At 33.5% G+C, this 60,948-nt stretch overlaps 1 protein-coding gene across 1 annotated transcript; it reads left to right on the top strand.

Annotated features, from left to right (window-relative positions):
* Positions 1 to 50,123: 50,123 nt before the first annotated feature.
* Positions 50,124 to 59,138, top strand: LOC145047684 (putative linoleate 9S-lipoxygenase 5). Its single transcript, XM_078996020.1, has 8 exons — positions 50,124 to 50,584; positions 50,664 to 50,953; positions 56,463 to 57,039; positions 57,142 to 57,227; positions 57,322 to 57,429; positions 57,512 to 57,825; positions 57,911 to 58,174; positions 58,243 to 59,138. Exons 1-8 carry the CDS (start codon positions 50,362 to 50,364, stop codon positions 59,009 to 59,011), a joined length of 2,631 nt encoding a protein of 876 aa, XP_078852146.1. The 5' UTR covers positions 50,124 to 50,361; the 3' UTR covers positions 59,012 to 59,138.
* Positions 59,139 to 60,948: the final 1,810 nt, after the last annotated feature.

Raw genomic sequence — 60,948 nt, forward strand, 5'->3', positions numbered from 1 at the left:
GTCTCACTCTCACTTCCAACTCATACTCACTGCGACTCGTCGAGTGTGGCATCGACTCGACGAGTACCCTCTTAATCCAAGAACTCAGACAATCTTCATCCGACTCGCCGAGTCGTATGAACAGACTCGACGAGTTGTTCTTGATCCTAAGGAGATTGCCTTGGACTCGCCGAGTTGTATGAACAACTCGTCGAGTCCCTCCATCACTGAGTCTACCCTCAACTCGCTGAGTCCACTCTCTACTCACTGGGTGCACTCGACACTGCTAAAAACGAAGGAGTCGGGGACTCGCGACCCGACTCGCCGAGTCGCTCATCCCGACTCGCCGAGTCGCTGCCATGCAGCTAGTTTTTACTCGATTTCTCTTGAATCCAACATATGCAAATGATAGATCTGGATCCAATAAGCTGTTTTACCACGTAAAGTTTCCAACTTTACGTGCACAACCTCATGAATAAGGGAAATAGGGCTAAAAGATGCACAAAATGAGTAGATCCATGGCTAATATGCAATGTAACTCCAAAAAGACAGTAGATCTGGGCTCTACAACACCCCAACATTCAGATCCAAAGGTATTTCGACTTATTAAGACATTCATGCAAACATAAGGCTTGGAACAAACATCAAATAGCTCTTAGAAGAGCTCTAATGGAAGTTTGAAGCATATAACAAGAAGGGAACTCCGAAAATACCTCAATAAACTCAGATTTGCCCTTGGATCTTTGCACTACAACTCGTTTCCTTGCTTCTTTCTTCTTCTCCTTCTTCACACCTTCACAAAATGGCACCAAATCACTTATAAACTCTCAAGGGAGGATTAGGGTTCTCTCACTGTGTTCTCAGGGTGAAAGTGGCGAGAATGAGGCTATAATGTGGTTTAAATAGTGGGCAAACCCGGGGATTTAGGGTTTCACCCAGACGGACGGACTCGCCGAGTCCCCGGCTCCCGCGTGCACAAAATACGCGACCCAACTCGGCGAGTCAGGCTAGAACTCGCCGAGTCCCTCATGAAAACTTAGACAATCAACAATTAATTAACATACCGGGAACGGGTCGTTACATTTAAACCCATAATTAAGAAAACTAGAAAACCCTAAGGAACCCTATCCATTTTTGAAATTTAAAGGGTGGAGGCTAGTGTTTCAAGAACCTTAGGCATTTGTGATAATTTAAGCCTGTTAGGGTTTAATTTCTATAAACCTTAATTTTGATTTATTCACTATGACTCACAATCAACTAGAAAACTGTGGCTCTGATAACATTGATGTGTTTTATAGGTTATAAATATTTGCATGAGGTGAAAATAATCTAACTCTTAAGTTCACATGCAACCTAATTGGATCTATGTTTTCTCTATTTATAATAATAAACTATGAGCATCAAGAACCCTAATAGAACTCTATAATAATAAAAAAATAAGCATATATTTAGGGTTTACATAGTTTTTGATTATTATAGTAAATAACCAAACAAAATTCTTTCTTGAAAGCATTGGAAAACAAGCACCAAATATATGATGCCTCTAATAACTCACACCCAAACCCTAGAATGAAGAGGAGAGAGAGGAGAGAGGAAGAAATTTCGTTCCTATGCTTATAGGAAAAGACATGAACGAAAATTGATGGCATTAGGATCCTATTTATAGTTTAGATAACTTGTAGGCAAAGACAAATTTGATTTAATTAAATAATAGATTTAATCTAAATTCGAATCATTTTCTTATTTGCATCCAGGAGGCTTCTAGAAATCCTAGAAGAGCCTCAAAAACCTCAAAAACCATCCATATCATGGAGGGTTCTAGAGTTGTTTCTTTTGTTCAGCTATTGAACAATTACAATTCATCTATTACACTTTTAATTAATTTCAATTAATCTCAAATTATTTCATAATATCATTTCTAGATATTTTTGGTTATGAGGGTAACCCCAAAATGACTTACTATCTATTTTCAAGTTTATAGCAATTTAGTTATAAACTTAAACACCTTAATCCAATAAGTTTCAAAGATAACTGTGGAGTGTGGAGTATATATTTCAAAATTAAGATTTTCCATAACATTTTTCTTAATAAATAAATTCTCTACCCCCGCTAGGGGCGCTGTCTTTGGACCCCACAAGGGGGCACAAGCCCCTTGACTCTTGTCATTTGGTCGAACCGAGACCAAAATCGTTGTATTCAAGCATGCACTCCAAATCATTTAACTTGTCTAAAATCAAGATTTAAACTCTATTGGTAATTTGTAAATTCCATTATACTAAAATGAACGTGATGACACAAAAACAACGACACTCTCGTCGGTGTCTACATCCATAAGACATCCCTCCAAAAGAAATTAATTTGTAATATAACAACGCCTCATACCTGTGATGTGGAGTGTATTTGAACCTAATTAATAGATTCTTTCAAGATAAATGATAGATAAAAATGGACGAAAAGAAGCCCAACATCTTCAAACAGTTATAATTTTTGATTCGTTAGAAGTATGGTTACTAGTTTATATGGACAGACAGTTGTGGATGGAGTAATAGTTATAAGTTTGTCACAACAACTACGAGCTTTTGTATTTTCACCATTTAAAATAAAGTGGAGAAAATCAATTTTGGAAAAGTTAATAATCATAGAGTTTCTTTATATTCCCTGACCACTGATTGCATGCATTGAATTGCATATCTATTTCATTTGTTTCAAAATTTTCTGTAGGTAACAAAACTGGAACCCACAGCTCCATAAAATACAACTGGAAATGAAAGGAAAAAACAAGAACAGGGACCACCACTAACCAATTATCTCAATACCATTAAACTTTAAAAACACAAATCACATAAAGTCGTGTAAATATAAGAAAAAAAATGGATAAACTTTATTTTGGGTGTTTCCGTGAACCATTCTTATAGTTGAAATGAGTCAATGAGAATGATAACTCACGTTTTTTTTTCCTAATTTGAAGATAAAAGTCATAAAACTATAATTATTTATTTGTGAGTTTTATCTTTTTGCGGGTAACACAGTAATTAGATTTCTATTTCGATCACTTTCAACTTTTCAAGATTGTTTTGTCTCTGTTTATGGGAATTGGTCCTTAAATTAATAACAAAGTACTTATTTAATCACTTTATTATTATTATTTTGAAAGAGAACAACTTTATTTATTTATTTGGGGGGGGGGGGGGGGGGGGGGGGGCGGGGTTAAAGTCTTAAAAATTTTTGGTTCGTATGATTATATTCGTATACGATCATATCCTTATGATATCTGAAGTAGCATGTTTCATTGGGCCCCTAATTTTATTTTTCTTTAATTTATTTTGGTGTTGTAACTTGTAAGGTCTTTTAATTTTCTTATGATTCTTAGATTCTTTAACCCTTTTAATATTCTTTTCATATTTTTTTACATGATTTTTCACCTTCATACTGCATGATGATAGAATGTTTGAAATTCAAAGTGACTCCAATCTTGGAGGGAAGGATTCGAAATACTAAGTTGTAAAAATCTAAAAACAAAGAGAAATATAGAGTTGTGAAAAAACATGTATCAAAACAAAATAAAAATTACGTGGAAAAAAAAACAAAGTAAAAGAATGATTCATATAAAAACAAAATATGAGAAAACATGTAAAACAAGATAAAAACTGAAATAAAAGTAATGTAAAAAATTGTTACATTTAGAAAAATAAAATAAAAAATAAAGGATGAAAGAAACCTTAAAAAAACTTGTAAACCACTATTATAATTTTGAAAGCTTTTCTCTCTTTTAGACGGTGATCCTAATCTTTGCGAACGTGGAACCTTGGCTTATATAATGGATTGATGCGATGCTTAACTTGTCTGCCATCGAAGGGACATGTGAAATATCCATTATACCCCTAACTTTTTATCCTCATGACCTTTAGTTTATCTTTAAATTAATTAAAAATTCGAAAGCAAGTCACTTTACAGGCATGATTGAGAGATTACTAGAAGAACATGCAGCACGTTGGACATTAGACCACGTTTGTTATGTACAATAAAAATGTAAAATATAGTTTTTTGTTGGTTCTAAAAGACGTGTTGTATCTAGTATCTAAATTGTCTAAAAATCCTCAACCGGTATAAGCGGGCTAGAATCGGATTATTGTAATCGGTTATAATTTCATTGATTGATACTTTGTATTCGATGAAAAATAACTTATTAGTTGATAAAACTATTAAAATTTTACTTACACCAATTGTCATCAAAACTTGTCTTCGACTTGGATAATTTAAAACTTGTATTCGTATCAGATTAAAAAAAGAAAGTCATAAGACGTAGGTGATACAAAATATTGTATCCGTTCGATTACGTCCAAGTAATTAATCTTTTAGGAAAATGAGACCCAAAACTTAATCTACCGTAGAGACTAATATGTGGCTAGTAATGATTATCATGGTTCCCAAAACTGGAAATTGTGATTTCTCTTGTGTCCACAATGCAAAAATATCTAGATTGTCAAAATAATAGACACTCTACAAACATAATTAAATATGATCTCTTATAGATTCCTAATTCGCTTAGATCGGAGTTGACGTTTACTAACTTCATTTATTATGTTATTAAAAAGGTTGTAGTGTACTAGTTTTATGTTAGATGATGAAGAAAGGTTGTAATGTACTAGTTTTATGTTAGATGATGAAGAGCTACTTGTTGCTTCCTTCCCCATAAGGCCGTGTATATTCATATTTGTTGAATTCTTTATATTGTGAATGGCAAATAAGTTGGTTGACATACGATTTTTTATTAATTTTATTATCATTTTTTTTTGTCTTTGTACAAATGTGGGGAAATCTAAGAAAAGTCTCAATATTTGAGAAAAAAATTAATAAAATTATATGAAAAGAAAAGTCTACTTTTTAGCGTTTTGAATAGAAAATACCAAAAAACTGGTTAATTTATTCAATTTATTATCTTTTGACATGTTCAGCAGATCATATATCCAAATCGATAATTTTTCCAAAATCATGGGACTTTTCTGTAGATTTTGTCAAAACTTTTATATATATATATATATATATATATATATATATATATATATAGACACACACTCGTATTTATGTTTTTTCATAAGTTTATATATATATATATATATATATATATATATATATATATATATATATATATGTACATGTTTACATTGTTTATGTATTTTAAATTTATAAACGTATTTTTTAATGTATTTATATGCATTTTTAAGTATTTATATTATTTATATTTATTTTTATGTGTTATTTTTTATGTATTTTTTAAGCTTTTTATATAGATGTTTATGTATTATTATGTATTTTACATGTATAAACATATTTTTTTACACATGTATATATATTTTTAAGTAATTTACATATTTTAGGTATTTTAATGTGTTTTTTTATGTATTACGTATTTATATCTATATTTATGTATTTATGTATTTTTTTGAAGGTTTTTATATAGATGTTTATGTATTTTAAATGTATGATACGTGGTTATGAATTTTTTTTACTTCAAGTTGTCTTCACCATTTCATCAAATTCGTACAACTTCTTTGAATATGTCTAAATGGTTTTCCTATACGTCTATATATTTGAAGTTTTTCCCTTTAGCTTATCTTGAAGTTAGACATCGAATGATAATTTTTTTTTTAATATATATGTATGTAGTAAAACCATCTAAACATATCCAAAATAATTGTGCGAATTAGATGCAATGGTAAATACATCTTGAAGTAAAAAATACATAAATATGTAAAAATAACACGATCAAACATTTAAAAAACATAAAAACACATAAACATCTATATAAAAAAATGAAAAAAATACATAAATACGCAAAAATACATATAAATACATAATACATAGAAACACATAAAAACATACAAAAATATGTAAAATACTGAAAAAAATACATATAAATACGTAAAACAATATGTTTATACATTTAAAATACATAAACGTATATATAAAAATCTTAAAAAAAATACCTAAATACATAAAAATACCTAAAAGTATATATAAATTCATAACACATAAAAAATAACATATAAAAATACATGAAAAATATGTGAAATGGTTAAAACTACATATAAGTAAGTAAAAAAAAAATACATTTATACATTTAAAATATATAAAAATACATAAATATATACATATAAAAACTTAAAAAAAATACACATATACATAAAAATAGATATAAATACGTAAAAAATATGTTTATACATTATTTACAAATTTTGATGAAATCTGCAAGAAAAATCTCATTATTTTCGAAAAAATGAAAATTTGGTCCCATGAAAAGATCAAAAGAGGTTAAAGTGAATAAATTAGACGGTTTTTTGGGTCTTTCTGTTCAAAAAGTGAAAATTTCATGATTTTTTTGTTCAAAAAATAAAATTTAGGACTCTATTAAAAAAATTTCAAATATTAGGATTTTTCTAAAGATTTCTCTAAAATTGTCAGGTCTTCATGGTAGAATTTGTTGTATTTTTTTACTATAACTTTGAGTCTTTGATAGCTAGAATATGTATAGTCGGGCTTAAAGTGTCATTGCACATGTCAATAAAATATCACATATATTGGAGTTCATTCTCACAAAAATAGAAAAACATATAAATAACATATTGGAAGCAGCGATGAGTCTAGAATAGAAAAACACGTGGTTTACTAAAAATCAGACCGGTTAAAAAAATTGGGTTCAATCGAATCGGTTCACCAAGAAAAGTACTTGTTTTAGCATGTGTAAAAATTGATGTTGAAAGAACCGAGCCCAAATCGATGATTCCGTAATTTTTTTTTCCTAAAGCAACTTATACTTGGAGTTAGTCGGTCTAAACCCGACATTAGTAAGATTATGTTGTACAAGTAAACTTATGTTGTGCAAATGTGAAAAAAGAAACATCTATTTATAATAGAAAACTCGTTAACCATTTTTTCTTAGAGTCGATACTAGACTCCTTAATCTTACATACGATACGCCTTTTATTTTCTTCAGTTTATTTTATTTTATTTTTTTTCTTTACCAAACACACTAAGATATGTTCTTTTTTTTTTGTATAACTTTTCATCACCTTTTTAATATTAGGTGGGTCAAATGATCCATCTTTCCACAAGATAGCCTCGTTGCAAGATTACTTGGTGCATAAGTCCAAAATATTTTTTACAGATTCTGACAAACGTTTCTTTGTAAATAATATATTTGTAACACCCCAAAAAATTTCAAATTTTAAAATGCTATGGTTTTACAAACATTCGGGTCTTAACCCACATTTAACAAAAACCTGTCCCACAAAAACAATTACAGTTAAAACCTTGGATGTTACCATTACGCATCAATACAACCATAGCAAGCGAATAAGAATTACAACAATATAATTAACAATGAACTTAACAAGCTCCACTCTATTCTCTATCACTTGACTTCTAACTTTCATTTATAATCCTCTCTCCTTAAGTACAATCCTAGAGTACATGACATTAAAAAGAGATATGTAAGACAATAATGTCATGTGAGCTATGCGGGTTTGTGACCCAAAACATTTATCAAATTTTCATCAAAACATTTCAAGAAAACTTTGTTCATACATATCATAAATCTCATTTCATCTATTATCAATATATTTCAAAAGATATCTTTCCCCCATTCCATTCTATATTAAAACATTTCATTAGTCATAATGTAATTCAAGACATTTCTTTTCACATTTCATTCCTTATTTCATTAAGGGCTAATTTCGGTGTTAAACTGTTGCCATTTTTTACTTAGGGCCTAGCAATATCCCCAATTCTATACCAAGGTGGAAAGAATGAATCAATCCACCAAGACATCATTTCCATTAGGACATCTATCTCACGAAGGGGAGGTGTCACCCCGATATATTCCTGTAGTGCCTCTTACGAGGTATCATGGCCCGGACAGTTTTCGTTTCATTACTTTCCAATTACTTTCGTTACTTTCCATTCTTTTTCATTACTTTATATTTCTTGTCATTACTTTCCATGCTTTATACATTTCATACATTAGTATCATAAACTCGTTTCAAAAGTAAAGCATTTATATTTCAAAACATTTCAAACACTTTTTCAAAACAATCAATCTTCCAAAACATTCTTTAGTTTCAAAAAACATTCTTGCCTTCAAGGCATTCTTTCAAAACATTCTTTTCAAAAGCATTTAATAATTTCATTTCAAAAACATTTAGTATATCAAATAATTAATATTTCTTTATCATAAAAAGCATTTTGCTATGTACCCTAAAGTGGGAAAATGCCAACACGTACTCACCTTAATCACACATTGGTTAGCTAGAGCTCTTCTAGTTCCTTTCCCTATAACAATCCTCTTCAAACACTACCTACACCATATATGGAAATAAGTAATTAAAATGACCAAAATACCCCTCAAAGGTTCAAATACTAAATTTTATCGCGTCATACTATTCCTCATGCAAAAATATGAATGTAGGCGAAAACTTGGCGAAAATTTGAGTATGTATGCAAAAGTTATGAAGAAAACAAGAAAACCTTTAATAGAGATTTACGTGGGCCGTGTAAATTAAAGCATGTATTTACACGAGCCATGTTCTCATGTCTGCACACACATAAAACTCGATTTTTCTCAAAATAACACCCTACTTTGCTTAGTTCTTGTGACATCCCCATTTTCACGACCAGAAAAGACCGATTTTGTTTATGCTTTATAAAAATTAGAGTAATTCTTTTAATAAAAATGTTGCGGAATTTTTTCCCAGTAAAACATGATCAATACGTTATTAAAGCATTTTCGAAGAAAGTATTTTTATTCATTTTAAAACATTTGGGATGTCATCGTCAATACATAAACATAAGCGTAAACAGAACTTACAATCATTATCTCTAGTGATCTATATCTTCTTAATCTATGAGTGTAATGTAACTTCATATCAACCTGTGATATAAATAAACTAAGTGTGTCAGGTTGGGAAACCTGGTGAGTACATAGGGTTTTCAACCCACAATAATATAATTATTATGTTTAATCGTCAAACAGTTAACCCAATTACCCATCCCCATTATCTTCTTTACTCTTAAGGGTCTACCCTAAGAATCAGCTATTCCTCGTTAATTCAATCCCAAGGATCATCCTAAGGAATCAACATGAAATCCATCGTTGCCAGGGTTTACTCAACAGGCACTAAATCCATAGCTTCCAGGGCTATTTCCTTTATCAACAATATCCATTCGAAATACATGTCGATGGGTTTTTTTAGAGTACACCAGTGAACACATCGTTCACAACACCTACAGGTTCTGAGCTTGCTAGTGTTCCACTGGACTATCTAGAATATTCCGTGGCTATCATCCATACTTTGTTGAATGACGGGGCCATCATTTGGGAAAAAGGCTTCTCACATCGTCCACCTCTCACCCTCACCTCACGGTCTATTTCACCTCTCAACTCATCATCCAAATCATACTCCATCTATTACATCACCCCATGTTTTATCCCAACATTATCGTTGATATAAAATACATATGCAGTTTAAATCCTTTAAAACATGTATAAAAACATTCATCCAGCATAGATAGCAAGTATACAGATAATATGCACACATAGCACGTAATTTATATAAAATACTTCATATCTATGTGCAAAATGAAATAACTATGCACTCACTTGATAAGGTGATGACTTGGTACTCGGACAACACTTCGTTACTGTTAAAACAATTTCCCTCGGACTAAACCTAGTATCATTACCACTAAAGTTTAATTTAACGTTAACCGCGACTAATTAATAGTCTAGATATTATTACTATTATATAAGCGTTAAGAAACACTCTTATATAACTCATAATAATAGCCTAAATACTCATTATAAGTTCATAATAACGTTACTATATTAAAACATAAGCTATACTAAAGATACGGTAGGCATAGCTCACTTACAACGGGTTTTTTCGCAAAAACCGGGCTTCACTGGAGCAGCGTTTCCGAACCAAAAGTCCCTTTTTCTTGAGACTCCGGGAGCCTCGGGACTTTCTTTGGGTGCTAGGGAGGTTCCCTAGGCTTTTTGAGGGGTTTGGGGGGTAAGAGAGAGAGAGTTTAGAGAGAGAAAGTGAAGTTGGGAAGGTGTGAAGAATGAGGGAGCCCAACACCTCTATTTATAGGCTGGAAAAAAGCTCTACTCGTCGAGTCCATGCCAGGTGTCACCCTCTGGTGGCTTGCCTTGGGGAGAAAGCCTTGGCACTTATTCAGCCACGTCACCCCTTTTGCAGCAACACCCTGCCGACTTCTAAACCCCGTAACTTTCGCATACGAGCTCCGTTTTTGACGTTCTTTTTTTCCACGCGTAGGTAAAAACAAGATCTACAAATTTCATTTAGACTCCGTCGGCTAATTATCGACCGATATTAGCTTTAATAGTGGGAGGAGATTAGATTGTTAAATGACCACGAAGAACTCGTAAGTCCTTCATACGGACTTCGTTTTCGTCTGTATTTTTATGGTTGAGTTCATTTTAATGAGATCTTCAACTCTCATTAAGGTTGATTAAGCCAAAAACCACTCGAACTAAAATTTGAGTTTCGGGCCGTGCACTGCTAAGCCGAATCTTAGAAAAATCATAACTTCCTCATACGAAGTCAGATTTGGGCGTTCTTTTTATGGATGTTCTCGGTTTAACATATAATAAAACCTTGGTTTAGATCACTAAGGCTAAAAAGTCTTCTATCGTAAATTCACTTTTTACGTCTCCCGGTGCCGTGCCGGTTTTGCCGTAAAACTTCGACGGGCCATAACTTCTTTGTTATAACTTGGATATTGGCGTTCTTTATACGTACAAAACCCTTGAAACATATTCTACAACTTGTTTAAGATTATTTATTATAAATAATATTTTTGTTAAAAAGTCTTTTTCGACCCCTATTATCTCTAAATTGACTAGCCCGGATCTACGGGCGTTACAGTTATCTCCCCCTTAGGATGATTACGTCCAGGAATCATCAATGGCACAGGGTTGTTCAATGACTCCATACGTTATCTCTTCATCCTAGGTAATAATCGTAACTTCTATGTTTCTTCGAATGCGTATCTAACTCCTGATCTTCTTGGCTGCAAGCGATGCTTGATCTTGCACATGCTCCCAATCTCACGTTGGACTCCAAATTATGACCTTCAAGTCACAATCTCGATCCTTACTGGAGACTCCTTCTCCTTAACAAACTTAAGATAAGTTGTTTGGTTTCCAAAATAGGTTGATGGATCACGTTCCAATGACCTCTCATAGACTCAGGTCTCATAGAGTCAAATTCCAGAATGGAATATACCTTCCTTCATGTTCTAATGTGATAGAATCACATTTTAACATGTAGCATTTCTAGCTACTAACTTCTTTAACAACGAGCCTGATACTTCTATTAATCGCTTTGATTATCTCTCACTTCAATCTTCTAGCTTAAGTCAGATGCTACATCGAACTTGGTTTTCTGAACGACGTAACATACTCATCATAGTCAGACTCAATTTGATATGACCACTAGGGTCGGAATAACAACAATACTCTTAGTCATTACTGAAATGATGGTAACGACATAATTGAATAAAACGGTATCAATTACTAGCTTCTTGGTAACCTTGTGACTTTCCCCGATCCAAGTGTGAGTCATGTGCTTCTAGTAGTATATGCATCTACTACCTTTCACACCTACTCATACTCGTCCCAAGTAATGTCTCGCAGTCCCCAAGTCCTAAAATCACAAAAAAATTTAACACATTCGAGTGTGTCCAAATAATCATAAAATTTTTCCCTAGACTCTATTAGGACTTCTTCCATGCAGATCTTCAATCATCAATTCTGCTTCAACTCGGTTGATGATGGACATTCTAGATGATAGGAAAACATTAGGAATTATACCAATCGTTCTATCATCCCACCAATCAAATGTGTTCATTCAGATGTACCCCACTTCTATAGATGTACTGTTGTTTTATCAGGCGTATTCTAAAGGCAAGATACCTCTCTTATGATATCTTTCGATAGGTATCATTCAGTATCGTAAGCCATCTCATTTCCTCTATTTTCTCAGTCTATCATGGTTTGCATCACTTCCTGAACTTCTACCATTGTGATAGGTTCGGGTGCAGGCACAATGACCGATGCATGACCCATCACATTCTTAAGCTTAGGTTGTCATCTTCCTCTTGTTTTGTACACCCAAGCAGACGTTCGGTGTACCGAGATGAGAAATTAAGATAGGAAAGATTTTATTTACAATCGATGTGTAAACCTCCCTATTACTCCGAAAAGTTACATGTCAATTCTAATACCGTAATTAAACGTTTAGCAGTCTGAACACGTAAACTTTCCAGATCCGGTCTGCAACAGAACAAGCATCATCAATCATTTAGCACATAAAAGCAGGTTAGGCATTTTCCTAAATAAGCTAGTGCTTGTGTCTATTCAAGTGTATTACCTAAGACATACTCCTCACAATCATTGCTTAGCATTCTATGTTTAAGTCTAGAAATCCTACAAATTCCTAGTTTGCTTAGACTAATGCTCTGATACCAACTGTGATATCCACATTTTCACGGCCAGAAAAGACCGATTTTGTTTATGCTTTATAAAAATCAGAATACCTCTTTTAATAAAAATGTTGCGGAATTTATTCCCAGTAAAACATGATAAATACGTTATTAAAGCATTTTCTAAGAAAGTATTTTTATTCATTTTAAAACATTTGGGATGTCATCGTCAATACAGAAACATAAGTATAAACAAAAATTACAATCATTATCACTAGTGATCTATATCTCCTTAATCTCTCAGTATAATGTGACTTCATATCAACACCTATGATATAAATAAACTGAGTGGGTCATGTTGGGAACCTGGTGAGTACATAGGGTTTTCAACCCACAATAATATAATTATTATGTTTAATCGTCAAACAGTTAACCCAATTACCCATCCCCATTATCTTTTTTACTCTTAAGGGTCTACCCTAAGAATCAGCCACTCCTCGTTAATTCAATCCTAAGGAATCGGCATGAAATCCATCGTTGCCAGCGTTTACTCAACAGACACTAAATCCATAGCTGTCATGGCTATTTCGTTTATCGACAGTATCCATTCGAAATACATGTCAATGGGTTTTTTTTAGACTACACCGATGAACACATTGTTCACAACACCTACAGGTTGCGAGCCTGCTAGTGTTCCACTGGATTGTCTAGAATAGTCCGTGGCTGTCATCCATACTCTGTTGAATGACGGGGCCATCATTTGGGATAAAGGCTTCTCACATCGTCCACCTCTCACCCTCACCTCACGGTCTATTTCACCTCTCAACTCATCATCCAAATCATACTCCATATATTACATCACCCCATGTTTTATCCCAACATTATCGTTGATATAAAATACATATGCAGTTTAAATCCTTTAAAACATGTATAAAAACATTCATCCAGCATAGATAGCAAGTATACAGATAATATGCACACATAGTACGTAATTTATATAAAATACTTCATATCTATGTGTAAAATGAAATAACTATGCATTCACTTGATAAGGTGATGACTTGGCACTCGGACAACACTTCGTTACTGTTAAAACAATTTCCCTCGGACAAAACCTAGTATCATTACAACTAAAGTTTAATTTAAAGTTAACTACGACTAATTAATAGTCTAGATATTATTACTATTATATAAGCGTTAAGAAACACTCTTATATAACTCATAATAATAGCCTAAATACTCATTATAAGTTCATAATAACGTTACTATATTAAAACATAAGCTATACTAAAGATATGGTAGGCATAGCTCACTTACAACGGGTTTTTTTTCGCAAAGATGGGCTTCACTGGAGCAGCGTTTCTGAATCAAAAGACCCTTTTTCTCGAGGCTCCGGGAGCCTCGGGGATTCCTTCGGGTGCTAGGGAGGTTCACTAGGCTTTTTTGGGGGTTTGGGGGGGGGGGGGGGGGGTTAGAGAGAAAGTTTAGAGAGAAAAAGTGAAGTTGGGAAGGTGTGAAGAATGAGGGAGCCCGAAACCTCTATTTGTAGGCTAGAAAATAGCTCTACTCATCGAGTAGGTCCTCCTACTCGTCGATTCCATGCCAGGTGTCACCCTCTGGTGGCTTGCCTTGGGGAGAAAGCCTTGGCCCTTATTCAGCCACGTCACCCCTTTTGCAGTAGCACCCTGCCGACTTCTAAACCCCGTAACTTTCGCATACGAGCTCTGTTTTCGACGTTATTTTTTTCACGCGTAGGTAAAAACAAGATCTACAACTTTCATTTAGACTCCGTCGGCTAATTCTCGACTGATCTTAAATTTAACAGTAGGAGGAGATTAGACTGTTAAATGACCACGAAAAATTTGTAACTCCTTCATATGGACTCCGTTTTTGTCTGTATTTTTATGGTTGAGTTCCTATTAGTTAGATATTCAACTCTCATTGAGGTTGCGTAAGCCCAAAACCGCTCGAACTAAAATTCGAGTTTCGGGTCGTGCACTACTAAGCCGAATCTTAGAAAAATCATAACTTCCTTATACGAAGTCAGATTTGGGCGTTCTTTTTATGGATGTTCTTGGTTTAACATATACTACAACCTTGGTTAAGATCACTAAGGCTAAAAAGTCTTCTATCATAAATTCACTTTTTACGTCTCCCGGTGCCATGCCGGTTTTGCCGTAAAACTTCGACGGGCCATAACTTTTTCGTTGTAACTCGGATTTCGGTGTTCTTTATATGTACGTAACCCTTGAGACATATTCTACAACTTGTTTAAGATTATTTATTCTAAATAATATTTTGTAAAAAAGTCTTTTTCGACCCCTATTATCTCTAAATTGACTAGCCCGGATCTACGGGCGTTACAGTTCTTGAAGACCCTTTTTTCCATTTACTTTGTATAATTTATTTAGGTTCTCACACATGTTTAGGAGATGTTTTATCATCTTAAAACACTCCACTTAACCCATTAAGTGCTCATTGAAACCTTTAGATCATACCGATATTCAAATTCCATAAGAAATGATAACTTTCTAATAATTCAAATAAGCACTCCAAAGTTTACAAGGTTTGTTCCTAACTCAATGAATACTCAAATGAGAGTTTTGAAGTGCATGAAACCACATTAATCTCAATGTAAATACATAAACTAATAATGGAATCCTCAATTCCATTCTATGTTTCCCAAATTGCCCTTATAGCCAAACAATCACTAGAACCGCTTGTAGATCAAGAGATCCTTCATGTTTATGTTTCACCATTATCTCTAGAGTTTCAATTCATGTTCATGAATGTCATTCACTTCTTATATGTCAATCAACATATAGTTATCCCTAGATTTCCCAAAATACCCTTATTACCAATTATTCCATATATCAATCTAGGAATCAAGCAACACCTCATGCTTTCATGAACTTCCTTTACCCATCAATATCTCAACTACAAAGTACTTCATTGGTTTCATCATATTGTTCCTAAATCCATTTCAACCATAACTTATACATGATTCTACCATCATTGATGTGTTTGAGCATTCTAGTTAGATTCATTGTCATCAAACATCATCTGGGTCATAGAATCCAATACTTTTCATCATCAATTGCAATGTGTACAATTTAGGTTTTCTAAGGTTCATGAGGGTTTTCACCCAAATCCTGAAATCCATCAATAGGGTGATTAGATTGAGATTCGGATCATTAATACAACTCAAGGGAGGTTAGAAAACCAAAAACTAATCCTCAAATGAGATGAAAATCGTATATAACTCCGAATACATAGATGAGACTCAAATTCTACACTAAGAGAGGAAGAAAATATACCTTAAATCACTTGATTTCTTCACAACATGCACCAAATGAACCAAGAAAGCTTGAGATTGAATCCTAGGATTTTCCTCATGCTTGAATCACCATTTCATAGTCTCTTTTCTTCTCTTTAAGTTCTCCCTTGGCTAGAAATGAAGAGAGTGCACATTTATTTTTAATATTTTTCACATTTGGTCCCTCTAATTTGCTCCTTTTGTCAAAAACTCACTAAACCTCACTATTTGTGACTGTAACTCAACTTTTGACATAAAAAGTCCTTCCTTATACATTTTATAACCTTGGTAGTCCCTTCCATTGATTCAACCCTTTTAGTCCACACATTTTCTCAATTTGGCACTTTTAGCACCTTAACCTTTAAAATTTTACTATTTTCACTTCTAATTTTTGAAACTTCATACCACTAATGATATGATTAATCTTTGATGATTTATTTATTTATTTTATTAATGTAAGAAAGTAGTATTAAATTTTAGGATGTTAGAATATTTCTTTTAAAGTCTCATCGATCATATTTTTATATGAATTTAGAATGACAACGTATTTTATTTTTGTTAGAGAAAAAGTTGTCAAATATATTCTTATTACCCAAGAAGTTGCCCAATATAATTAACCGTGTGCAAAAGCTTGTTTCGGTGTGTGTGTGTGTGTGTGTGTATATATATATACATATATATATATATATATATATATATGCCATACAATCTTTTCATTGTGTTATAGTACATATTTAGTTTTTTAACTTACATTTTATTGTCTATTCTAAGAGTGTCCCTATCACACATAATATTCATAGTATAAAGCTCTAAACTCTCTATCTTAGATTTCCTCTCTTCCAATCTATTACGAGCTTCATATATAGACGCCTTATATTTCACTGCTTCACTGAAATAGTTATGTCATTCAAGTAAGAGAAAGTTGTTGGATAAGGTGTCTAAGTCCATAACTATATTTAGTATGTACTGTACCCGATTTGGCATGGTCTATTTGATTTTCATGGCATCAGAACAATTTGGATAGACTTTTGTGAGAAGATGATATTTATGGTTTATTAATATATTATAAGTTCTAATGTATTAATATGAATTATTTAATTAGTACTGATCAAGAATTAGTTTGGATATAATTTTGTGATCAAAAGAGACTAATTAAATAAATGGGGATTGATTTAGTAAATCATTCATTCTTATATAGTGGGATGATGATCCATGGTTCTTCATGATGGGCTAAGCCCATATGGTTATCCATGGATGCTACATGGAGGTTAAAACCCATAGATCATGAGGAATGTGGAAAGGCAAGTGTAACATGGTGTAACCATAATATGCACATCATGTTATCAAATTGGCACTTAAGTGATTCTAGTGAGGGCTAACCGATTTTTGGTGAACATAATCTTCTCTCAAGTTATTCCAATTGTTGGTGGTGTTGTGTGAAGCATTTGAGGCATCACATTTGGGGTGCTAGGCTTACAAGGTCTTAAGGAATCCAAGCTACAAGAAAGGTATGTAATTCTACTAGTTTTTTTTTGTTTTTTTTTTTTTTTTTTTTTTTTTTTTTTTTTTTTTTTTTTTTTTTTTTTTTTTTGTATTACATATACCCCATGATATGTTAGTTAAGATGAAAACTTTGGAAAAAGAAAGTTTGCATGTATAACAGAGAAAAAAAAGATCCAAGGTTTCCAGGGTTGCATGTACACCATAGGAGTGTTAGAATGCTCAAAACCCATCAAAAGTTTCATCAAATTCACATAAAATGGTATGATAAGAATTCAAAGGAATATTAAGTGAGACAAAAAGATCACGTGCCTTAGTAGTCACTGGAGATTTTGGAGTCGTCGAGACGAAACATCTCCTAGGTGCTCCTCTTTGTCACTTGTTTGAAATTTCTCATTCATCTCATTCCTCATCCTCATCACTGTCTTCTCCATCTTTCTGAACCAAACTCTTCTTTCAAGATTCACCTTCCTCACACTTTGCAAACAACACGCCTTAAGTAGGATGGCACATCTCTTCGTCATCAGATCTAGATTACCAAATTTGATACGTACCATCACTCTCATCTCCTATGAAGATTTCTACCCTTATGAGATGCACCAGGACCTGATGGAAATATACCGTCAGAGTGCTCGTTAGGAAAGGTATGAAATCATCACCTCCATGATAACAACAAAAGTGAAGGATGGAGAGTCCGTCACAGGCCACCTGCAGAAAATGCAAAGATTCGTGGACCGGTTGCTAAAGTTAAATGTGAACTTTAATGAGGAGTTAGCAATAGATATCATTCTACAATCCTTACTCTCCTGTTATGATCAGTTCCGCATGACCTATCATATGAAGAACGATAAGGTCGTACTTAGCAAACTTCAAGGACTGCTGAAAGTAGTCTCAAAGGTAAGAATGTTGTTTCCACTCCTACTACCACTCCTATTCTGGTAATCAGGAAAGGTAAAGGGAAAGAGAGGAAGACCCCTTCGAAGGGTACCAAGGGAAAGTCTCTTGATGGCTCCTCTTCGCATGGATCCAAAGGTGGTTCTGCTACTCCCTCTTCCAACCTAAAGGATGCACAATGCTTCTACTGTTAGGAAAAAGGGCACTGAAAGTGAAGCTGCCCCATGTACTTGCAGGATGTTAAGGTTTGGAAAGTTAAACCCATCAATGCAGGTATTTACACTATATTGTCTAATAACTCACCACATACTAATTCTTGGGGTCCTTGATACAAGGTGTAGAATTCTCATTTGTTCTGATTTGCAGGGCCTAAAAAGAAGTGAGGATGTGGAGCACGGGAAGATAAACTTGATCATGGGGAATAGGAAAGCTTCACATGTCACCAAGATTGGAGTTTATTCTTTATTGATTAGTAGTGGGTTAATATTATACTTGAATAAATGTTTTTACTCATCTGAAATGGCGATAAATATTATTTCCTTTCATGGTTTGTACAAACAAGGATTTACTTTTTCATTTGATAATGAATGTGGTGATATTAATGCTTTTTATAATGGTGTTTTTTATTTTAAAGCATTCCCTTGTGATGGTGTATATGAAACTGTGTCGGTTGTAGACAACTTAGGAAATAATGTATCGCATATTGATTCTTCCACTAGTATGGATAAGGCATCCTTGTGGCATTGTCGTCTTGGACATGTCAACAAGAAGCGCATAGGCCAACTCCAAAGGGCTGGAGTCTTGGAGTCATTTGACTTAAAGTCAGATGATAGTTGTGAATCTCGTTTACTTAGAAAAATGAATAAGTCACTCTTCATTAGTACTTGTGCTAGGGGTGAAGGTTTGTTGGACCTCATACACACAAATATGTGTGGACCCTTCAGAACCGCCACAAGGGATGCTAACCGCTTCTATGTGACTTTTACTGATGATTATAGTAGATATGGTTATGTCTACTTAATAAAGCATAAATAAAAAACCGTTGAGAAATTTAAAGAGTTTAAACAAGAAGTGGAGAATCAGTTGGGCAGGACGATAAAGATGCTCCGATCTGATCGGGGTGGTGAGTATCTTAGTATCGACTTCATTGAATTTCTTATGTAATGTGGAATTGTTTCACAATTGACATCTCCAAGGACACCATAGCTGAATGGTGTGGCTGAGAGGCGCAATCGAACCTTGTTAGACATGGTTCGTTCCATGATGAGTCGAGCTTCGTTACCAATCTAAATATGGGGTATTCCTTAGAGACTGCCATCCATATCCTTAATCTAGTCCCTACCAAAAAGGTTGCCAAAACACCTCATGAGATGTGGACTGGGAAAGTTCCCACTTTAGACCCCATCAAGATTTGGAGTTGCGAGGCTTTCGTGAGGCGCGAGACTCATGACAATGCTCTAATGTCGAAGTGAGCGGTGTATTTTCATCGGCTACCCACATAAATCCTTTGGTTATATCTTCTACGGACCAAGTGACAATGTTGTCTGCGAGGATAGGAGTCTTTCGTGAGAGAGAGAGTTCGTAAGCCAAGGAAACAGTGGGAGGCAAATTGAACTTGAAGAAATTCAATAGTCGAGCGGTGAAGGAACCTCAAACACTAGCAATCAACCTGAGGAGGAAACTCCTGTTGAGCCGATTGATGAGTCCATACCTCTGAGGCATTCCAATAGAGTTAGGAACACACCTAATTATTATTATGGTTTCCATATTACTACAAAAGGTGATACATTTATCAGTGATAGTATACTAATAAATTTGGATGAACCTAACAACATCAAGGAGGCAATGGCAGGCCCTAAATCTGCCAAATGGAAAGATGCTATGGACAAAGAGATTCAGTCCATGTATGAAAATCAAGTTTGGAACTTGGTTGACAATGTACTGGGTCGTAAGACAGTCAGGTGCAAATGGATCTTCAAGAAGAAGACCGACATGGATGGAAATGTATACACTTATAAAGCGCGATTGTTTGCGAAGGCTTTCACTCAAACTCCAGGAGTTGACTGCAATTCATGATTACAAAATCTGGAAAATGGATGTCAAAACCGCTTTCCTTAATGGAAAGTTAGATGAGGATGTTTACATGAGTCTGCCAGAGGGTTTTTTCGATGCAAAGTACCCTACTAGAGTGTGTAATCTTGAAAAATCCATCTATGGATAAAAAAGCATCTCACAGATGGAATCTTTATTTTAATGAGAAAGTCAAAGAGTTTGCCTTTTCGAGGAGCGAGGATGAGTCATGTGTATATGTTAAGGCTAGTGCGAGTATAGTTAGCTTTTAGCATTGTATGTGGATGAAATACTACTTATAGGAAATGACATCCCAACCTTGAAGGAGGTTAAGTCCTGGCTTGGGAAGCGTTTTGTTATGAAGGACCTTGGAGAAGCTGTCTATATCCTAGGGATAAGGATATTGAGAGACAGGAGTAATAAACTAATTGGACTTACTCAAAGTACCTACTTGGATAAGGTGCTGAATAGGTTCAGCATGCAGGATTCCAAGAAAGGTGACTTACCGATATAGAGTATCGCCAAACTGAGTAAGATTCCGAGCCCGAGTACAGAGGTTGAGATAGTTGAGATGAATCCAGTATTGTATGCTTCCGCTGTAGGCTCGATCAGGTATGTTATGACTTGTACTTGCCCTGATGTGGCCTTTACTTTGAGCATGGTCATCAGATATCAAAGGAATCCTGGCAAGGCTCACTGGACTGCAGTAAAGAACATTCTCAAGTACCTGCGGAGGACTAAGGACTGGGTCTTTACCCTTGGTGGGAGTGATGAATTGAGAGTAGTGGGGTATAGTGACGCTAGCTTTCAGATTGATAAGGATAATTTCCACTCTCAGTCAGGCTAGGTCTTTACCCTAAATGGAGGAGCAATTACTTGGAAAAGTTCCAAGCAGGAGACAATAGCTGATTCAACTTGCAAATCAGAGTATATAGCAACAAGCAAGGCGGCGAAGGAGGCAATATGGTGGAAGAACTTCAGTGGAGACCTTGGAGTTGTACCATTTATAAAGGAACCTATGGAGATTTCCTGTGATGACAAGAGTGCAGTTGCCTAAGCCAAGGAACCAAGGGATCACGACAGCTCCAGACACATCGACACATAATACCATTTCATTAGACATCGAATATAAAAAGGAATCCTCGTGGAAAAGAGGGTATCATCGAATGAGAACATAACAGATCCCCTCACGAAGGAATTGTGTAGGGTTAAGCATTTACAGCATGTGAGGTGCATTGGGCTGAAGGATGATATTAGTTTTAGTAGTTAGATAGCTTTCGAAACTTGTAATAGTTGAAATGTAATTGACATTTGATGTTTAAATAAAAGGTGTTTTTATTTACTAGTATGGTATTGTCTTGTGTCAATCATTTAATATTGTTTCATTTTGCATGTTTTGACTTCTAGAATAATTATGTTATGGTATATCATATTATTCAAACTATCCACAGTCGATCATACATTGGAAGTAGGTATTGAAATAAGACTGTCATGAATTGGGTTTGTAGATTTGTCTAAATTGTATTAGACATAGCAATTGTTGTTGCAACATTCATGAGTGCTCATAAGTTCTAAGTATTGGAATCAACCCACGATCACTTGTATCACTTCATGGAATTTATCTCGAGTGATCTTGAGATGTTAATATCATATAAGTCTTCAAACCAAGAGATATCAGTTGTTGACTATGAGTTCGTTGTACATTGATAGTACGAAAACGCATCAGTAACTTGATGTTATAAAATGTGCTGTTGTGTACAATTTGATGATTAGTTAGTACAAGCATATGAGTTGAAGTTTATCTATTCCTTTTAGTCCTTGGAGGATTAAAAGCGGTTTCTTAGGCCCCTTGATGATTTTGTTTTGACCTATGTATCGGTCCCGGTCATAACTCAATTGATGTGTTCGATTAAGTTCTATGTTAAACAAATCGGAAATCGGGAAACAAAGAGTTGGACAATAAGTATGACGATGTTCCATGTATTTGTTCGGCTAATATCTTGAACAGAGGATTATATGATCACTTATTTAAAATGGCACAACTTAGTTCCGCGAGACTTTGAAAGAGCTACGATTGCTGGTTGGATCCTGAAGTCATACTTACAACTATTGTTATTAGACTTATCCAAGTGGGAAACTGTTGGATAAGGTGTCGAAGTCCATAACTATATTTGGTATGTACTTGACCCGATTTGGCATGGTCCACTTGGGTTGCATGGCATTAGAACAATTTTGATAGACTTTTGTAAGAAGAGGATATTTATGGTTTATTACTATTTTATAAGTTCTAATATATTAATATGAATTATTTAATTAGTATTGATCAAGAATTAGTTTGGAATTAATTTTGTGATCAAAAGAGACTAATTAAATAAATGGGGAATGATTTGGTAAATCATTCATTCTTATATAATGGGCTTATGATCCATAGTTCTTCATGATGGGCTAAACCCATGTGGTTACCCAAGGATGCTCAATGGAGGTTAAAACCCATGGATCATGAGGAATATGGAAAGGCGTGAGTTACATGGTGTAACCCTAATATGCACACTATATAAAGAAGCCTCATGTTAGAAAATTGGCATTTAAGTGATTCTAGTGAGGGCTAGCAGATTTTTGGTGCACATAATCTTCTCTCAAGTTATTCCAATTGTTGGTTGTGTTGTGTGAAGCATTTGAGGCATCACATTTGGGGTGCTAGGCTCACAAGGTCTTAAGGAATCCAAGCTACAAGAAAGGTATGTCATTCTACTAGTTTTTTTGTATTACATATACCCCATGATATGCTAGTTAGGATGAAAACCTTGGAAAATAAAAGTTTGCATGTATAATAGAGAAACATTGATCCAATGTATCTAGGGTTACATGTACACCATAAGTGTGTTAGAATGCTCAAAACCCATCAAACAATTCATCAAATTCACATAAAATAGTATGATCAAAATTCAAAGGAATATTAAGTGAGACAAAAAGATCACGTACCTTAGCAGTCACTGGAGATTTTGGAGTCGTCGAAACGAAACATCTCCCAAGTGTCTCCTCTTTGTCACTTGTCTGAAATTTCTCATTCATCTCATTCCTCATCCCGTCACTGTCTTCTCCATCTTTCTCAACCAAACTCTTCTTGCAAGATTCACCTTCCTCACACTTTGCAAACAACACGCCTTAAGTAGGATGACACATCTCTTCATCATCTGATCTAAATGACCAAATTTGATACGTACCATCACTCTCATCTCCTCCTTTAGCCATACGCGAATGATTTTTCGTTTGAGCACGAACTTCCTCTAATCTCTTCTTATAATATGCCTCATCATTCACTTTCACGTTTTCTCTTCCATCTTTCTCATCATGCAATTCTTGGCCAAGTGATTGTGACAATTATAGTCATTGTCGTTGTAGCCAGAATCTCCTTTTAATTTAAATTATGGTTTCTTTTCTTCTTCTTTCTTCTCAACTTTCGTCTTCATATTTTAACTTCCACTAACATTCGATACTTGTTTCTTCTCAAAACTGTTCTTAAAACTTCCACCGATTAGTTTCTTGAAAAACTTATTCACCTTATTTTTTTGAGTAATAAGCAATTGCTTCGTGATCGGAATTTAGCAGAAATCCTTCGTCTTCATTCACATCACCCTCATACTCTTCTCCTTTCATATTTTTTTTTCGACATCAATGCCATTGCACCACCATATTTCAACTTGTTCTCCTTAGCAATCTCAATTACCTCTTATTCATGCATTTTAAGAATATTTTACAAATTCAATATGGAAAGAGTATCAAAATTCACTTGTGTCTTGATCATTAAGCATATGCTTTGCCATTACTTTTTGAGTCCATACATGAAAGTAAGATTGAATTCCATAGAAGTATGACTTACCCCCATATCGGTTTGCACCTGAAGATCAGATCATTCATCCTGTCATTGTATGGTTCAATGTTTTTGTTTTTTTTTCTGCTTGAAATCAGCAAATTCAAACAAACATTTCGTCACTGAACTCTTCTTTGTCCTCCCATTGCCTTGATATTTTTCTATCAACACATCCCAAATTCCCTTATCAGTTTTGCATCCAAAAACATAGTTGTAGACGACAGGATGAAGTGCTCCTGTTAACTCACGAATAACTTTCTTATCATTAGCCTTCCATTTGTTTGCTTGTGCAACAAGGTCTCCAACTGCTCCGGCATTTCCAACGGCTTGAACCAGATCTTCACAATAAGGACCTTTTTCAATTCATCTCCATAGATCTTCATCGATTCCATTAAGGTAATCCTCCATTCAATCTGTCCACTGTTCATAATACTATATGATCAACATGAGGATCATTGTTGCAAATCTAAGAAAATTTATTGTAGTTCATCATTGTGTTCACATTGAGATCAGACATTTGATTTGACAAAAAGAAGAATTTGTTGAAAAGATGTTGAGATGATTATAAGATCCATTGACAAAAACAACAATAAAATTGATTAACCACACTTGATTAAACAAAGAATTTCTCTTTCAAATTTGTGGAATATTGAATCGAAAAGAGCGACTCAAAATGTTGAAAAATGAGATACGACTCAAAATATTGAATCGGAAAGAATAACTCAAACTGTTGTTGCTTTTTTTTATTGTCACTTTTGGTTGGTTTGTGGTTTATTGTTATTCTTCGTGTTCCACCATTATGGATATCCACTCATTTCAAAACAACGATCAATGTTGTGACCATTCTTGTAATAGTGGGAGCATGATCGATCATCAATTTTTCCTTGCAATGTTCGATCTTCTCTTTTTTTGTTTGATTAACGGTTTGGTGGTATTCCATTTTTAGGCAACTGCTTCATTATTATTATTGCAAGCATACCCAATTTGTCTCTACTGTTCATCATGGCTTACAAGATGATAGACGACTCCAAGTGTCGAAAGAGGTGTTGTACTTAGTAATTTTGTTTTGATGACTCCATATTCTTCGTTTAATCCCATGAGAAAGTTATATAGTATTTATTTGTTGCTAATTTTATTGAATTATTTGGTTAACTCACATGAACATCCATTACACTTGCACGTGGGTAATGGGTTTATATGTGGATTGAATCGCATCCTAAACACTTCTTGGTTTGGTGTAGTATGTTGAGATTGACATGTTTTCTTGTAGAATCAAGGTGATAGTTCTTCTGAGTTCATAAGCATGTGGAGCATTTTCTTTGTCAAATCTTTCTTCAAGATCGAGCCAAATGTCTCAAGCAGTGATAGTGTATTTTACGTTGCTTTTGAGTTCCTTTTCCATCGAGCTCACCAAATGTCAAATCTTTCTTCAAGATCCTTCTGCGGGCATGGGAATGGTACCATCACATCAACAAAATTGATTTTATTTTTCACAAATAACACATTTCTCATATTGTTTTGCAAATCGTTGAAGTTTCCATCGTGAAATAGGCTTTCTCCAACAAAATTCTGACCTCAGTGATCTGACAACGACGTCAACAAATATGGGGAAGATAGATCCAAGACGGATTTTGGATTTTTCTGTTGATGACCGTGTGACATCATTGGTATTGTCTCCGGTCATTATCGACGTTTTCTAGAGATCACCGTATCATTGATCTAATACCATATAAATTTAGAAACCGAAAGTATTTGTGATGATAAAAACGACTGTAGAAAAGAGCTATATATAGGCATAAACTCCTTATTGAACTAAACTGTAAATAGAAATCTTAAAACAAAGGAAAAATATTGCTTAAGTATAAAGATAACTTAAAGAGAAAGAAAAGTTATCTAAATAAAACTGTACTTCTCAAATGGCACCAACAACAAAATACGTTAACCTGTATTAAATCACATTCTTGTTTTTATAACAAGAAAATCATTTTTTTTTAGAAAACACATTATTGTACTTAGGCATGTAATGAAAATATATTAAATTGAAAAGCAAACTTACACCAAGTTGAAAAACCGTATATTATATGAATACTTAAATGATTGAGTTGGAGTATAAAACAAAGATAACCTCAAACGCGATCATATTGATGGTCACTGTATCCATTAAAAAAATTTAAATCAATGAAACTTATAGTTAGCAAAACCAAAGAATCTTTAATCGAGAATATTTGGTTTTATCTACCACCAAGATTCGTATATAAAACGCTCATGCTGATATAATTTTAATATGTTTTTTATTGTTTTGACTAGATCTTCTTGATTTGGTGTAAAGAAACAAATATGATAAATTAGAAATTCAAACTTACATTAAGAAGTAGAAATTCATATTTTTAGATTACAAAATTAAAAACAGAAAAGACATTAAAAATTATAGTAATAATATTGAAAATAAGAAATATGAAGTTATAATTCATAATACAAACAATTTTTTTTAAATTGATGTTATATTAGAAAGTTTATTATATTAATCTAAAATTAATAATTTAAGTATTTATCTATATTTAATTTTGAATAACACAAGATACAACGGTTCATGCATGAAAACTGGTTGTCTTAAAAAAAACATTGTTTGATAGTGATCGGCTTTGACTCTTATTATATCCTTACAAAACATAAAATAAGCGGAAATTATCTTCTTTGAAATTTGAAAGATATATATTTGTCTAAAGGTGTCAACACTTATTTTTGGAAAAACTATGCGAGTTCCAATATTATTGTCATATATGATTTATGTTTCTATAAAACGATCATGATATCACTTGTAGCCTAATACCATTTTATAAACCACTTGGTGATCAATATTTGGTAGTATCATCAATAGAACACCAACTTTTGATAGTAGCTTATTAGTGGTGAGCATTTAGACCCGTGTATCGGAGGATCGGGAACTGAACCTGGACCTGGATCCTTTTTTTGACCTTCGGGCTGGTTCTCGGTTCTAAGAATTAATCAAAATCAGTCCAGGTTTTTAACTAGTTCAAGGTAAAAACCAAATTTTGACCAGATTATTAAAAAAATTCAAATCTTTTCCAAATTATTCATTTGACCAACTATGTTTATGGAGAGACGTTTTTCGAATTTGGCGTAAAAGGTATTATTTGTTTTAAAGTTATATTACATTTTCATTTTTTTGTATGATGTATTATGTTAAATCGTTAAAAAACCATATCTCATTCGTTTTAAATCGGATTGACGTGCGTTTCTTTCTAGGTTGTAATTTAGAGTTTGTACATTATTTTGTACTTTAATTTTGTCGTTTTTGATATTATATTCAACGAATTACAATCCTTCAAAGTTGGCATATCAAAACTGAAAATTTTCAACTATTTTTTAGACTATAATTCTGAATTTTACCAAATCCAAAAAAACGTATTAAAGCTAAAAATGTATTTGTTTTCACGAATTGTATAGTATGTACCTAAAGTTGTATCGATCCAACAAGTACAAGAACCGCAAGACCTAGACCTAGACCTGGACCCGGTAAGCCTCAAATAGGTCTGGTCCAAGGTCCACAAAAATTCTCCAAAATCGGTCTGGTTTAAATGCTCACCCCTATAGCTTCTGGTTTGGCAAACCTTAGAGCATAAGCCCATTTAGAACATTAGGTAAATATAAGCTTTCATCGAACTTTTAGTGTACATACTCTGACTAACAAATACTATCTTAACTCATGTATTCCTTTTCATCTCCGAGAGGATGTAGACTCTTACTATAAGGTCAAGGAGTAACTTTTTTTTATGTTACTGTTACCTATTGTAACGTCCTCAAAATGATAGTAAATTTCTCATTTTTTCAAACATCAAAAAATTACAATTGAATTGTTCCAAAATAAATATAATATAATATTCTTAACATCAATGTGAAATCAAAAGTCAATGCGGAATGAAATCAATGGCATGTTGTGCGATCACGTCGAGCCCTTCCCTTTAAAGCTAGAAGTACCTGAAATATTAAACCACAAAAACCATAAGCACAACGCTTAGTGAGTCCCCCAAAATACCACATACCATATAAATGGGCCCATCCCAACATACAAATAAATGGGACCAATCCAACATATATAAATGGGCCCAATCCAACATGAAAATGTACCTAGCCCAACATATATAAATAGGCCTAGTACAACATACAAATGGGCTCGGCCCAACATATATAAATGGGTCCAGTCCAACATAAAAATAGGCATAGCCCAACATAAAAGTAAATGGGTCCGGGCCAACATACACATGTAAGATTCATAAAGACAACTAACATCCTACATAACACAATCTAGTGCGTCGGCATTGGTGTCTTCAACCCACAAGTACGGTGAGAAAACTCACCTCAATCTGTAGACAAACAATCTCACACTTGAGCTGCTGAGGCTAGAACTCTCTATACTAATCAACACACAATTAGAACCTAATTAGAAATTAATATAATAATTCACTCTATCTATCTATCTATCTATCTATCTATCTGTCTATTTATCTATCTATCTATCTATCTCTCTCTCTCACACACACATACACACACATACACACACACACACACACTCTCTCTCTCTCTCTCTCTAGGGTAAAAACCATTTTACCCTTCCAAGACTAAAGCCCACTCCACTTGACCATTAATCCAAATTTTCCAACCCCCCCCCCCCCCCCCTTTATGGTGCTACAGCTCGCATAATGCTATTCTCTACGCCCATCGTATAGTCATTGATGATAATCAGGGACAATTCAGGCTACCACATGCGTAGCCCAGATTACTCCCCGTGTAATCATGTTATTTGCCATCTTTCCATTAAGTTCTTAATACATAAACACCAACCATACAATTCTCATATGGTACCCTCCATATGTTGTTAGGGAAATACCTCATTGCTAAACGTCAGCTATTGTCTATGTCAGTTTGTAATGAATTTTGTGCAAGTGGGTGATTGTTAAATATATATGTCCAATAATCATTATTGAGTGATATTGCTAATAATATATGATCCTATAGGTTTACACCTTTATAAGTTGGAACATATTGTTTATTTATTATTACTAAATATCAATTCATTTATTTAATTAGGGAATAATTATTGTTTTGTGAAAATAATAATTAAAAGAAAGTATAAGTAGTTTTATATCATATGGTATAATTCAATAAGTCGTGTACAAAGCTTTGGGCACTTTGGTTAACCATTATTATGTAATGAGTTAACATACCAAGGTTAATAAACTAGCTAGACAATTTTTGTCTTCTTCTTAAGAATGGCTGAAATCATTTTTATAAGAGAATAAGTTGTCTGTCAACCTTCTTCTTATGCCATCCATACTCCTAGAAGGCTGCTAATACTTTATGTTATTATAACTTAAAGGTATGTATTCCATGGGAGTATAAAAGGAAGGCTTTTGCATGAGTTTTTGGTTAGTTGTTTTGGTAAATCACTCTCTTGCTTCTTTCCCTCTCTAAAAGCCATAACTTTTTGGCTTTATCCACCTCTCTTCTTTTGAATTCAAGTGTTGAAGAATTGGTGCTTAAAAGTACTTCTCCTTTAGTGCTTAATTTATTTAAGCACTTAAAGGGTTAAGAAGTACTTTATACAAGATGGAATTAGCATTCCAAGTGTGTTAATCTTGATAGTGGATACTTGTAGAGAAAATCGTACTCTTTGATTTTTCTATATTTATTAACACCCCAAAACCAAGTGGCTTCAGAGGCCCTAAAGGTTGTCATTCTAAAACACTCTATGTTTGTTTTTAAAATCATTCTAACCTCTATAAATGGAGCCAAGAAGGTTTGGTTTTTTTTATAAACTAAAAAATAAAGTTGTTATTTTTAAAAGCTTTCGTTGCGGTCTTTATGAAAAACACACTTATATTTTGTATCAAAACCCATAAAAGGAATAACCAAGACACAAGATTTATACCTCCTATATAAGTTTGATGAAGTGAAAAGTATGTATCTACAATCTATGGACCTCTAAGAGCTTCTTTGATAGACTCCTTCTTCAAAAATCACACAAATGCTTCAAGATCCTCACAAGATGGATAGGGCTTCGAAGTTACTGAAAATGAGGGTGGAAGCTGAGTATGAGAAGTCTCTAAAGGGATTAGAGCCTTTAATTAGGGCTCACAATCCCTCAGTTATGGTTCTAGTCATGTGCTCCTACGTCTTACATAGGTATCTCTACGCCCCGCGTAGAACATAAAACCCTAACATGGACTTATTAACCTACGCCTTGAGTAAGAGGCTATCCAATGCCCTGTGTAGGGCACCTAAAATGCATAAAAGGCATAATTTTGATGTAGAAATCGTACCTGAGAAAACAGATGTTACAAATCTCCCCCACTTAAATCAAGCTTCCTCCTTGAGAGAACCCCTCTCTATTGATATATCATATTACTCCAAAACATGCTACATGTATATTCATAAACAATATTTTTATATTGATAGTTTAATTACAAAAGACTTGATACAAACCGAATAAGTTTTAATATATTACATAACTACCCAGGAAATTATAATTTTGACTTTATTTCTAATATTATATTTTTAACAGACCAGGACAGAAAAATCTGTTAAAAATTCATAACTTATTCATCCGACGTCCGTTTTCGTCTGTATTTATACCATTGTACTACTATTGACGAGATCTTAGATTCTCGTTTAGATTGTGTCAGCTAAAAGTCACTCAATCATTATTTCGAGTTTTTAGTTGAATACTGCTATGTCGATTGTTAGAAAAATCGTAACTTCCTCATACGAAGTCAGATTTAGACGTTCTTTTTATGAAACTTATCGGTTTAACGAATAGTGTGACTTTCATTCAGATCACAAAGGCTAAAAAGTAGTTTATTGTAAAGTCACTTTTACGACATATGGCGTCGTGTCGGTTCGGTCGCGAAACTTCAATAAGTCATATCTTCTTCGTTATAACTCGGATTTCAGTGAGGTTTTCGCTTAAATGTTTCGAACAACATAATCTACAAATTTCAATAACATTATTTTTACTTACTTCCAACTTTATATTTTCGTTAATTTGAATAATTGACTTTTGATTTGAATCTTATAAGACTTCCAATACTTTCGAAATGATTCTAAACATAGTTTTACTTCAAATCTTGTAAAAACTATCTTGTTAGAACTCAATACTCAAAAACATATAATATTATTCATTTTAAGCTAATAAGATTTACAAAACACGATAATCGAATAAGGTTATTAACGTGTATGTTACAATCCTCAAAGTCCCTTGTTGCAAATAACTCCGGGTAATGCTCTTTCATCTCCTCCTCAGGCTCCAGTGTCCTCTCTGAACCCTTCTGGTACTGCCATTTCACCATAACCAAGCCCACCACCTTGTTGTGCAAGATCTTCGAATTCCTATCAAGAATATCAATCATTCTGTCCATGTAGTTCAGACGCTCATCAACCTAGATATCATCCAAAGGAACCACTGCTGAATCATACAACTTCCGTAACTGAGAGACGTAGACCTTGTTGTGGATCTGGCTGAGGTCATCCTGCAGATCCAATTGGCATGCAACCTTTCCCACCCGAGTGATAATCCTAAAGGGACTAATATATCGGGAACCTTACTTATCGTACTTTCAAACTGGAGGACATCTTTCCAATGTGACACCTTCAGAATCATGTAGTATCCAACCTGGAACTCGAGGTCTGATCGTCTCCGATCAACATAACTCTTCTGACAACTTTGCGTGGTCTGTAGTCGACCTTGCACCTGTTGAATTAACTCAATGGTATTAAGTACTACCTCAGTACTCCTTATAATCTGATGCCCAACCTCATCCCAACAAACTAGGATCTGATAATTCCTCCCATAAAGCATCTCAAAGGGTGGGCGATTGATATTGGCATGATAACTGTTGTTGTTAGAGAACTCAACCAATGGAAGGTAGGTATCCTAACTCCCGCTAAAATCTAACACGTATTACCGAAGCATATCCTTAAGAGTCTGAATAGTATGCTCGCTCTACTCGTCAGTCCGAGGGTGGTAATCCGTGCTGAAAGATAGCTGCGTACCCAACTCCTCATAGAATTTCCTCCAAAACCTGGAGGTGAAATGATCTCGATTAGAAACCAACTAAACTAGAACCCTGTTCTGAACCACTACCTCCCTGATGTAGATGTTGGCCAACTTCTTGGCAGATATACTCTCCATGATTGCAATGAAATGAGCACTCTTGGTCAACCTATAAACAGTGATAAAATCCATGGTAATCCCATTTCTACATGGGAATGGGTAATGACTGCATCTTGTTGTGGGGTCTCTAGTGTTCGGCCTTGACTTTTTGCAAGTTAAGCACCGCTCTACAAACCGCATTATCTCCCTCTTCATCCAAGGCCACCAGTAGTTCAATCTTAAATCTCTATACATCTTCGTGTTGTTGGATTAGGTGTCTAGCCAATAACTAAACTGGTATATACTTGAATTATTAGCAAAGTCCTTTTGGATTGCCCTCAAACCTAGTAATTAAATATGATGGCTTTTAGAGAGACTGACTGATTTATTGATTTTTTATATAATTAACAAATAGCAATAAATGATTTATTAATATATTATGAGAATAATATATTAATTAGAAATAATATATTAATTAGAAATAATATTATTTAATTAAGAATTAATCATAAATTAATTAGAATTAATTTTGGGAATAGTTGGTTTAATTAAAAGTGGAAGGACTAAAGTTATAATTGTTTAATAGTTGAATAAAAGGGACTCCAGAACCTTCCAAGGTGGTGGACGGTTTTAAGGAGGTTAATTAGGGTTTCTAGAATATTAGATAATATGGATAATTAGGAAACTAGATAATTACATGATTTCAAATAATATACTTTTAACCAAGTAAGGGTAATCTAGGGTTTTCCTATCAACTATAAATATGGCTTTAGCCTTCATATTTTTAGCCACTAATACCTTAAGAAGGATAGCCGAAAATTTACCTCCCTTCTCATCTTTCTTCAAGTTTCCTTAGTTGCTAGTGTTTTAGTGTGAACCATCAGAGGCATGAGATTTCTGGTGCTTGCTTCCGAGAGCTATTGAAGAAGGAATACATTGATTATTTACAAGAATAATCAAAACATATGTAAACCCTATCTTTCTTATGAATTTCAAAAATTGTAACACTCTAAATTTTCAAAAAAAAAAAAAAAAATTCAAAAACCCCATAAAACACAATCTTACATTTCTCAAATCACAATTCTATAAGTTATTCAAAACACAAGACAACAAAATGTTTGATAATATCTCAGAATCCTCAAAAACATAATCTCTTGCTAGTATGTACAATCAAGTTGGCGCCTCCCTGCGATCCTGAGAGGTACCTGAAACACATTTGACACAACACTATAAGCACGAAGCTTAGTGAATTCCCCAAAATACCATACACACAAATAATTAGCCTCTCATGGCTATACTTAATAAGGACCCTCCAGTCATGTGTCTCAGTGAAGACCCTCCGGTCTCACAGTTCGGGCCGTACCCTCCAGTCCGGTATTTCAGTGAAGACCCTCCAGTCTCACAACTCTATTTGGACCCTCCAGTCCTAACACAATAAGGAACAACATAATGTACATCATAAATCACAAAGACAAAATGCATGATATAAAATAACTCAGTATAAGCATATAAGACCCTCCTATCAATAACTCAAATAGACCATCCGGTCACATAGTATTACCACTCAGGTAAGTATAGTGAGAAGACTCACATTGTACGTAAGCAAGTAGGTCTCGTACTCATGATCGGTCTAGACTCCGCCTACATATCATAACTATCTCTAGTTAACACTTTATAAAAACAACTCTAAAGATGTTAAGCTAACCCCTTTTCTAACTCTCAGAAAGGGTAAAAGACCATTTTACCCCTCCATGGTCTCCATAATCCATAACTTGACCAAACCCTAAAAGTCAACGAAAGTAACATTTGACACAACACTGTAAGCACGAAGCTTAGTGAGTTCCCCAAAATACCACACACACAAATAATTAGCCTCTCATGGCTATACTCGATAAGGATCCTCCAGTCATGTGTCTCAGTGAAGACCCTCCGGTCTCACAGTTCGGGTCGGACCCTCCAGTCCGGTATTTCAGTGAAGACCCTCCAGTCTCACAACTCGATTTGGACCCTCCAGTCTCACAACTCGATTTGGACCCTCCAGTCCTAACTCAATAAGGAACAGCATAATATACATCATAAATCACAAAGACAAAATGCATGATATAAAATAACTCAGTATACGCATATAAGACCCTCCTTTCAATAACTCAAATAAGACCCTCCGGTCAATAACTCAAATAAGACCATCTGGTCACACAGTATTACCACTCAGGTAAGTATAGTGAGAAGACTCACCTAGTTACCTTGTACGTAAGCAAGTAGGTCTCGTACTCATGATCGGTCTAGACTCCGACTACATATCATAACTATCTCTAGTTAACACTTTATAAAAACAACTCTAAAGATATTAAGCTAACCCCTTTTCTAACTATCAGAAAGGGTAAAATACCATTTTACCCCTCCATGGTCTCCATAATCCATAACTTGACCAAACCCTAAAAGTCAATGAAAGTCAACACTCGAGTCAACAGTCCATGTTGACCCAACTCGTCGAGTGCATCTATGTGACCCGTCAAGTTCCTTCGTTTCTTCTAAAAATTTAGGAAAATCCAAATCAACTCTTTGAGTTGTCTCACTAACTCGCCAAGTCTGTAACGCGTACAGACTATCGGGGAAAACCTTAACCAACTCATCGAGTTGGCTCACCAACTTGTTGAGTCCCTTCTGTCCATTCTCTCGTTTAAACGTTTTTAAGCAGAATTAAGGCCCCATACTCTAGATCTAGCCTTCTAAGGATGAAATACCACATAAAGCTTCAAGCTTTACATTCATGCATGGCCTCTAGGGTTAAGTTTGCCAACCCAAAGCTCAATTGAGGGTTTAATGCATGAATGTTAGTCAATAGCTTGATAAAGGTTGAATCTTTAGGTCCAAGGGACCTCATAATGTCTAGATATGGAGTCTCAACTTCATGGGATGCTCAAACAACTAAAGGACTCAAAGAAAAGATGGAAATATCCATAAACTCCCTAGTAAAGAGATCTAACAAACAAATGGTAAAGGTGATAGCTTTTTACCTCCAAATGGCAGCTAACGCTGAAAGAATACTGGATCCAATGGTTCTTTCTCGTTTCAAGCCTTCTGCTCCTCAAACTTCTTCTAAGAATGCACTAAAACATACAATCTTAGTCTCTCTCTCTCTCAGATGGTAATAGCTTGATTAGGCATTCTCTTAGCGTGTTAAGGTGATGAGGGAGGCGTGGTAAAGGACTTAAGGTCCTTTAAAGAGGGTGTAAACCCTGAAAATTAGGGTTTTCAAACTCAGCTCCTACTCTTCGAGTCGGGTCCCCCTAATTCGTTGAGTAGACTCTAAAAATCACGCAGCCATCTCAATCTCTACTTAGCGAGTTGGGGCCTCCAACTCGTCGAGTTTCCCTAAAAAAATGAACATAGTTTAATTAAATATTATACCTAGAATCAGGATGTTACAGTTCTCCCCCATTAGAATCAGACTTCATCCTCGAAGTCATCCTCCGATAACAACTTTGGGTACTGCTCATGCATCTCGGACTCCGACTCCCAAGTCAACTCAAATCCCTTCCGATGCTGCCACTGAACCTCAACCAAGGAACCTCTTTATTCCTCAATACCTTCACCTTCTTATGAAAAATCACCACTGGCTTCTCAATGTAGATCAGATGATCATCAACGTGAATGCCTCTAAAGGGACCACTATCGTCTCGTAGGCTACACACTTCCTCAGCTGGGATACATGGAAGGTGTAATGAATGTGGCTCAATTCTATAGGCAGCTCTAATCGATAAGCTACCTTACTAATTCGAGCGATCACTCTAAAAGGACCAATGTATTTGAAGGGTTTTGAGCACTCTAACAACCTTAAGGTGCACATACAACCCTTGATGCTTTGGAGCTAAGTTTTCTCTAATTATACATGCAATTTGTTTTCCAAAGCATTCATCCTAACTAGCATACAAAACATAGGTATTTGAACAACAAAAACTAGTTAGATTACTTACCTCTTGTTGTAGCTTGTTAACTTGAACCTTTAAGAACCTAGCACCCCAAATGTGATGCCTCAAATGTTTCACAAAACACCACCAACAATGGAGAATTTGAGAGAAATGACTATCTATCACAAAATCGGCTATGACTCTTCCAAAGAACAGATGGAGCCGATTTTGGAGGCTAAGGAGCTTCTTTTATAGTGTGGCAAAACCCTAATGCACCATGACCTTTCATATTACTTAGGATCCATGGGTTAAACCTCCATGGACTACCATATTGGTTTATCCCATCATAAATAACCATAGGCCCACACTATAAGAATCATTATGGTACATTTATTGGTGTAATGGTAAATGAACCTTTTTGTTGGATGCAAATTGATTGTGATTTGTGAGGATATTTATGCTGCAAGGGTAGAAGGGGAGCTTGGAGTGGAGGAGGTGTTGTATTGGACATTGGTGAAAATATACAGATCATCGCACATGCTGCTAGAGTACACCAGCCTTGACTAGCTCCATAGAAACTCAAAGTCAAAGTCAAAGATACACCCGCAGTAGGGGAGAAAACTGGCTAATATACAGATGCTAACATTAGGGTAAGTGTAAAGCTTCAATTTTTTTTCTTGGGGGGGGGGGGGGGGGGGAGAGTGTATCAATCGATTCATTAATCTTGTAACATTATTTGTGTATATATGAATTAATAGGGAGATTGCATTGAGTTCTTTATTTGTAAACATATATACATACAAATACAATATAAACACAATTCTCTTGTTGTTCATACTTTAACTGAAAATGTATCTTAGACGTACACACACATCTTGTATTGTAACACTGGTATTTGTGGTTTGGGAATACGTGTTTGGAGTTGAGTTGTGGTTACTGTTGTTATACTATCCTTTTAATTTACAGAAAATTGCCTAATTCTTTTGGTCCCGTAGTTTTTTGTTTAACAATTTACACTTTTGCTCCCTGTAGTTCTTAATTCTAAAAGGAAATTTATTAATTACATTTCTGGTCCCTGTTGTTTACAATGGATTAACTAACTTTTTTTTGGTCCCAGTAGTTTTTAATTTAGGAAATTGCACTTTTGGTACCTGTAGTTTATTAATGCAATATCCTAATTTTAGAAAACATAAGTTTCAGACCATCTATATCGGTGCAATGCTATTAATCTTTTAATTGTGTAACATCAGCTTTGCAATTACTTATATCAATGTAATAACACTTATCTTTCAAACGTGGTTTCTATTGCCACGTCAACAATTATTTTATATATATAACAATAATGTCATTTTTAAATTTGATATAATATATTCATCTATTATAACTTCACAATCTCAATCATTTGAATGACTTTTATCTGCAAGTTACACATGGATAAAATTAAATATAATATATGGTTTAATGTTATTTATAGTTGTTGTTAATATTAATTAATTTTTTAAAATTTATTTGCTTAATGTTTTAATTTCTATCATTATAATTATTTATAACATCAAACATTATTTTTTGATTTTAAAGGAAACATTATAATCACTTATATTGAGTTATTTTTGAATATTGTTTTTGTAAGTTATTTTAAGCTACTTATTTGAAACATTTAACGATTATAAAAATATATTTAGGAAATATTTTAGTTAAATTGATATTACAATTTAGTTTTTACATTTATCAGTATAATTTATCATTTTTAAATATTTATAAAATATTCTTTGGTTTTTTAACTGGAACTGTAATTTATATTTAAGTTGACATTGTAATGTTATATTTAAGTTTATAGTTTAAGTATTTTGTCCAAACTATTCAAAATTTATAGCTTTATACTGATAATGGTTTACATATTACAACATATTAAATCTAATAAATTAAGTATAATATGTTAAAAGTTAAGGATATAACTTTACAAGTAGAAGTAAAGATATCAATTTAATATTGAAATTTAGTTTATTTATGATTACACCTTAGGTTTGATATTTCTTTAAGCTTATTAACCAACTTATAATCATTATTAGAAAGAAGCTACAATTTATTACTTTTAACGATTTACAAATATTCTTTGGGTTGATTAAGTTAAACTAAAATTTATATTTAAGCTGACTCTGTAATGTTATATTTAAATTAATAATTTAAGTATTTTGTACAAATTGTTCCAAAATTGTATCTTTAAAATGATAATGGTTTACATTCAACAATATATTAAAACTAATAAATTAAATATAATATGTTAAAAGTTAGCAATATGAATTTATAAATACAAGTAATTATATTATTTTAATATTAGAATTTAGTTTATATATGATTACATTTTAGGCTTGATATTTATTTAACCTAATTAACTAAATTATAATTATTATTAGAAAGAAATTGAAAAGTCATGGGAGTTTCAAATTAATGTGGTGAAAGAAAAAAAATACATGAGAGTTTCAATTAAATGTGATGCTTGGAAAAATGTTTCATTTATAAGTATATAATGATGATATATAGATATAGATATAGATATTACTAAAAAAATATAAAATCAAATGATTAAAAATAATAAGCATATCTTATTTATGAATATATTAAAATAAATAAAATCAAATGATCTTATCCCTCATGGAAAATTTGGTGGAGGTATGGTGGATATAAGCAGACTTAGAGGTGAATTCATTTGCAGTGTGCTTGGAGGTGATGCATAAAGGGTGGATTAACATATAAATACGAAAAAATGTTGTAATATTATTATCATATTTAAAACAAATTCATGGTTTGTAGACTTGTAAAACATATAAATGTGTTATAATCTCAAGTGTAAGATTCATCATTGTGGAAAGAAAGGGTAAGCCAGTAATTTGCTAAAAAAACTATCCATTATGGTAATGATTACTAAGGGAAAAGAGGTAATTTTAAATAAGAAACAAAATTGTAAGAGGTAAAATTTTCAAACATGTACTATGCCTTAAAAGTGATGGAGATAGAGATGATTTTGTTTTCTCTTTTATTTCATTTGTGTGATGAGAGAAATAAAGATAGAAGAAAGCTAAATCCATTCATACGGATGAAACTCGAATGCTCGTGTCATTCTCCCGACTTACAAAAGCAATTTATCAACGAATTGTATGTGATCACATCAGGGTAGCAACCAACATTCTTCATATCCTTATATAAACAGATTGATTCTGTTAACTACCTAAGGTTACCATACCCATCAATAAGCGAATTATAAGTAACAATATTTCCTGGAATCCCTAATTGTTTTTTATCCAATATATGATAAACAAAATCCATCAATTTTGTGATCCTTAAATAACATTACAAGATAAGCATGTTCATTAAGAAAAAGGCTTAGTTCGAAGACACACTTAATAAAAAAAAACATATATTTATGAGTCATTTGTGTCTGTAACAATAAATTAAGTGTTTTTAGTCATGAGAAACCTCTATATTCATGACTAAAAAGTTGAATAAAATTTTAACAATAATATCATAATTTAACATTAATTAACTGAGAAAATCTTATAAAATCTTAACAATAATATAAGAATCCGCAATTAGGTAACTAAATCTTAGAAATTAATGTTATTTGTTTACTATATAATCAAATTTTATTTAAAAAGAACTTTATCCAAATTTTAAGATTTAAAGATCAATTGTTCTCACCAAAATATTTCATTTTTTGTGCATCCACTCTGACTTCGTCCCTCATACTCTTTTCAATTGCTTGGTCTACCGGTTGCAAGCAAACTCTCTTATTTTAGTTGAAAAGTTTGTCGTCTTCAAAGAGGTAATTATTGATCCTATTTTTAATTACTCGGATTATTAGAAAGAAAGATTTAAGATTTCTTCAATTGCTGTTCAATCAAATAAATAAAGATAAATGTTTGAACCATTAATGTAAAAAAGATTTATACTTTTTTCAATTTCGAATCCCATTCTTTTTTGAAGGTTTTCATGACCGATGTGAGACGTGACTTTTAGCGTCGGTGCTTTCTATGTTTCTTCTCCCTTTTCTATAACCGAGAGTCAAATAAGGGGTTGTTTGCTAGTTGTTAACTGAGTTAGAAATTCCGAATGAGTTAATTTCTGACTCAAAGTTGTTATTTGATTTTATATATGACTAACTAACAATATGACTATATTACCCTAAAACAACATTTTTTTTTATAATTGATACGTGTATACTTCTTAACACTTGTATATTTCACACATTCTTGAGGTTTTCAATATAAAATTAGCCATAGAGAAAATGAAATTTGATAAAACCAGCGACATAAAAGAAATTTGATCACATCAAACCATAAAAGAAATTTGAACAAACCATCGGCATAAAAGAAATTTGATCAAACCATGGGTCACGGGTGTATTATAGAATCATAAACCCAAAATCAAAAGGAATTTTACATACAATCAAAATTAAATTCATGTCAATTTGATTTGACAAGTTGAAAATTTTATATTAAAGAGAGCTGCAATAGGATCTCAGAAACTTGATCAAACCATTAGAATATCACAAACAGCAACAACAAAAAAAATATCAACTCATCAACAATCAACAACAACGAGCACAACAAAAAACAACAAAAAATCCCAACAACAAATCGAGAATTTTAAAAACTGAAGCTATTAACTCAAAAAAGTGGACAACGATCGCCACATATGTAAGCAATCAATTTGTCAAATTCTCGTAATCACATCACAGAGAAGAAAATCAGATTTCAATTAAATCGGTCGGTGACCTATCTGAGTTTCAATCGTACCGTTTTATGATCCTAATTTGAGCAATTCGTGTTCCAGAGTCGATTAATTCTCGATCCCAATTGAATCACATACAAAATCAGAACCAACACATTTCATGTTCCAGGTCGTGTATGCAGTTTGTCGATACTGGTGACTATGGGAGAAACTATGCGATCAATTGAAGGGAACCTGCATCCTTGAAGGCTTGATATAGTACGAAGGAAGCAACAGGAAAGGCATAAATGAGAAAGACGCAGGACGTACTCGGTCGGCTCTATTTCAATCATTGAACGAGTAAGGTCAGTGATGTTGGATTAGTGTCTAAGTCCATAACTATTTTGGTATGTACTTGACCCGATGGTGCATGGTCCTTTTGGGTTGCCTTCACCAAAGCAACTTGATAGGATGAATTATGGAGAGTAAGGATTAAATATGATTTATTAATATATTATGGGAATAATATATTAAAGGAGAAATCATATTGTTTAATTAATATTAGTCAATAATTAATTGGTAATTAGTTTTGTGACTAAAAGAGATTAATTAAACTTAAGGGACTGGAATTGTAATTATAGGATAATTGAAATTTGGGCCATGGATTGCCTTGTATTAAGGGATGGACGAATTCTAATGGGAAACCCATAAGGAAATCGTCCATGGGCTTGATAAAAGGAGTCTATGGGTTGCTTAGGGCTTAAACATCCAAATTAGGATTTCCTTGTTAGATAACCCTAATAGCCCAACTATATAAAGACCCCTTAAGGTTCAAAAACGTGGCTAATGTTCTTGTAAGGGTTTACACACGTTTTTGGCAGCCTCCATCCTCTCTCCTCTTCATCCTCTTGCTTATGGTGTTTGTGAACCATTAGAGGAGTGACACTTGTGACTCTAAGCCTTCCAAAGTCAATTCAAGGAGATTTGTGATTGTTATTGCTACATAACAATCAAGGTAACATTATAAACCTATTCTCATGTTAATATGATTATTTGAATGCTAGAATTAGGTTTTATAGTCTTGGATAACTTGCATGTACAATAGAGAAACCTAGATCCAAGCATTAGGGTTTATATGAGCACATAGGATGTCTTATGACAAAAACCCATCAGTGGTATCAAAGCCTAGATTGGTTTCAATTGTATTGATGCATTTTATAACTAGAAAATTCAATTTTTTGGATTCTGGAGGCTGGACTCGCCGAGTCCATGGCTGAACTCGCCGAGTCCATGCAGACTCGACGAGTCCATGCCTTACTCGACGAGTCAACTCGTCAGATAATGCTTATCTCGGGATTTCATGTTGTTTTTGTATTAGGATAGTTACCTTATCATATTAGATCAATATAAATCCGATTTTATGATATATATGACTATATTCTTGATCTAATTAAAGATAATTATCAATTAATAAGATAATTGTTTCCTTATAAGATAATTAATTAATTATCTTGAGTAAATTGATAAATTGTTTTGCAAGAAATCATTAAATAAATCAAATATGGATAATTATGTGACTAAATGTTAATTTAAAATTATTTGTTATTTGATCCTTGTTGTTATGAAAGGTTTCATATTTTCCCTTTTAGGTTTTATAGTTTAAATTTGAACCCAAAAGTTTTGAAGTTTTGAAATTTAAATAGTTAAAACCCTAATGTTTTGAAAAGGGTTTCAAAACTTGCCCTCAAGTTTTGGAATTTAAAAGTTGATTAAAAGTTAATTAGGAATGTTAAATTCTAAAACCCTAGTAATGTTTTGAAAAGTTCAAATACACCCTTATGGTTTTATTAATTAATTAAGGAGTATAATTAAAAGAGATTTAATAAATCCATAAAAGTTTAGGTTAACCATTTAATTGAATTAAAAGTGTAATTGTTAAAGTTAACCACATAGTATTTTAAAAGTATAAAATGCACCCTATACTATATATAATATTAAAAGTCTAACATTATATATATGTATGAGTAAAAGTCAGTCTTACCGTTAGTAGGCCTCATTCACGAAGTTGGTCTATAAGGGGTGTTTAAGGAAATTGCCTATAAAATGGCGATTGAATGGGTATCCACTCTTACCCACCGCACTCTTGACTAGTGGAGGGTCGTTAGCCGAACGGGTAGGATAGGACGAAACCTTCCATTATAAGTATAATGAAATACAAAGTAACTAAATGTTTTTCTAATTCCCAATCTTAGTTACTTAGGCAAAAGTGAATTGATGCAATTCCATGAAATTACATTTTGTGCCCTTGCAAAGACGTTAGTGGAGCGTGTGTGGTTTACCGGCACACTAAATGATTCTAAGCAAAGGTAGCAAAGGGTGACTCAATGTTTGTCATAGTTCGGTGGAGCGTGTGTGGTTTACCGGCACATCGAATAGGTGATTGTAACATGTGAGGGAACCATGTAGTTTGCATGGTTATTCACACCCACTTTGTGATCCTCGGCATCCCAGTCACAAACAAGAGGGGCATATCGAGATTTAAACATGCCATTGAAATATTCAATGAATCTCAAAGGATCTAGGAGTTTTCATAGATTTAAAACTTAAAAATATTTTTCGTTTTTCATGGTGGAAATTAGTGAATCGTCATTCACTTACCTTCAAATATTCTGCAATTAGGGTTACGGCATCCCTCTCCCGAGTTGTAGAATATTGTGTTGGATCCTAGCCTTAGTATTTCATTTGGGTGATTTACTAAGGACTCAATCAATCAAATAACTTGAATTCGTTTTTTCCCCCGATGTCAAAGTTCGACAACTATGGTCTTCTCAAATCCCGTGGAACAAGCATTCCACATGAAGATGATATTCCACGATTCGATCGAGGAACAAGAAATCATGCTTCACTTCCTCCTCCTCCTCCAATTATTCTCCCTAACCCACAAGATTGAAAAATTGAAAGGTTCAATATCGCTCAAGCCCTTTTGGCAAGTAAACATAAAGAAGGCAAGTCGGTGTGTGCACACGTCTTAGGGATGAAGTCACATATTGATAGATTAAGAATGATGAGATACGTTGTTGGTAAAGCGATGGCTGTTGATTGGGTTCTTCAGTCACTTCCTAACTCGTATAGTGATTTCGTAAGAGAGTACTATATGATGAACCACGACGTGACACTTATAGATCTCACCTACATGCTTATTGCTGCTGAATCAGCAATGGTTTGGCGCAATAGAAAAAGCAAAGTTGATTGGTGAATCTGCCTTCAAGACCTCTATGGATATAGACAATGGCAATGAAAGACATGTAATGATCGAAAAGTTTGATCATAAGAGAAAGGCGATGTCTAAGGTAGTTCCATGTGTTGTTCCAAAAGAGTCAGTTTGCTTTTATTGCCAAGAGAAGGGGCATTGGAGACGAAGTTTCCCTATTTACCTAAGAGATCTAAGAGATGGGAGAGTCAAAAGTATGACTACGCTTTAGGTAAGAATCCACTATCTAAATCCATTAAGTTCCTATTCATTGATTCTTAATACATGATGTGATAAGATTGCATTTGAATGTTTTGAAGGATCGGTGAAAAGAAAGGAAGCTTGATAAGAGAGCAAGATGAATCTAATCACAAGAGATGGATCTCGATCTCATGGACTTGAAGATTGGATTTTGAGCTTAGATAGTTATGATAGAGTTGTTAGAAATTTTCTTTTACATAGTTTTCAATAGATTTTGCATTGTAAGGACAAATGTTTTTCCGCTGCTTTTAATAAATAAAATAAATTTTGGTTTGACTTATTTATTTGTTTACTTCCTTGCAATGAAATCGTTATGAAAATTGATGTTTGCATATTTCTACAACGAATGGATATGATTCTTAGTTATGTTATTTATGGAAATGTCAAGAATTTACCAAATAGGGAGAGTTTCTCATCGCCCAAGTTTCAATTGGACCGAAACTTGGAATCATGCAACTTGGTTGCACGATGAATGAGAAATTTCATATTTTGGAAATTAGACTAATTCATTGACAAAGTGTCAAGTGAAGGACTAGGAGATCGAGTGCACAAAGTTGTGTGTTGATCAAAGTCCACCATAAGAGTAACAAAGACATTCGTCATGATTTACTAAAGGTTTAGTAAATATGATTATGCTTATAAGATTAAGTGTAATTTTGAATTGATTAAAGGGTTTAGATCAATAGCAAAACGAATAAGAAGAATCAAGTAGGCAGAAAGATAAGAGTTTCTCCATTATAAGAAGAAGGGAGAGTAGCTTTTATGCTTTATGATAGGTCTTAATGATTAAGAACCATATCTCAATTGATCCTCTAAGTGAGTCTTGGTACAATTGTATGTCCAAGAAGAGGAATCAAAGATTAAAGAAATGGTCAAATCAAGAAGTCAATCATGCTTCGTTCCAAAACAAGTTTTAAAGTCAAGATTGTAACATTGAGTGAATAGTATTAAGAAGGTTTATAACATTCATCAATTGTGGAAAGTTGTGAGGTCTTGGATAAGACAAAGACCAACTAAGACCAAAATTATGAAGTGTTTTGATAAAAGCTACACTAACTCTTGAATATTTGTTTGTCAATAAATGTTTTGATAAGAGAATCGTATATGTCAAGGAGTCAATGGGAGTCTTAATAGTCTTGAAAAGTTTCAAGAACAAATCAAATAAACCTTATCGATCATAACTAGCACACGAGTTGAGGTTTACAACCTATCGTGAAGACATTATTTTGTTTCTGTGCCAATCCAATCGAGTTAATTATGCATATGAGTCCTATGAGTTCTCATTTGAATGCATAAAAGGCAAGGACCTTGATCAATGGAAAGTACATTGATAGGAAAAGGTGAGCTGCTTAACTACTTGGAAGACGTGGTGGGCAGCTGTGCTACCATAAGGCAAGAAATCAAGATTAAGAAAGTTCGATCCATATGAGTTTGAATTTGTCGTAAACTTTGATTTTAACAAATTCACATGGATAGGAACACATACACCGTTTAAATCGAAGTGTCATAAGATTTCCTCCTTCATGAAAATGATTGTGAGAAAATGCTTTCACTAAGAAAGATTTTAAAAGATAGTGATTGTAAAATTTCATTCTCGAATTCGATCATGGTTACGACATCCCTTTCCATAATTTGAATTGTGAGGTTTGGCAATTAGTCTTAATTGTTAAGACACACATATGAACTATCTAAGGCAAAAGTGTATAAGTTCAAGAAGCCTTGATAAAAGATTATCAAAGCACTAAGTATTAGAAACATGAACTTAAGAAATTCAATAAGTATTGTTTTTCTGAAAGTTAAGATGTTTATGAATACATGTCGAAGCTAGTGGGAGCATAAGTGTTATGTTTTATAATAATCATCATGATAGTGGGAGCATAAAAGTTATGATTGTATGATTATTATGGAAAGTTTTGCAAGTTGGCAATATTAATTATAGAAAAACAAGAGTTATACCTTGCAAAGTCGTAAGGGTTGTATAGTTGTTCTGCTATAATTAAGGGAGAGAATATTATGCTTCATTTCAAATCTAAAGGATTAGGTTGTGGAATGTTAATAAATTTAGTCAAAGGTACATAGTGTGTTCTTAAAATTTCGATTATGATTACGGCATTCCTCTTCACAATTCGAATTTTGAGAACATAGAAAATAAAACATTGTGCGTCATGTCTCATACGCTTCGGGTATAGGATCAATTGCAAATGCTTTAATGTTTGATCATTCTAAAATTTTCCAAATGTCTTGCGCATTTAGAGGGAAAAGGGACTAGAATCGGTTTTGACTAAAATAATTAAACAACTATCAAAGGACAATCCAAAGTTGGACGAGGATTGGTTGCTTATGAGTAGTTGGAAGCATGGTATTAATGGACCATATTGACATTATGATGAATAGAAAAGATTCTATTAAGAAATTAGTTTTCATATGGAAAGTATGGAAGCGTGTCCATATTGGGAAGTAAATATTGAAAATCTATGACTAGATTAGAAACCTTTATGCAAAAGGATGTTCAAATGAATGTACTTTGAGTGAGAGACATCGTATCTAAGGAATTGTCTTGTAACAATCTCCGATAGAGGACTTTGTAATATCATTAGCAATAGTCTTTGTGACTTTGGTGCAGTGACATTACGAAAGAATCATTGCATAAAATGTTAGAATCTAGCATATTCTATAAGTAGCAAGAATTTGATATTCTTACACTTGAGAAAATGGATTTGGAGTTGTAAAATGAGAATGATTGGAAATGTGTTCAATTTGTCTATTTCACAAAAGTAAGAACCATAGGTAAACATTGTGTGCATGTTAGGAGCATGGGACAAGTGTTGGAATTCAAGTAAGAAGTTGATTACCCGAAACGACAAATAATGAGTAATCGATATGGTGATACATAAAACGTGTTTTGTTTATACTCAAAGGTTTGAGGCCATATGGGATTAGTATTATTCTTGTGTTTCACCTTGCATGTTTTGACTTCCAGAATAATTGAGTTTATTAAGAATAATCGAATTATTCAAACGGGTCACAGTCGTTCATATGTTGGAAGTAGATATGAATGAAGACTGTCATGAAGTGGTGTGTGGATTGTCTAGAAAAGTATTAGACATAAACAAATGTTTGCTGCAACGTTCATCAGTGCTTATGAATATGATTTGAGCATTGGATTAAACCCACGCTCACTTGGATCACTATCTCGAGTGATTAGTGAGACGATAACATCTTATATTCTTGAAACCGAGATGTGTGAGTTGTATCTTGCTAATCGGTTGCACATTGATAATATGTAAACGCACTAGTAACTTGGTGTTATAAAACATATTGTTGTGTGTGATTTGGTTAGTGAGTGCAAGCAAGCATTGTATCAAAGTTTATCCGTTCCTTTTATTCAAAGAATAAAAGCGATATCTTTGGGCCCCTCGATGGTTTAGTGATGACATACGTAAATGCTCGGCCGGGCTAGGGCTAATTTGATTTGTTCAGTTAGTCTGTCGTCATAAATCAGAAATCGAGAAGTATTACAAAGAGAATGATTAGAAATCATATCTCAGACGATATCAAGAATGGAGGAATATATGATCCCTTATCTAAGGACACGCGTATCTGATAGGATCAGAGTTGACAGCGGCTTTGGAAAGCTACGATTGCAGATCGGGATCTGAAGTCATACGCATAATAGTTGTTAGACTTATCTAACTGGGAGATTGTTGGATTAGTGTATAAGTCCATAACTATTTTGGTATGTACTTGACCCGATGGTGCATGGTCCTTTTGGGTTGCCTTCACCAAAGCAACTTGATAGGATGAATTATGGAAAGTAAGGATTAAATATGATTTATTAATATATTATGGGAATAATATATTAAAGGAGAAATCATATTGTTTAATTAATATTAGTCAATAATTAATTGGTAATTAGTTTTGTAACTAAAAGAGATTAATTAAACTTAAGGGACTGGAATTGCAATTATAGGATAATTGAAATTTGGGCCATGGATTGCCTTGTATTAAGGGATGGACGAATTCTAATGGGAAACCCATAAGGAAATCGTCCATGGGCTTGATAAAAGGAGTCTATGGGTTGCTTAGGGCTTAAACATCCAAATTAGGATTTCCTTGTTAGATAACCCTAATAGCCCAACTATATAAAGACCCCTTAAGGTTCAAAAACGTGGCTAATGTTCTTGTAAGGGTTTACACACGTTTTTGGCAGCCTCCATCCTCTCTCCTCTTCATCCTCTTGCTTATGGTGTTTGTGAACCATTAGAGGAGTGACACTTGTGACTCTAAGCCTTCCAAAGTCAATTCAAGGAGATTTGTGATTGTTATTGCTACATAACAATCAAGGTAACATTATAAACCTATTCTCATGTTAATATGATTATTTGAATGCTAGAATTAGGGTTTATAGTCTTGGATAACTTGCATGTATAATAGAGAAACCTAGATCCAAGCATTAGGGTTTATATGAGCACATAGGATGTCTTATGACAAAAACCCATCAAGTGATTGCTGACCGAGTCAAATATTTCGGGCTTTAGCAAACGAGCGGACCCGAGTCGAGTCAACCAAAATTGCTGACCGGACCCGGTCAGCTCACTATCAAACGGAGCCTAAGTATGTAACTGTGATAGGTTAACACTCGCATATTGTTCTGAATGTATTCATGATCGATAGTTTGCACGAACTTCTATCGCTCATTTCTCTTTCTTTTCTACCAATGACATCCTTTATTTGATTTGTTCTAGAGTTATGACACATGTAATACACATCGTTTCATCATTCTTTATTAATTTTTAAAATTTTATTGTTTATTATATTGGTTATGTTTAATATATGATCACTAATATCAAAATATGTTGAATGTTTCTTGGATATCAAAATATATCTATAATAAATAATGTTTGTTGAATATATTTGTAATTGTAATGTATATTTTATGTATAATGAACTATAAGACCTAACAAGTTGTTTTATAATGCTTTATTTATATTTTATAATCTATATGTTAATTGTTTCATTGTTTAAGTTTGTTTAGCTTTTTGTTTTGCTACGAACGTATCGTGGGTATCATCTTCAATTTAAAAAATTAAAAAATTATTCAAGTTAAACAGATATGTTTATGAAAAAATAAGGATAAAATTTTATAATTTTGTGATTTTTCCATTATTATTTTTAATTATCAATAATATTTTTCCTTTTAATATATGGTTTTTCACGGGTTATAACCTAATATAATTATATCTAAATATCAATGGATTTGGTCACATTTTATACGATATTACTATACATTTTTAAACATTATTTGATATAGTTGGTTGTCAAATTCGAATTATTTTGCTATTAACATCATTTATTGCAATATAGTTTCCTTAATAACAACAAACTCTCAATAGTCAAATACAATTCTAATTGAACTCAACTTAACATTTATAGATTTCAAATGCCCTTAATTAGCACCAAAGTCTAAACAATTAATTCTTGCCTAGTGGTAAGAAATTAACAATCAATAAATAAAGTTCTATGTTTATTGTTTAAACCTAAAAATTACCTTCGTATCAATGACAAACAATTTTTGTCAATGGAATTAAAGAGCAAAGGAAAAGGAAAAAGAAAAAGAGACAAAGACCCAAAGAAAACATTACTTAAGACGTGGGTTGGTACCCTCCTATAAATTACATTAAATAACTACTATTTCATTATCCTTTCACACACACACACACATCTTGATTCCTGGTTGTTACAGAAAAGAGAAAATAGTGTGTAAACAAAAAGTCTTCGCAAGTCAAGAATCTGGAATAGGAAACATTCCCACCACCTACACACTACCACAGCTGTTAATAAATATTCCGATACAAGTGCGCAACCATCAACACTTTGGCCCGATAACATTCGGTCTCTCTTCCCGATATCCGCCGGAGAGAACAAGTTATGGGGGTTAGGAACTTGATGTTATGTGGAAACAGCTCCACCAAAAGCAGTTCCTACGAAACGGAGCAGATGAAGAAGAAGATCAAAGGAACAGTTGTGTTAATGAAGAAAAACATTCTCGATCTCAATGATTATGGTGCATCGTTTCTTGATAGGGTTTATGAACTCTTCGGCAAACGTATCTCGATCAAACTTATCAGCAAGGATCACTTTGAGGAATCATGTCAGTTCATCTCCTTCACTATGTTTTCCGACAATCGTACATAAACTATGTTCATATTCTTAATGTTGATATTGTTTAGGGAATGGATCGAATGGGGAGATCGGAAAAGCGGCGGTTCTTGAAGATTGGATCAAAAAAAAGACGCCGATGTCCGCCGGAGAAGCTTCTTTCTCGGTGACATTTGAATGGAATGAATCCATGGGAGTTCCTGGTGCTTTCGTGATAAAGAACCAGCACCATAGTCAGTTTTACCTCAAAACTCTGACCTTAGAACATGTTCCTGATCATGGAACAGTCCACTTCGTCTGCAACTCGTGGGTGTACCCTGCGCATCGTTATAAGTACAACCGTGTCTTCTTTGCTAACAAGGTAAATACCTTTTTTTTTTACTGCATTCTTTTGTTAGAATGAACAAAGAAACGACTATAAATGTAACTGTCACGAAATTAATAAATTAAATGCATATTAATTTATACAACCATATGTATTTTATATTATTTGTTTATTAAATAGTATAAAAAACAACTATATTATATAAATTAAAATAAGGATTGGACTATTAAAAGTTTTGTAGTCAATGATGACTGTCGTTATTCACGTTTTGAAGGTCAATAATTAAGTGAGGGTTTCTTGTATTTTTATAAAGAAAGGAGAATATATATTTGGATACACGAATGGTTCTTATGTTTACGATAATTTACGTATTTGGTGTCTAACTTATTTTATTAACTTGAAAGATCACTACTGTTTGTTTTAGTTACGTACTTTGTCTCTATTACCTAAAAAAATACTATTTTAACTTTGATTTTTTAATTTATTTAAATAAACACACAAACCACACTCCCATCATCTTAACTTATATATCTTACTATTTTTTTCTATTTAAATAATAGTGTTTTTAAGTAAGACAGTAACCAAATACAGTAAAAAAAAAAAAAAAAGCAAACGTATAATAAAAAAAATAGTAAAGATCTTTTAAATTAAAACAAAAATCAAAGAACAAACATACAAATAACTCAAAATCAAAAATCATAAGGACTATTAATATAATTTACTTGTAAATTTGTGATTTGTTGTTGATGTTTTAGTGGGTCAATGGGGCCACCTAACTTTTTTTCCTATAAATAAAGTGAGATCACATAAAGTATTTGATGCTTTCTTGTCATGTCAGATTTTCATTAAGCACACCCAGGTTGATATTCCCAAATTCAAACTTTATTTATATATAAAAATTAATGTATTTTGTACTCTATATATGTATATTAAAATAGGAGTATTTGGCTTTTTCTTTGTCTCTTTCTATTATTTCATATTATAAAATGTTCTGATTCTAATTTGAAATATTAGTAACGTAATATAATATTTTATCTGTCTCATATTTATTTTTTATTTTTTATTTTTGAAATTTTTATTTTCAATTTTTAACTCTAAATATTTTTTTTATTATATATTATTTCATAAAACTTATAAAAATAATACTTTATTTAAAACACAATTCAATCATATCTTTTGCATCAAATATTATATGTTAAAGACAAAAATATTTAATGTTAAAACTGAAAGATAAAAACTTTAAAATTAAAAAACAAACTATAAATATAGTACAGAGTTAATATGTTTTTAACATTTAACTTTTGTTTATAAGATGTTGAATATTTTAATAAATAGTTTAATTTTGATTTGTATGACTTATGATATCAAGTTAATCTTAGTAATCAAAATTTTATGATCAAATTAGTTGTTTATAATTGTTGATTTTGTAGAGTCTGCTTAAATCAAACTCTGATGGAGTAATATCCGGTAAAAGATATATGAGATGCTACTATATGTCCGAATTAAAGTAAACTAACTGTGTTACCAAATGTTTAGAATCTAATTGAGTTAGACTCAACCTCTTATAAAACTTAGGATATAATAGTTTTTTTTTAATCTCCAAATATATCATTTAATTAATTATAAAAACATATTTTTTACATGTTATTTTACACTTTCAGTTATTTTTATCAAAGTTATTTTTTATCAGCTATCTTTTTATTTGGTAGTTAGCTTTTCAACTAGCACTTAGTACACCAAAGATAATCTTAATATTAAGTATATATCCATGGCCCTTGAAATGTTTGAAAAACTATATGTTTTTTCTTTATTTGGATTGGGTTAATTTTGGCAATCAAGTTTATTAGGAAACTAAGGGTGCATTTAGTTGCGGAAAAATGAACTGTTTTTCGGAAAATTTTTCCAAGAAAAATGAGAATTTTGAAAACGCATTTAGTTCGTCTATTTTTCTAAATTTTTCACGGAAAATGAAAATTTTCTGTTTTCTAAAATTACAAAGAAGTTGGAAAATTTTGGAAAAGTGATAATTATTGTTTTCCACATTTTTATAATTCCAAAATTTTTCTATGAACACACACCCACTCTAACCCATCCACCTCTACCTACCCCCACCTTAACATCCCCCCCACACACATACCCACCCCCCACACACACATACATACCTACTCACACACGCACACACCAACCCCCACACACATACATACATACCCACCCCCACACACACCCGCCCACAAACACACACACACATACATACCCACCCACACACGCACCCACCCACCCGCACACACATAGACACAAACCACACACATACATACTCATCCACACACTCACCCACCCACAAACACACACACACACACATATATATACCCACCCCCCCCCCCCCCCCCCACACACACACCCCCACCCACAAACACACACAAACATACACACCCACAAACACACACACATACATACCCACCCCACCACACACACACACATACATACGCACCCCACCACACACACACACACATACATACATACCCACCCATACACACACACTCGCACACACACATACATACACACCCACCCCCCCACACAAACCCACACCTATCCCACCTCCACCCTTACAGACACACACACTTACACACACAAACCTACACCTACCCCCACAAACACACACATACACACACACAAACACACATTCGCACCCCCACCCACCCAACACAGCCACAACAATCACCGACCTACCATCACCACCACCACCACCACTAACCCGTCACTAGCACCACCACCACCGTTGCCGCCACAATCACCACCACTGACACAATTGTCGCCGCCACCACCATCGCCTGTCATCACCACCACCGCCGCCGACCCGCAACCGTCCCCGCCCCCACCCCACCCTACCACCGCTACTGTTTTATAAAAATGAAAACCGTTAGAAAAATACACATCTAAACACGTTTTCTAATTTTGTAAAACTAAAAATGAAAAATAAATAAGTTTAACTAAACGCGTTTTCTAAAATTTTCAATGAAAAATGAAAACGAAAATCGAAAAGGAAAACAAAAAACGGAAAATGAAAATTGTTTTTCCGTTTACTTAAGGTATTTAGGAAACAATATACAATTGAGTTAATTTTAGTAATGCGTCGCTGTTATCCAAAATTGATTCAATCAACCGAAATTAACTTAATTATATAATTTCCCAACATGAGAAAATCAAATTTTATTTAGTTTTATATATGAAGCGAACATAAATTTACTGTTTAAACTTGTCCTTTTTTTTTTATTTTATATATAGGAAAATTAAGTTATTCCAACGATAGGTTGTTACGTACGACAATTCTTATATACTTAGAAAGTAAATAGGTCAGAATGTAATGTGTAGAATTAAAATATACAATTCATACATCTTAACATTATACTTTCCTATCCAATAAGATTCATTTCTCCAGTTTGCTCTTATTCTTATATTCAAAAAGTAAGATTTGAATAAATCGAAGTATCAAACAACTATTTTATGTTATCATGAATTTAGTTTTCTAATTATTTTATGTTTTATTATGAACAAATAGGTCCAAAACAATAGGATAAGAGATTTTCTTAGTTACAAGAATGTGGCTTCCAACTTAATGTGCATCATGCATCATGCGTCATGCATCACATGACGAATATTTATTTAAAATCATTTAATTTTATAATTAGAAATAAGGTGCTTGCATTGAATTTTGATGCAAGTCTTTATATTTTTCTTTTGTTTTATTATTATTTTTTGTTCCCATAACCTATTAAGTGACGCACACTTGTTCAATAAAAAAATACATCTTTTTGTCTAAAAAACTCCGACACTTTTAGGTTGTTTTGAAAATAAAACAAAGACATTACATTTTTAATAAGTTTCAAACTAAATATTATATATTATATTTTGAATGTATTTGACAAAAATAGCTGTTAGTTGGAAGCGAATAGCGGGTAGCTGGTAGCGATTAGCAGCTAGCTAGTAGTAGGAAGCTATATAACTTTTATTTATTATATAATTGCTTGACAAAACTAGCCGGAAGCTTTTGAAATATATAAAATTACATAAAATGATAATTGATTAAAAATAAATAAATATAAAAATATAGCTTTAAGAGTAATTATGGAAATTGATTTCAAAAACTCAGTAGCGTTTTGTTAAACGCTACATAAAGTAGTTTTTAGATTTTGAGCGTTTTGTTTAAACTAAAAACTAAATGCCTGTACTACCAAACAAAGTTTTTGTTTAAACTAGAGAATTTTGTCACAATCTAAAAGTCGAAAGCTTTCAAACACTTCCAGAAGTTCTGTACCAAACACATTATTTCTAATGAGTAAACACAAACATACACATACACAATATATATATATATATATATATATATATATATATATATATATATATATATATATATATATATATATATATATATATATATATATATATATATATATATATATATATATATTATTTAAAATCTATAGTTTTAAGAGCACAACAAATTTAACATTTTATAGATACACTGATATAAGTCTATCTTTTCTTTGGATCAAAAGTCGGTGTCTTCTATTTTCTTTAGATGAAAAGGCGATCCAAGAACAGTTCAAGATATTAATCACGTGAAAAAGAAAAATCAAGGAACTTCATCGACTAATTTGTGGATGTATGTTGTCAATTTTTTCTTTTTCTTTTTTCAACATTTTATTAATGTCTTACTAAGAATATGTAAAAATACATTGTAAATAAATTGTCAATATTAAAGAGTATTCGGGACTTTATACAAGAATAGGATTGAAATTCCAATATAACAAATTTTATGTTGATCTATAAAATGTTTTATATAAAACAACGTGCAATTCAAAATGTTTTTGATACAAATGGTCCCATTCACGTTTAAAAAAATTATCTCCTTGTCTTTATGATCCTGTATTTGTCACAAATGGCCCAATTGAAAATGTTTTCTACAAAACAACGTGCAATTCAATGAACGATTATTATACCTTTTTTTTTTTTTTTTTTTTTTTTTTAATTTTTTAATTTTATTTTATTTAAATCTTTAGATAATGTTAAATACAACCATTATAGCTATACATTTTTATTTACTTCAACAAACATACCACCTTTTATTTTTATTACTACTGTAACTATAATATCATATTCTTCTAATTTTGTCTTATTAAATATTTATACTTTAATAAATCTTTACTAAATAAATACAACATTCTTCTTTCCACACCAGTTTAAAAAAAATAAATCCAGTTATAATAACATTAAATATTATTATGTATTTTTGATGAATCTTCTGTAATTAGAAAAAAAAAAAAAAAAAATCTGAACTATAATATTCTAATATGTAGATGTAGATAAAAGTAAAATCATAACTTTTTCAATAGTAAATAGTTTAATTCAAATAGGTTACATTTCTAATGTAAACTTATTACATATTTGTTATATCTCAGAGGTCATTAGAGTTTAATGAATTGTCTATGACAAGTTTTACATCTATGCAAGTGTCTCATTAAACTCTCCATTTGAATGTTCTTAGGCTTATTTACCTTGTTCCACACCGGAACCACTACGACACTATAGACAACAAGAACTTATCAACCTCAGAGGAACTGGTTCAGGAATGCTAAAGAAATGGGATAGGGTTTATGACTACGCTTGCTATAACGATTTGGGCTTCCCTGATAAAGGACCGGATTACACCCGACCCGTTTTGGGTGGATCCCAGGAGTATCCATATCCACGAAGAGGAAGAACAGGTCGAAAGCCAACCAAAACCGATCCAAATTCCGAAAAGAGATTGTTTCTTCTAAGTCTGAACATTTATGTTCCACGAGATGAACGATTTAATGAAGTCAAGTTCTCAGATTTCTTAGGCTACTCAGCTAAATCTATAGGCCAAGTGATTCGTCCTGAGATCAAGGCATTCTTTGATAAAACTCCGAACGAGTTTGATTCTTTTAAAGATATACTGAATCTCTACACAGATGGGCTTAAGCTCCCCAAACGCTCTGTTAGCAAGATCAGAAAACGGATTCATTTGGAGTTGGTGAAAGAACTCTTACGTAACGATGGAGAAAAGCCTCTTACATTCCCAATGCCCGATGTTATCAGAGGTATGAAAATCTGCTTATAGCTAGGGTAATCGAAACTTAATTATAATCTTTTTCAGTGTTTATCTTTGAGAAGGAAATAATTAAAAAAGTGGACTTTTGTAGTCAACAAGTCTGCATGGAGAAAAGATGAAGAATTTGCAAGAGAAATGCTCGCCGGTGTAAATCCGGTGGTCATCCGGCGACTTCAAGTAAGTTCAATACATCGAAGTCTTGGGATCGAATATCGATCAACCACGAATTTGAAATTTTAACCTTTAATGTTTCTACTTTCTACATCACCAGGAGTTCCCACCAATTAGTAAGCTTGATCCGAAAGAATATGGTGACCAAACAAGCTCCATGAAAAAGGAACATCTCGAACCAAATATGAACGGACTAACAGTAGAACAAGTATATACGAATTAAACCCATATGAGTTTTGTGTTTTGTGTTTATTAATTTTCTGATGTACGTATTTGGATATCATGTGTAGGCTTTAGAAGAAAATAAGTTGTTCATCTTGGATCATCATGATGCATTGATGCCATACCTGACAAGAATCAACACCACGAATTCGAAGATATATGCCACCAGAACAGTCCTCTTGCTGCAACACGACGACACACTTAAACCACTTGCAATCGAGTTAAGTTTACCGAATGATCCCAATTCAGAAAACCATGGCCTTGGTTGCACTAGTGAAATCTTTACTCCATGCGACGATGGTGTTGAAGCCACCATATGGCAGTTGGCTAAGGCTTACGCCGCCGTGAATGACTCTGGATATCATCAACTTATTAGCCACTGGTATTGTACTTGATCTGTGAACATATTCTACTTCAGTTCTTTGATCGTTTTTGTTTAGTTTTTTTGATTCATGTTAGTTGTGCAGGTTGAACACCCATGCAGTAATTGAACCATTTATAATTGCTACGAATCGACAGTTAAGTGTTGTTCATCCTATATACAAACTTCTTCATCCACATTTTCGTGATACAATGCACATAAACGCGTTAGCTCGACAAATACTCATCAACGCCGGGGGTGTACTTGAAATGACTGTATTTCCGGCCAAATACGCCATGGAAATGTCTGCTGTTATTTATAAGAACTGGGTCTTCCCAGAACAGGCGCTGCCAGCTGATCTACTTAAGAGGTATACAATTAGCCAATGTTACTATGTCGAGTAATCGAGCTTTAATTGTTTGTGAATTATATATGTAGAGGTGTAGCTGTGAAGGATCCAAACGAACCCAACGGATTAAAACTGCTGATAGAAGACTACCCTTTCGCGGTGGACGGACTTGAGATTTGGTCGGCGATCAAAACCTGGGTTGAAGAATACTGCTGTATATATTACTCCTCAGACGACGTCGTTAGAGAAGATTCAGAAGTCCAGTCATGGTGGGAGGATTTGAGAACAAAAGGCCACGGTGACAAGAAAGACGAGCCGTGGTGGCCTAAGATGCAGACACGTGAAGAGCTAATCGACACCTGTACAATCATCATATGGGTGGCGTCAGCTCTCCATGCGGCAGTCAATTTCGGTCAATACCCTTACGCTGGATACCTCCCCAACCGCCCCACCGTCAGCCGCCGGTTCATGCCAAAGAAAGGAACGCCGGAGTACGCAAAGTTGGAATCAGACCCGGAAAAAGCTTTCCTGGAAACGATCACGAGCCAGCTTCAAACGTTGCTTGGAGTTTCGCTTATAGAGATTCTGTCGAGGCATTCGACTGATGAGATTTATCTTGGTCAAAGTGAGTCTCCGCATTGGACTTGGGATACTGATGCATTAGAGGCGTTTGAGAGGTTTGGGAAGAAACTGGAGGAGATTGAAGAGAGAATAAAGATAAGGAACAGTGATGAGAGGTTGAAGAATAGAAATGGACCTGTGCAGGTTGCGTATACTTTGCTTTATCCGAATACGTCGGATAAGAGTCATAAGGGTGGACTTACGGGGAAGGGAATTCCAAATAGCATATCGATCTGAAAAGATTTAAGTTGGTTTGTGTTTTTGTGGTGTAGATTGTTATTGTTTGCGTTTCAAGGCATAATATGTAAAACAAATAAAGTTTGCCCAATTTTTAGTAAGAAAGTGCACTTTCTGGTTTGTTTCATATTAGACCATCACATCACCGTCATATTCTCTCTTCTACTAATATGGATACCTATCATTATAACATACCATTTCTATCTCATTTTTTTAAAAAATTAAAAAAAAAAAAATTAAAAATACAATAAAATCATTCTTTTAATACTAGTTTCCATTAAATTAAAATACAAAATTACATTAAATAAAAACTACATGTTGAAAATAATAATAATAATAATAATAATAATAACATTAAAAATAAAAATTACATTACTTAAAATAAAAATTAACACAAAACATTAAAAAACATAAAAATACCAAGCATAAATAAAATAAACTACCAGCTACGTCTACGTCGGGCTTGAACCGACTCTTTCATTGCGAGAAAAAGCTCCAAGTCTTCGTCATCGAGGTCGTCCGCTTTCATTTTTAATATTTTCATATCGGTTTTTGTTTGGATCGTTGCTTGTGTCTCTTTAAATGATGTTTGTGCTTCAATCATTTTTTGTTCTATCCGAATTATCATATCAGCCTTTGTTTCTTGAAGTTGCACATATCGATCAAATGTATCGCCAAAAAGATTCATAACACTAGAGCTCGAAGATGTTGAAGCCGTGTTTTTTTGCTTTATTTCTTTTAACGGGCCGACGAAAATGTTGATTGTTTTCAAGATCTAGCGGATCATCGTTGATGTTGATGTGTGTTCGGCTGTCCGATTGTTTAAAAGTTACATCGAGGTTTCCCGAACGCTTTGAACTGGATGATTGTGAAGTTCCTTCGGTTTGCTCTTTCCATTTTGGAGCATCTTTTAATTTTAACCACGCTTTCATATATGGAAAAGTTTTGCGTGTTGAAGTTGTTTTTTTTCAAATTGATCCATGGCCACCTTAAAGATATCAAAATCGTTTGATCTGCTTTTGCGTATGTTTAGGAGGTTGTTGTAACTTCTTTCAAATTCGGTGCATTTTAGTCGAATATCGCACCATTTCGACGTACTTTGATCGGCATTTCGAGTTTCACTTTTAATTAACTCGTAAAAAATGGCTCGAACTTTCTACCAAAAACTTTCGTAAGGTTGACTATCTCCTACAATTGGGTCTTGGGAAGCCGACACCCATGCCTCCGCTAACTTTTCTTCTTCGTCTTTTTTCCATGAAACATTTTCTTGGGTGGTAGTGGGTCGGCCCAGTTATTTTCATTTTTTTTTCTTTTTTGGTTGAGGTGGTGGTGAAGGTTGCGTTTCCAAAACAAAATCCGGCAAAAATGATGGTTGTGAAATTGGTGGTTGTTGTGGTTGTGATGCATGTTGTTGGAGTTGTAGTTAGAATTGTTGTTGTTGGAAGGTCGGAAAATGTTGATATTGTTGAAAAGTGGTGTTTGTTGGATAGGGGAACTGGTTTGAAGCAAATTGACAAAACCACCTTGAGGTGATTCTATAGTCGGAAATTTGTGAGGGGTTGTATCTAACACAAAAGCATTATTGGGTTTGTGATTTCTATAGTTTGGAGGGATATTTTGGTTGAGATCCATGGTTTTTGGTTGTGTAGATGTAGTGTGTATTTTGTGTATAGAGAAAGAAAAGAATGACGTAAGAAATAAGTGGTAGAAGTGTGGTATTTATAGGTAAATAAATTGGTTAAATTTTTGTTTAATTTTTTTAAAATAAACTAGCCGTTGAACGACTACAAACATTTGGTCAAAGTGGGTTACGATCTTATTCGTCGTTTGCATTCGTTATTCCAAACACAAGCCATCACGGAAACGGCCGACCACGAAATAACGGGGTGGTGTGCACGGCCGTTGTACATTTTATTTAGAGAATACAAACAAAGTCA

This window comes from Lactuca saligna, chromosome 5 (genome assembly GCF_052625555.1).
Source record: "Lactuca saligna cultivar CGN05327 chromosome 5, ASM5262555v1, whole genome shotgun sequence".
Taxonomy (NCBI): Eukaryota; Viridiplantae; Streptophyta; class Magnoliopsida; order Asterales; family Asteraceae; genus Lactuca; species Lactuca saligna.

Coding starts and splice junctions, on each gene's coding strand:
- LOC145047684 (XM_078996020.1), top strand. CDS start 50,362: ATGGGGGTTAGGAACTTGATGTTATGTGGAAACAGCTCCACCAAAAGC. Junction 57,430..57,511: donor ACGGACTAACAGTAGAACAA/GTATATACGAAT, acceptor TATCATGTGTAG/GCTTTAGAAGAAAATAAGTT. Junction 57,826..57,910: donor CATCAACTTATTAGCCACTG/GTATTGTACTTG, acceptor TTAGTTGTGCAG/GTTGAACACCCATGCAGTAA.